Source organism: Parasteatoda tepidariorum, chromosome 10 (assembly GCF_982258835.1).
Source record: "Parasteatoda tepidariorum strain Cologne lab strain chromosome 10, Ptep-v5.0, whole genome shotgun sequence".
Classification (NCBI taxonomy): domain Eukaryota; kingdom Metazoa; phylum Arthropoda; class Arachnida; order Araneae; family Theridiidae; genus Parasteatoda; species Parasteatoda tepidariorum.
In genome coordinates this window covers 49,067,819-49,139,907 of record NC_141764.1, presented here as the reverse complement: position 1 = coordinate 49,139,907, position 72,089 = coordinate 49,067,819, and the positions used below count along the sequence as shown (strand labels likewise).

The following is a 72,089-nucleotide window of genomic DNA, read 5'->3' as shown; positions in this document are numbered from 1 at the left end:
ACATTAGATCCTTTTCACTTTAAATATATAATCTAATTTGTAATCTCATTGTTAAGTATTAATTGAGTGCTGAAAAGTATATATGCCGAGTCAAATAATAATAATAATAAAAATGCATCGGTGTGCTAAGCATAACTAATGCAACGGAGAAAATAATTCGGGTAAAATTACCGTACTATGTGATAATGACATTTCTGGGTAAAAAAATCATAAATATAATTAAAGCAAATAATACGGTATTTAAAATAAAACCAAAATATACGGTATTTAAACCATTCATTTGGTAATTTTTCCGTTTATATGGTATCGGATTACCAGAAATTCTGGTTTTCAAATTTATAGTTCTTATTACCACACATTTAGTAAAAAATACAAAATTGAAAAGTAAACACAATGGAATAAATGCTTTTTATACCATGTTCTCAGGTATATGGTAAGATGATTAAAAAAAAAAAACAATTTTACCCCATTTCAAAATTTTATCGCATTTTATAAAACCATACATACTTTTACCATAATAATTATCAAAGGACTTTGGTAAATATTACTGAACCTTTTGGTGTTCCCATAGAGCCAGGAACACGGTAAATTTTACCATTTTCTGATAATTTTGGGCATACTTGTTTTCTCAGTGCAAGATTGCAATGATTTAACGTCAAAAAGGTGGGTGTTAAGTAAATACATAATCAATCAAATACGAAATTTTAAATTTTTTTCTTCCATTTTTAACTTACAAAGGATGACTATTTCTGAAACTTAGAAGAGTATGAATTTTGTTATTCAACTAGGTTTTACCAAAGAAAAATCCATTGTAATAATATTAATTATTACAACAAACTCTGACTTTACGCTGTAAATTGGGCATTTCTCCTCGCACCTACTTAACAACATCCTTTTTGGTAAAATCTAACTGGAAATATCAGTTACTATATTGTTAGTAACTATAACTATATTCAGTAACTATATTCAGTAACTATATTAACTATATTCAGTGTATCAGTAACTATATTGTTAGTTTTTCTGGATGACATTTACTAAAATGTAAAATAAAACATTACTTTAATTCTAAATACATCACAAATTTCATCGCTGTCTTATTGTAATAAAATAATGCTGAAAATGTTATGTTGCAAGTGTAGATATCGAACTATTGCTGATCAAAAATATATTTTCTAATCTTGTTAGTTTAGGAAAATTTATTTTTCGTTAGCATTATTTCTGCAAAAGGATGCTCTCCTTAAATGAATTAAAAATTAAATAAAAGATCATAATTGTACAATTTCATAAATTAAATAAATTTAGTATGTCTCTTATAATTTAAATATTTTTTTTTTATCTTTAAGCTCTTTTGTGAACTAATAACTATTCTTGCGATTCTTGAAATTAATTCTACTTTTGAAACTAATAAATGTTTGTGTTGCTTTTGCTTAACTAACTATATATAATCTTTTGATCCTTATGACTAATCCTTATGAGGAATTTAACTTTTTAAATTAACTAAGAAGATACAGATATATTTTGCTGTCAGCATCACAAAAAAAATATATATACAATGACATTTACCTTAATGTTTATGCTTTGTTTATTTATGTAATGCAATGTTTATTAACTTCATATGTTTTTCGTTATTATTCTATTTCAATTATTATTATTAAAAATTAAAGGTAAAAGTACAGTTTAATTGTTATTGTCAAAAATACTTCGTTATGTAATAATTTATGATAAAGGTATATTCACTATTTCAGACTTATTATGAGTTACATTTCCGTTTTAATTTGTTATATTTACTTTTAAATAATCCTTTTTTGTCAAAATAAGTACAATCAACAACGTATACTGTCTAAATAATACAAAACAACTATTTAAAATTCTTAAAAAGTTTTATAATTTAACGTTTTGCAGCATTGCTCAATAACCTCCACGGTGAAAAATTTTTAATTTATTTTTATAGTAACCAGTAATTATGTAAGAACTTCAAAAGCAAGTTTGTGGATGACTATGCAATGATAGCCAAGCAAAATTATTAGATTTAAGTTTTATGCCAATAGAACCGAAAGCAAAATCAGCGAAATCAAATCAGAGTTAATATGATTAAATGCTTTGGTATATTTTAATCGGATAATATTCAATTTTGATGTAACAATCTGTTAGTACAGTGAAATATTTTGTACCAAATTACGGTATAAATTATCGGCAGTTTGGGTGCATCATCCGTAAAATATTATGCTGTAAGTCCACTTTAACCGTAAAACATTTTACCGTAATTTTTGCAGTAATATTTATTTAATTAGAGTGATTCAGTGGTTTTACGGTAATTATTACTGTAAAAATTACAGTATGTAAGATTCATTGGTCAGTAACATGTTCCGGTGAAATGTAGCGGTACCCTGAGTGGCGGTACTTTTCATAATTAACCATTTTACCATATTGATGTAGCAATGTAAATACACTGTAAAAATGCCGCATTAAATTACGGTATAAAGTACTTGCAATTTGGATGCATAGTCAAAATCCATTTTAACGTAAAATATTATACCGTAATTCTTACAGTAATACTTATTTAATTAGAGTGATTCAGTGATTTTATGGTAATTATTACTGTAAAATGCTTGTACTATATATTTTATATTACTGTATAATGTTTGTAATATACTGTATAATGGTTTACATTACTGTTAAATGATTATACTATTATTGTTTGTTTGTAATAAATGTACTATTACTGTAAGGTGCATCAAATTGTTAGCTCCGTAACATGTTTCTGTAAAAAGTATCGGTACCGTGAGTGACGGTATTTTTTTCCGTAATTTGATCCAGAATTTTTTACAGTACAAGGAAATAAAAATGATCACAATGCTGTTGTAGAGATTAGTAAGCGAAAACATTTTTAAAGTATAATTTTAAATTTATAAATATATATATTTTTTTAATATAATTAAAACTACATTTTTAATTGTTTAAGCCTATTTTTAACAAACCCATTTCATATCAGAAAATTAAGCAGGTAATTAATATTATTGTCAATTAAATGTTTTTGTTTATTTTTACTTGAAGATTTTGAGGTATTAACGAAACTAATTGTGAGTCATCGAATTCTGCAGCCAAGAAATCTGAGCTTCAATTAATTTCTTTGAAGAAAGAATAGTATAGGTTTTGAAAGATAATTTATTTGTGAAACTGAAATAAATGAAAAGTTGTGAATGTTTTCAGATTTTCTTTCGAGAAACCGCGAACACCATTTATTATATAAAATAGGTTATATGTTTTTACTCGGTAGAAAAAAACAGTCAATGGCGTTCAATTTTTCCCCAGTCTTCAAAAGTGATGAATGAAACAATCTTTCATAGTTTTTGTTTTTAAATTCGTTGTCATTTTTTGGTGAATAAAAGGAGTAAAAATAATTTTTGACCAGAAATGATGAATCACTTTATTTCTTTTGTTTACATTTCCGTTAGTTCCAAAGAAAGATTATTTTTACACTGTATCTTGCTAACTTTAAAACGAAGTCGTTACATCAGATTTTTATAATTAATTATTATTTACTTTGAAACGAAATATTTCAAGAATAAATTGATTTTGTAAATATTTGTTTTATACCTAATTATAAAAACAAATTGCAATGTAGTCTTCTTATCATGTTTTCAAAACTCAACTTAAGATTTGAGTAGATAGTACAATTATTTATTTTATTTTAACGATGGATGAATAATTAAATATATTTTTTAAAATAAATGCAAGCTTTTCTTATACTTTTCACAAATACTTTCCGAACTTAAGGAATTTTATTTCAATTTTCAGATTAATTATTATTTTAAGAAGATTTACACTGCCTTTAGGAATATATTTTAGCATCATAATATGTACATGCTGAAACAAAACATTTTATTTTTTATATTGTATTAAATAGGTAAATAATTTATTTATTTATGCTTATACTTTGTTTCCAACTATAGAACGATTTTTTGGAGCTATCATGAGTTCTCCCTCACGGTCTGAAGTTTTGGAATGAGTTGAACTGTAATGTGGTAAAAATTTGCGGTAATCTTGATATGACTTTAAGAATATCATATTATTGTACTTCTTAAATTTTATTACATGATAGTATTGTTCAAGTAGAAAGAAAACAGGCTAAAATGTAACATTTCATTAGGGTTGAAAAATGTTTACCGCATTAAAGGTACTAATATAAAGCTCCACATTTCTTCACGTTCACCAAGTCAATCACGTTCACCAAGTCAATTACAAGTAACTGTGACTAGATTTTTTAAACACGTGACTAGATTTTTTAAAACCGTGTATGATCAGTTTCTTTAGAATATACGTTCTTGAATGTGAACCGGTCTCAGAGAGATTTAGCAAGTTTACATACTATCCATCAGGTACATATATTCTGAAGCACATGAGCAAGTGCAGTGTTAGAAATTTGCATCATAGGCGTTAACATACATACATTTACACACATAGCATTAACAGACATACGTGCGGAATTTTGCATAAGAATGCTAAATTTCTCTATTGTTAAAGTTCTCTTCTTTCTACTAAACTATTCGAACTCTCATACAGGTAATATCCAAATTTCAAAAAAATTTAAAATTCTACACGGGGACACAATTCTGCATGGAGAAACAATTCTGGTAAAATTACCGTACTCCATGGTAGTAAAATTTCTGGTATAAAAACATATATCTGGTATTAAAAACCAAAGTATACAGTATTTAAACCATTTATTTGGTAATTTTTCCGTTCATATAGTAGCAGTTTGACTCTCGGCGGCTGAATGGTAGCGTTTCGCGCTCCCGTGCCACAGGTCCTGGGGTCGATCCTCGGGTCGGGCAAGCTTGACTCAGCCTTTCATCCCTTCAGTGGGTCGATAAATGTGTACCAAGCATGTTTAGGAGCTAAACACTGCTAAACACTGGGTGTTCCCCGTTCGGCTGACCACCTAACCGGAACATCTGCTATTGCACCCCAGAGCCCAAGGTCAAGAAAACTGAGATGGGGCCTTGGCCCTCTATGGGCTGTCGCGCCACTGAGTTTAGTTTAGTATAGTAATGGTTCACCGGAAATTATTGTTTTCAAAATTACAGTTCTTATTACCACACATTAAATAAAAAAATACAAAATGGAAAATTAAATTTAAATGAATAAAAGGTATTTATGTCATGCTCTAAGAGATTATCATTACCAAATTTCAGCACATTTTTTAAATTTCATCATAAATTATAAAACCATATTTTATTCTTAGTTTTATTAGTGTAGTTTTATTACCAAAGTGCTTCGATAAAAATTACCGAGCTTTTTGGTGTCTCCATAGAGCCAGAAACACTGTAAATTTTATCATATTTTGATAGTTTTGACCATAACTTTTTTCTCAGAGTAGGATAAATGTAACTAAATAATTAACATTGTACAACTGTAGAATATGTATTATAGATGTTTTTTTTTGTATATACCAAGTAACAATATGGAAATAAGTCATCATAAGCTTTTGAAATTATCCCTCAAATATGTTAAAATAATATCAAATACCATTTAATAAACAAGCAAACTATTTTATTCCTCCTGATGTTTACGCTCTTGCAACTAAATCTGCAACTTAATAAAAATTATATTTCATTTACAATTGATACAATTAGATAGTATTTCAAAATAATCATTTCGTGGTAGAACTTCCACAGCGTTCGGAAATGGCAATGGACTAATTTTATTTCAAACAATTCATATTAAAGTATCAAATTTCAAAGTAGCAGTTTCAATTCATAAGAATTCCACGTGACTAGTTATCATATTACACATTCGTGAAGTTTTGAATGTTTGTAAACAGAATAATTATTCTGTCAAAAAGACACATTTCGAGTATAGCTTCGTTATTTTAGATACACAAACTAGTTTTAAATGATAAATTGAATATCAGATAGGTTTGTAAATTCTTTTGCATGTGAAAACAGTGAAATTTTTTAAATTTATATTATTGAAAACAAGTAGTAAATAGTAGAAAGATAAAAACAGTTAATTATTTTTTTTGATTATTAAAAACAAGAATAAGTTGTTTACTCTAGATATATTTAAAAATTATGAACATGTTTGTGTGTTTATATGTCGATTTGTACACAAATAAAACTTCAGTTACAACATTTAATTTGATGAAAGATATGGACTTGAATTTGCGCACCATGTACCTCAATTTTCGAATATTCCAAAGAATTTTTAGAATTCAAATTTTACCATTAGCTTAATGCATTCAAATGCGCAGTGAGCTAAAGGAAAAAAAAATCGAAAAGATAATCGAATCTTCACGTTTTAGGACTCAATCTTAATAGTTCGAAGGGATAACCTCAAATCTGCTAATTAATTAGAGCAGACGATATTTTAAGTTACGAAATCAGAGGCACATACATAGTTAGGGCAGGAGAGCGATTCATAGTGGCGCTTCCCCCTCCTTCTGTCCTAAAAATTATATTTTAAAAATACCTAATAAATAAACTTTTAATGCATATTTTATTTTTGTTTTGCTTTGAAGAAAACAAATACAGGAAAAAGTTATGCGAAAGACTGCAAGTTAATGCTAAAGTTGATGCGAAAGACTGCAAATCCTTATTGTCTGGTAATCTGAGGAATTAAGACCCTTAAATATTAAAAAAATATTTTATGTACACTCATGGATAAAAAAATTAGCGCACCAAGAAGGAGTCGTCAAGATGAAACGAAATTTTACTTACGTAATGACTACTTTGATATAAGTAAATGATTAGAAAATCAAAGATTATCGTTTTTCTTTGATTTTCTACTCATTTACTTATATCAAAGTAGTCATTACGTATGTAAAATTTCGTTTCATCTTGACGACTCCTTCTTGGTGCGCTAATTTTTTTATCCATGAGTGTATTTCAGTTTCTTGATACAATTTTTATGCTTAAAATCGTCTCGGATTTATTCCAATACTTTAATTATTTTGTCGCTTTAAAAAATTAATTCTCAAGTTATGATTGATGTCAATTTGATGTTTTCCAATAGCAGCTGTTCTTTGTAACACGTGAAAAATATCCACGGCAGGCTTTTAAAGAAGTTTTAATTATAAAAAATTAAATTACATTTTTTTATTTATATTTCTCATAAATATAAATATTAAGATAATAATAAAACGTTTGTAAAAGCACTACATTTTTCTCTGTCCGAATCGAATCTTTCGTTTTAGCAGGTTGATACATTGCCTACTTTATTTCATATTTAAAATAAATCTATTCTCAAAGCATGTATCGGAACACAGAAAGCTGCCATTTATCTCCAAAAACAACGGTTGCTATAAAAGGAAAGATTTCAACTGTATAATCATTCACATGTCACTTTGAAATGTGGAATACCAAAGAAATTTGGTAAGACATGGAAAGGAATTTTATGCGAAAAGCCACATATATCCCAAAGCCATTGACTATGCGAATTCCTAAAGATATTACCCAGAAACCCCTCGAGGTTTCAACATTTGCTACTGTTCGCTGATCTTTTCTACACCGGTGGAAATTTAATGTCTTAAAGTATATGAACTATTTCTTCCTTCGAAATCTTAGGAATACTTTTATTCCGTATTCTAAAAGCATTTTAGAGTACTTTAAAAGATAAATTTTCAAAATCGATCCTTTGAGCAGAGGAAATATTTATTTGATCAGCAAAAATATGTGTAGTTTTAGGTTCTATTTGGTAAACAATATTTTCTTTTATTTTTATTTAAGATGTAAAGTATTTATCAAAAATGTTTTCTTTTTCTTTTTTGAAGAAATAAAATATTTTATACGAATACCTTGCATAATTCATTGAATATGCTTTACAATTTTCGAAACTAATATGCATTGTTGCTTTCAAGTTAATAGAAGGGTACATGGAAGAAATAATTTTATCAATTTTCAAATAAAATGTTTCTTAGCTATATTCATGCATATAAGTTTTGAATGTGGGAAAAACGTTTTATGTCTCAAAAATATTGTAGGGTTGGTAGCAGCAGCAATTTTGCTTCTAATATTAGGTAATTTAAAATTTTCTTCCAAAATATTTTTTTGTTTCGTTTTTAAAATTCTATTCAATTAAAGAGAGCAGAAAAAATAAAAACTATGATGAACTTTTAAAAATAATTATGAAATTTAATAATCTAGCTCATTGTTAGAAATTTTGAGCTTGCTGATCCATAATATTGAAGGCATTTTCTGTAACCTTAGTATGATGCTAAATTAGACCAAATTATCGTACTTTCCCAACCTAATTATTATTATGGTTCAACATTGTTTTCATTATAGTTGTAGCAAATTTCTACCAAATTATAGTTCAACGCAGCATCGATTTTACTTAAGATTAAAAAAAGCTGAAATACAAGTAAAATAGTATTCGAATTACACTTATCTGATCAATATAAATAAAGTCGAACGTTTAAATTGTTTGAGCATTCATCTATCTACCTTATACAAATCCACAATTCTGAACCGATCCCACCAAATTTGGTGTACATATGTTTATGATAAAACTCTTTTCAACCACTAGTATGAGCACAACATTCCAAAAAAAAAAATTGATAAATATTTCATGATATGAGTGGTTTTCTAGCTTGCAGTACTGATCAAAAATAATTTTTTATCATTAATAATTAATTTGATTTTTTTGATAATTTGAAATGATTTTAGTCTTATCGCACGTTTTAATGAATTATTTATCCTTGTTTCCTATTGGTGGCTTGGTGGCGCAGTTGGTTTGTCGTCAGCCTTCTGAACCCAAGTCTGCGGGTTCGATCCCCGGCCCAGACACCGGATTTTCGGGATGCAGAAAATCCTCAGCGGCCATGTCTTATGATTATGCGGCATGCAAAAGATCCCTGGAGTAGCCTTATTTGCTCTTGGCATTTCCGGCAAAATTAAATTCCTAGTGCACCTTAGCATCCAAATAGAGTCTCGGTGCTGTCATCTAGTGTGGCAGAAACTAGACATTCAAATTAACATGACCAATGGTATCTCACCCATTGTGGTGGTCCTGAAAGAATGGATATCACTTCTGGAGAACGCACTAGGTCTGCTCATCATCAAGACCGATTGTGCTGCTCATTGGAAATAAAAAAATGTTTCCTATTGCTCGGTCATCACAGTGAAAATCAACGCTAATAAATTTACAACACATTGCGATGAAATTACCGAAACGGTTTTAAAAATTATATAAAATAGCGTATTTTAAAAGGTAAAATCAAGTGTTTCCTATATTGATACTTTTTTAAAGCATGTTTTTATAAACTTAAATAATGGAAAATCAATAAGAACTTATAAAATAAATTTGAAGCTATTAATTAAGCCATAGGAAAATTGTGGTCTGAATATAACATTTTAAAAGATACTATATGCATAGTTAAACTTTATTTTAGTGAGTCCTAACTCATATTATTATAAATCTAATAGGATGAAGCCGCTTCGGAATAAGCAATAAATAAAAAGAAACAAATAAAAATTAAAGGTTGTGTTATGGGTTATGGCACTTTTCACCTATCAGGAGATACAATATACGAAATAACTATTAGGAGTTGCAGTAACATTTTCTTAAATGAAACTGAATAAAAATAATCTTTATTTTGAAGCAATGAACTTCTGAAAACATGTTTTGCCTAATTTGAAAACAAAGTCACCAGGAGGGACAAGAAATAGTTATAGAAAAAAAAATTGGAATTCTTTTTAGTTTAAGTAATTGCGTCGTATATTTCTTTAAGTTTTGTTCTTGATTTCGGAGCGTTAATTAACACTAATTTATTGATTATTTACTTTTTTTTTCCACTCATACAAAGAAAGGGTATTCAGCTAGTTGAATATAAAAACTAATGGAGTGCAGGAAGCTGCGATCGTGATTCAAACTCAAGCGAATTTAGGATAGTGCAAGAAACTCTGTTTGGCACAGAAACAAAAAGAAGAGAGCTGACAGGAAAATAAATTTAGGGCGTCCACAGGACTATAGAGCTCATATTTATTTTGAAAAAAATGACCCTCATAGGGATTTATGTTTCAAAAACTGCAAAAAGTTACATTTTTCCTTAATTTATGTCTAATTTAAAATTATTTTCAAAGAAAACTGTTGCTTTTTCATGAAATGAATTTTAATTTCTATTGGTGATATGCTGCTCATTACTAACGAAGAGGAAAAACAAGTTAATATTAGCACTCCGTGAACTTCTCCCACCTAAATTTGTCGTTGAAATTGATTTTGAATCGTTTAGAAATTCCGTAGTGGAAGAAAAATAATACAGACATCTCTTGAACTCAAAGTGGTAAAAAGAGACAGATTACACAAATGAATATGAAAGTAATACCGATACCTAAGATGGTTACAATTACAACACCGGCTTCATTTGAATATCATAGGATTAAATCCTGCACAAGGCATTGCAATTTAGCTGCATGTACTCATTATATCTAAATTATTACAATCTTAGTTCTTATATTAGTTGCAATCTTACAATAGAACTTCTTATTGTAGGTACGTTTGAACTAGATTGATTTTTACAATAATGAGTTTCAACTAAAATTGATTAGTGATATATTGATATTATTTGAAAAATTTTCATCTGGGTGAAATATTTTGAGATACTATCGTGCATGCATTTTGATCTGCTTTGAACAAAGATTGTAGGGTATATTTTTATAATTTTATTTTATAACCGTCGTGGAACAGCCGCGACCCAATTTTTCGGGTTTATGGCTACTAATGCTCAACTCCGTAGCCGTGTAATTGTGAATCCAATCCAGAAGATAAGGGATCAAGTATTGGGAGAAATATGCCTTCGTGGAGGACTTTTTGATGGAACTTACCCGCATTTGCGTTATATGGAGAAGGAAATCAAGAAAACCTCCCATGATTAGCCTGAAGGCAAGGGGACTCTAATGATCCGTCTACCACTGAAGATATTTTGCGTCAGCACTGTGCTCGGTGTAAACCGGATGCGCAATTCGTATCGATGAGCCATAGCTGGGATTCAAACCCAGTTCACTTCATTGGAAGCCGAACGCTCTACCCCCCCCCCCCCCGAGCCATCACGGTTCTTGTAGGGTAGATTGAAGAGATCTAGATCAGAGGTTCCCAAACTTTTTTTTCTCGTGGACCACTTTCAAATTTTTACTATTTTCGGTAGACCCCCTGCTGCTACATTTCTACTGTATTCCCAAAACTCCTAAAAAATATCACCCTAAATTGGGGGTGTTAAGAAGAAAAAAAAAGTAGCACATTTTCTTGTGTCCTATTTATTAAAATAACACTTGTGGTTATACAAAATTATAAACATTTATTATTACAAACATTGACAAAAAACCAACAATGAATTCTGAAATGTAAATCAACAATAAAAAATAGTCATACTTTTAATGAGATGGATGTACTTGATGAATTGACAGCAAATTATCAATATTTGGCTTCAGTTTTGTAAGAAGTAATCTCAAATCTCTCCGTTCTGTGGTGTCCAATCTGCTCCTTTTTTTTGTTAACAGGTTGGTAACGACACTAAAACTTGTTTCGACAAGATATGACAAGGGAAACCCTATCAAAAATTTTCTCACAATTTCCCACAGCCCAGGATATTTTTCGGGGATTTCTGCCTTTAGCCAAAATGTTTGATAGCCTTATTTAAATTTCACCTTCAGTTCCTCGTTAGTGCTGAGCTCAAGTAGCTCGTCTTGTAATACTACATCCACCTCTTCCGTAAGTCATCATGCAGGGTATTTAAATGCGAGCGGGCGCACGGGCGGCACTTTGCAAGTCTCGACATGTGGTGTACACTTGTACTATTAACTATTGTTCTATTCAATTCTGTGATTGAACTGAGTCTAGAATATTTTTGAGTACCTACCTAGTGAATGATGCTACCTGCCTACGTTGATAGGTAAATCCAAGCCAAAATTTTTGTTCTTTATTATGAAAACCAGAAAATTTTTCTTGGACCCCCACTTACAACTTGTGAACCCCTGTTTTCTTTTCACGTCTACGTGGACCCCCGTGTGGTCTCCTATGGACCCCTGGGGGTCCACCTGGACCACTTTGGGAACCTATGATCTAGATGAACTAAATATAGTATTAGTTACATATTGCATGGCAAAGATATGATATTAAAAATAAAAGAATTTCATAATACTTAATATCAACAAGTCTTGTACTAATCGTTGATTATAGTATTTGAAGCAGATGTTGTCAAAATAATGTGGAGCATAAAGACATGGTTCTTGTTGGATAAAACATCTTGTTGATAAAATCTTGCAACAACAAAATTTGATGCTGTGAAAAAGGTATAGTGAAGAAAATATTTCCCAGACAGAATATCCTTTACTTTCTTAATTTCGTTTCCATGAATCCTATTCAATACACTCGAATGCTGAATAAAACTGAAAAAATACCACCAAGTTTTATTTGTGTAGTAGATATTCGGTTTGTGATCTCAGCTGTTTATTGGAATTAAAAACTTCAAGCACCTTTTTGATCATTTTATACGAAATGCGCTGTATATCAGGTTTAAGAAAAATGAAGAATACGTAATTGAAATATTTGTTATTTACTCTTATCTAATCAAGCCACTTACACTACAATATTTTGTTTAAAATTTTTTTAAAAAAAATATGATTACAAACAAGGTTTAAAACAAATGTTTGTTGAAATTGATTTCAATAATATATATTTACATAGATAAAAGACAATTCATAGATTATAAAGTTTTAATAAAATTTTATTAAAAAGTCAACAATTCGCATAAATATCAAGTCATTCGCCTTTTATTAAATTTAAAATGAAAAGAATTCTTGCAATATTTGCTCTAGATATTAGTGACCAAAATAATTAAAAGCACTAAAAATAATTTTTTGTCAGGGGACGATTTTAAATGCGTGTAACATATAATGTGTATGAATCAGCATTAGCATCTCATTAAATTTTCAATATTTGTTTCCATAAAAATTTGCATATAAAGTACCATAAATATGTATAGTTAAAAAATAGGTTTCTAGCTTCCATACACTGAGAAAAAAAGAATATGGTAATATTTATCGTGTTTCTGGCTCTATGTGAACACCTTAAATCTCTTTAATTTTTATTGAAGCGCTTTAGTAATGATTTTTGAAATATTAACAATAAAATATGGTTTTATGTTGTGCGATAAAATTTGATAAATTCGGAAAAATTTACCAAAATTAATTTTATAATGAAATATAATAACATGGCATGATAAACTTTCTATTTGTTTAAATTTAAAATTCAGTTTTATATTTTTTACTAAATGCGTGGTAATAAGAACTATAATTATAAAAACTTGAATTTCTGGTAAAGCTTTACCATATGAACCGAAAATTACTAAATGAATGGTATAAATACCGTATATTTTGGTTTTAGTAACTAGAATTCTAGTTTTTTTATTTTCCCAGAAATGTCATTGCTATATGTACGGTAATTTTAATTGAATATCTTCGAGTACACATAGTAAAATATGAAAAAAAGTTTACTGTTAAAATTTTAAAGATCCACTACCCCCATAAAATCTCCTCCTCCTTAAAAAGAGCTAGATGACCAAAATCAGATAAATATTGTAATCTGAAATAAATAAAAGTCATATTCTTAAAACTTTGCACATACAATATCATTGATTAGTATAGTTTACAAAAAAATAACTAGGTTTTTCGCATCTAAGTAAAAGATGAAAAAGGAAAAATATTTTTAAATTTTAATGATCCATTGTTCTTTTAAATATATACCTCCTCCAAAAAAAGACTTCGAAGACTGAAATCTTTTCTAAATAACATATTCCATAATAAATAAAACTCACAATCCTAAAAATTTTACCAATTTGATGTAAAATTATGTAGGTTAAAAAATAATGCAACTTTGTACAGTTAGAAAGTAAAAGTATTATAACAAAAAGCTAAATTATACTCATTTGTTAAAAAAGATGAAAATAAGTAAATAAATTTGAAATTTCAGCACCACATACACTAAAATTTCATGAAAAATAAAATAGTTATTTTTCCAATCAATCAATAGCCAATCGGTTCCATAATACACATTTTTAATTGATTCCAAATGAGTGCAGTAAACACGTGGCAACTTTAATGTTGTTTTGGAAAATGTATAATTGATAAAAGATTTCATTGGAACTAATGGATGAAAAATATTTAACCTACTTTTAACTATCTGATTGCGTTAGGTTAAGTTTCAAAAATTATTCAGATCAATTGTTAGTTAATGCTTTAAATGTTTAATAGAAGTGTGTAAAAATTGTATTATTGTAATTGTAATTTTCTATCATGCAAATAACATCAGTATGGACTTTGGCATTAAGTATTCTGGGATTTTATGTAAGTTAAAAATCTTTATATTGCTCAAATTTATATTTTTAAAGAAAATATGGCTGCTCTTTATTTTAGATGCTTTTAGATTTAAACCAACCAACAAGCCAGCTTTAATTTTGGAAAAGCTTGTTTCTCCGACGAATTCATTTTTGTGATAATAATTGAAGACATATAATTATTTTTAAAAAGTTGAGAAAATCAGAAAAGCAGAAGTAAAAATAAAATCGATAGTAAAAAAATCTATTGAATAAACTCATTTATTACCGTTGAATATGATAACTTCATGAATTTTCATCCGAATTACTTAAAAGGTGAAGAACTTATATTTCATCAATATCATATTTAGTAGTCGTATTTAGTATTTATAATAATTGTATGACGTGCATCACATAAAACGTATGAAAAAAAGTTTGATTAAATAGATAGAAATTTTTCTAGACTTGTTTATTTCCATTCTGAATGATTAGAAAAAAATAAATTAAATTCCGAAATTAACTTCCAGAGTTTTCTTTCCCTTTGTTAACAAAAGTAGTTAAAAAAATATTTTAATTTTTGTTTCATTCGAGGAAAAGATCCCGTTTTACTCAGAGCAACGGATATTCATGCATAAATTCTGATTAAATGTTTTTATTGTTCATTTTTCATTAATGAAGAAAAAAAAATTGAATATTTGTCCCAAATTAGTAAGAACTAATTTTTTTTTATTCTTTGAATTCCATAATTTAATGTTTTTGATAAAGATATTTATAAATGTTTGTTTATTGTGTAAATGTAATTCGCACTTTAATTTGTTTTGGTTTTATTACAACAATAGTAACGTAAAAAAATTAAAGAAATTTAAAAGCAAACGAAGCGTTTAATTATTGAAAAATAATGTATAAAAATTAATTTTGACGTATTATAAATTTCCATTCCTTAAATTTGAGTTTACATACACTGTTAAAATTTTCCTTCTAAAATTACGGTAATATAACTGGCAGCTGTCTGTCCATCCGATTAACCATTAAGTTTACGGAAAAGAAAATTTATTTCCTTTTTGATATTATAACCATTTGCAAAAATATCGTACAAAACTATACGGTTTTTTAACCATTTATAACTAGCATTTTTTTAAAACGTAATAATTTTTTAACTAGACATAGAAACTCGGCTTTTCGTAAGTGAATAGTCATTGGAGAGTACCGGACACTGGGAATTCTTCACGTGTTGAATGGAATGGAGAAAATATTGTAGTGTCAACACTAGGACTCGAACTCCAGCTCTAATGGTCATGTGATTGACAGATGAGCCCGCTCGGCTATTATATGTACGCAGTAGCGAAGAGCTAAGTAGCTTCATTAGGTGGTTCTAGTTGGTTCGATAAAATTCTGGTTGTTTAACCGTATTAGGTGAAAGCAGTTAATAAACAGTTTTTCTTACACTTAACAGTTTGATTACCATTTCATTTACGGTTATTTGACTGTGTTGATTAAATATGGTAAAATAGGCATGCAATCAATTGTTATTTAACCATTTCTTCCGAGAAATTTCCAACAGTGTATGTTTAATTAGAAACTATGGAATCTTAAAAAATTCTCCAATTGTAAAATGATTGAGCAAAAATTGAACATTAAATAAAATACTAATGTAAAAGATGACCATTTTAAAAAGAAATAATCAAAATATTAATTAAAAAATTTAAAATAATTCGTTTAGACTTCAAAATTACGTTTATACTAACATCAGTATATCAGTTAAATAGACAAATATTTATCAACTATTTATACCTTATATAGTTATACCTTAGAAGTTAATTTTAAAATAATGTCGATGCAAAATAACGTTTACAAAATGTACAAATATAGTGTTAATGAAAAGTAAAAGATTATAATATGAATTTATAATTCATAAATAATAACTGAATTATTTTTACATTTTATTATATTAAAATGACGATGCATCAACAGTATCTAATTTATAATTATATTCAAGGTTCACATTAATTCAAGGTTACACTTTCTTTTCAATTTAAATCAAGTTATACTTTGTTTTTATAAAACCAAGTTCAAATTTAGTTCAATACAAGAGAATCGCTGATAGAATGAGGAAATATACTTAGAATCCAATGATTCCCCCCAACCCTTAATCAAGTAGCCTTTTCATTTCTATGTATGCCAGTCAATTTAGATCAATTACTTAAAAAGCTTTCCTTGTTAGCTAAATGGATATTTCCTAAACAGTCTGATATCTTCAAGAGAAAAACTTTATGTGTTTGTTTGTGTCCGATGCTTTCATTCTTCTGGATTTTTTATAGCTAATTAGATAGTTTTATGTACCTAATTGGGTGTAAGTTTCAGTTCATGGTAAACAACTGTTTAGAGAATAGGAGTACAATTGCTTTTAGAAAAATAAATAAGTTGTAATAGAAATAAATGAGAATGCTAAATCAGGTGGAGGAAAGAAAAGTTGAATTGTTTCCATTAATGCCAATAAGAAACGTATATTTAGCTTAAGGAATAATATACTTTAAACTTATCTTTATACCACAATAATTTTTCGATTTAGATGTTTTATTTGTACCGCAATGTTTTTAAATATGATTCAAAGACAATATTTTATTCATTGTGATTCCGGAAGCAGAAATGCATGGCAGAGAGAGCTGCAGATCACTATAATTTTTATAGATTATTTTTCATTTAAGTGATCTTTTGATTTTAAAAGAAGGAAACAAAAAATTGGGGGGAAATTGTTGAGATTCTTTTTTAAAACATCTCTTAACTTGCTTCAAATGAATATTAAAAAACAGAATTAAGAGAAAACATCAAAGAACAAAAAAGTAAAGAATTTTTTCAGTTGCTCTATTACAGACTTTACTACAGAGGGATTTATTTCACTTTATTTGTAATCAATAAAATTCTACGTAAATTTATATAACATGAAGTTTTATGTATAATTTTTAAGGAACTTATGTATTTGCGAATTTTGCAGTGTGTATGCTAGATTAAGTTGAAATTTTACAATAATAATCTCAGTCAGGCTGTGTTGAGTCGAAGACAAATTTGGATTTATGAAGTGCTTTGTTGACGTTATTCAAAAACTGGAGCAACAACTTGACAAATATTTCAATGTTTTTGGTGACTATGTTAAAAAGTGAATAAATATTAGTATTTTAGTTTCTGATACAATTTACATTCTTAAATACAGTTATTATTATTCAATCAAATACAGCTATTATCATACAGTTATTGTTATCAATTCTTAAATACAGTTAAATCACTTATTCCACTACAAAACGGTTCTTACTTATAAAATGAAACTCATACAATTTATAAAAATAAGGTGCTGAGCAGATTAAATTACTTTTTATTAATATAAATATAATTTGCTAACATTAATTATTAAAAAATAAACAATGGTTAATATTTTTTAACTAATGCTTCAGAATTGGTTTCTTTATTTCCTATTAATCTTTTGGTTTTACTTTTACTGACTTATGCAATGCGGATATTTGAATTTTATGATGATTTAAAAATGATAAGCTTGGCATTAACGGGATATTTTTGACGCAATTTGAATATTATTAAATAAAATAATTAAAAATAATAAATATTTATTAAACTTATTTTTGACATAGAATTATATAATTGTATGAAAAGTTATTTCGCTTAAAAAAATCTCGAGCTATGGTAAAATTCGCAAAAAATAAAATTAACATTAAGGGGCTCAAACTTTGAATCTCTCTCATGACCTAACTCAACATTCATTCTTTATAAAATTAAAGACACGAAAAAAATCTTTTCTTCTATTTTTAATATTTCTTAAACAGAATGTAAGGTATAAAGGAACGATTTAGATTGCAAATAATTTTTCTGAAGCTTTTTGAAAACAATAAACAATTGAAAACAGTTTTGAATACTGATCTATATATATATAATCTAAAGCCAAAAAATAAGTCTAGAGTTTTCAGAATCTTTATTTGTTAAAAACAACCCACTATGTTTCGGTAAAAAAAAATTCAGTTTGCTTTTAAACAACCATGCTTTGAAGTTTATTTAAAATATTGATTTGGTTATCGAATATTTGAAAAACTTCAAAGAGTTTTTCAATATTTGAAGCCTTTGGAAACTAAGACTGCTTGAGTTTGATTCTTTTTCAGAAGTTTTCATTACACTTAACAAACAGAGAACACAAAGAACTTACATGAAAGTTTTCCCTAAGTTTAGAGAACTTGATAAACAAGTTATTACACTGCTAAAAATTCCGGATTAAATATCGGTAAGAAAATACTGGCACCCTGTGTGCTTCATCAGTAAAAACAACTTTACATAAAATTTTATTCCGTATATTTTGCAGTAATAATTATACAACTACAGTGATTCAGTGATTTTACAATAAATATTACTATAAAAATTACGGTATGTCAGATTTTTTGTTCCATGAAAATTTATGGTTAAAAGCATCGGTATCAGGTATATTTTACTGTAATTTAATCTGGGATTTTTTACAGTGTAGAACTGGAACCAAACAAGATTTATTTTATTTATAAGAAATTATATAAAGAGAAGAATATAAGGAAATAATATAATAGAAATAAGAATTATAAGAAGAACTAACTTTTAAATATAACATTCAGTGATTAATGCTGTTGCTATCTAGATTTTCGGAAAGTGTTTAAAAGTTTGATTAAAAAAAATTCTATTTGTGGATAAAACGATGATAAATTCTGCATCCGTAATTCAGAAAACAAACATAACTTTTACTGGCATTAGATATAGAGATACAATACATTTTTGAGCTCTCTAATTAGTTGGAATGTGATAAAAATTTATATTGGCGATAAAAATTACGATGAATTCTACTTGACCTATGACGTTCTGTTTTTGTCAGTAAAGTTTCGTAGGTAAAGCCTATGTTTAAGCATCACCAAGACTAAGGCAGACTGTTTTCACCATTTGCTAGTGGTTTTACCAAATCATTAAATTTGGCATCGTTTTTAAATTAAAAATAGTCTATGTTAAATGTACTTTATAATAATATAACACTTTTACTGAAGAATAGATAATAATTAAATGAATAGTTTATTTGAACAGTGTTTGAATTATCATTCTAAAATTACGGTAAAATAACCGGCAACTGTACCAACCAATCGTAAAATTTATGATAAAGAGTGTTTTTACCTTTACGGTTTTGAGACCGTTTACAACAAATATCAAGTTACCCGGTTACCGAGTTACCTATACCGAGTTACCCAATGAGGTAAACTTGGTTTACCTCATTGGAAGACGCGCGCTCTATCCCTTGATCCATCACGGCTCGAAAAGCTCGGCGAACGGAAAGATTGATAAAATTTAAGTCTGGGAAATATGGTGGTCGTCATCGTTTTGGCAAGCGCTCTATCCCCTGAGCCATCACGGCTCAAAGAGACTGATATATTTTATTTTAGAGCCGTCGTTAAACAGCTGACTTAATAAGAGAGGAAAAAAAAATAGCTTTCAAAGTTTTATACCACAAGAATAAAAAGTCTTACTTAAGAATGGTCTATCATTTAAATGATGCGCCAATGTATACAAAGCATGGGAAATGACAATCATTATTTTTTTATTGCTTGTTACGAAGCATTTCTGGAAGAAAAAACAGTTTAAAATATTTAAATTCATAAAAATATCTATCTTATATTTAAGAGTAAACTCTCAAACCGTAATGAAATTTTCCATAGTTTTTAAATGTATGAAAACTTCTACTGCATCTTTTGAGAATAAAAAGATGAATATTTGTTTACAACAAATATGAGAAAGGAAAATTACATGGAAGGGTTATAATAGGTTCGGTAGTTAAGCATACGAATTAGTAAGCCAAGTTGGTGCTTCTTTTTATCTTTACCAAAGTGGATTCGAACTTTTTCATATTTTAAATTTAAAGGATTTACGTGTTTCTACCGATAAAATTCGTTTAAATTAATACTATTCCTATCGGAAAGATCTATCAGAATCGGTTGCTTCTTTAGTTAACATTTATAAAAACAGCTGTAATGCAAACTTTCAAGGTCGTGGAACATTGCACATTGTAGTATAAACAATGGTTAACGTTAAGCATTATTAGTCCGAAAGAATTTGATTGCAAAATTTTATCCTTATAGACACGAAAAAAAGCTAATTTAAAGGTAGAAAAACTTTTATGTTGCTGTTGTTTCTAATGCTACTTGCCACACTAGCAAGCCTGCATGGTGAAACCGAGCAAATTTAAGGTAAAGTGTGCGTTTCTTGCTTTTCAGGGGAGCCATCTAAGGTCAAGAATTCGCCTTCTGCCGCATCATATGTCACATCCGTTTATAGGGCGGACCCATTCATACATCCATTCATTCATCCACTGATCGTAATTTTTAACCTGGATCGGAGAACGATCGGTCTCCAATCCAGTACCCCCAGAGGTATTGATTTGTTATGGGAACATGGAAGACTTTGCGACTCGACAGATTTAACGTGCATCAGTCACCATTTTACTACACGGGGAGTCTTCGGCCTGCGAGGTACGAACCCACGAACTCTCAGACATGGGCCCAGTGCCCTACCGACCAGGCTATTTCGGCTTAAAAAACTTCCAAAAAATGTAAAATAAAGGATTTAAAAAAATGTTAATCTATCCATAACGTTTTGAAATATTTTGAACCAATTTTGACAATAAATCTTGAACCAATTTCAAGCAAATAATTTTAAAATTCGTTAAAAAAATAAAATCAACCTTTTGTTTGAATTTGTGGCGCTTTCTAGTTTTTAACAATTTTTTTTTAATATTTATCAAGTTTGTTAGCAAATTTAATTAATTTGGTTTTTAATAACACTGCTCTACATATATCTTATGCAGAGCAGCGAGATCTCTATTATTCATATCTTATCTCTACTCCTCATATCTTTTGTAGAGAAGAGAATGATGCTCACGAATTAACTATCGATCAAATAAACTACAAAGTATTTGTTAATCATTGTTTTAGTTTTTAATTAAATTTTTTATTGCTTCATGTTTTCCTTTTTTACAGTGTGTGGGTGGAGAAACATCAGTGGAAGATTTGAACTCAGGTAAGTTTACATTTTCTGCATCTTATAATTTTCGATTTTGTCTTAAATTAAAGTCAATTTAATTTTTAATTAATTTATTTTTGCATTTAGGTTAAGTTTTCAATTGAATTTATTTTATTGTCTATACAATAAAAAGAATATATGTAACTTATGACGTTTTTCATTTTTTGTAATCTAATATATATAATTCTTTTACGTGGCTCCCAAATTTTGGCTGTATTTCTTTTCCGCCGGTGGTAACGTTTGCTTTGATTCTTTACGTTACTATTTCTCTTACACGGCGAATCGACCAATGATTGCCACTAAAAATGTTACATGCCAAATCTAGCTGAGGTGGCTCAACATATAGCGATTTTAAAAACGGAAACTGAAATAACCGGAGAGCATCAGCTGCGACAATCTCATACTGTTAAGCTAGGCAGAAGTGAGTAGTCTTTGTCGATAGATCTCTATTTTAGTATTTTGTCGAAAGCGCTTATTTTTACGAATTTATTTGACGATTTTTGATTTATATCACGAATTATACTATAGCACATTTTTAAAAGGTTTCGCGACTTACATGTCATTTATTTGAATTCAAATTTATTTTAATGACTTAGTTTTTACTAAAAAGATGTAATTTTTTTTTAAAAAAAAGTTTTTATATGGATTTGAATAATTGTTTTGAATTCTTAGAATTTTGTGCATTTGTAATGTACTTAAGTTAGTAGCGAGCGAAGCGACCTTGGTTTGCAAAGCAAACCATATAAGATTGCGTAGCAATTTTTGGGGGTTGGCGAGCGTTAGCGAGCAGGGGGTGCAGCCCACTGCATAAAATAAAACTTGAATCGCTGTAAATTCTTTTTACTGATTAAAAATATTTAAACTAATCGCGGATAATTTATATTAATACTTTATTGAAAGGTTTTGGATTGGGTGTTAAAATAAGCTTTAAAATAAGTTTTAAAATATTTTTTTACTAAATTTATTTAGAAATCTCAAAATATTCTATAATAGCATTTTAAATCTATTGATTTATCAATAATTATTATTTGTTTTTTAGAAAATAGTAAAAATATTTTAAAAAGAATTTTTTATTTATTTATAATTTAAGTGCAAACAGTTATGCTCAAATTAAGTAAAACTATGCTACATGTTATTTGCTTGCGAAAGCCTAATATTCTTTTAATAACTGAAATAACTCCAACTACGATAAACTTATACGACTTGTGTAAGACTAATGACTTTTCAAGGGGAAATTCGCAATTAAAGTTTTTTTTCTTTATAAAATAAATTGTTTATAAAAAGTTAAAGTTATAAAATAAATTATTTATGTAAAGTTGAAGTTATAAAATAAATTGCTTATGTAAGCATCGCATTATTTACTCATAATCTAGACCAGGGATGGGCAAACTTTTTTTTTCAAGGGCCAAAAATCAAGGAAAAAAATGCTTGGTGGGCCAAGTAAAAATTTCAAAATTTAAAAAAAAAAAAAAGCGATATACAAGATTTAATTTAAATATTTAGTGAGATGACGGAAATTGCGATTTCATTTTTTAAAGTTCCTTATATTAAGGTTCGAAGTGAGATGTGCTTATTTTAAGGAATAAGGCTTTTCTGTTAGCCTACTTCTGAAATGATTTTTTCTAAGGTTCATAGTTGAAAACTCTTGTTCACATATATAAGATTAAGCAAACATAGTACTGATTTTCTGGGCATGAAATATTAAATTTTGGAAACTAGCTTTTGGTAATGATTTGTAAAACTTTGGCATATTTAGAAACAACTGCTTCAGATGATTGTTAGATTGTCCGCTCTTTGGAGCGTAAAATGCGCAGTCTGCCAAATGTGAAGTACAATTTACCTTTATTAAATTCCACAAGTCAGCTCCTCGAGAAAGACAAATGCTAGTTGGAACCAATCTACGGCTATTCTATAAAGAACTTCTGCCTTCAACATTTTACCAATTGAAGCTGTCTGTGCTAACTATTTCCATTAATTTATGTTTTGTAGAACAAAAATAGAGAAAGTAAAAATGTCATCAGTTCTTTGTTAAAAAAGGAAAAACAAAAATAATTTTAAACATAGTCGACAAGAAAGTGGATGCATATTGTTTATATTTGCCACTGATCGGCAAATAAAAATTCAATCCGCGGGCCGGATAAAATCTTCCGGCGGGCCGTAGTTTGCCCATCCCTGATCTAGACTGTAAGACTTATTGCAGTTGTTGGAAGTTGTTGGTCAATGATTGAAAGTTAGTCAATGATTATTTTACAGCATATTTGATGGTGAATGGTGATTTCTGTTAAAAATAAAATGTAGAAAATGCTATGTTCTTTTGTTACTTTGGTGAATTGATGAGGTTATGAGAAAAGTTAAAATAAAAGTTTAAATTGAATTATTTAGTATACACCAATTTAACGTTTTGAAATATTGTATAAAATGAAGTTTTAAATTAAAATATTATACTGAAAACTTGTTTTAATAAATTAAACATTTCTTCTTTTTAATTAAGTATCTTATAAAACAGTTTATTAATAGATAAATAGAATGCTAAATAAGTAACAATTATTTTTTATATATAAAGTCTAAAATTTTTTATCATGCTTCAGATATAAATTAGAATGTTATAATCATGTACAGAAAACAAACTTACTTCTACTTTAGATAATCAAATTATTATTGCATAGTTTGTTGCTCGGATTTAACGTCGAAGCAAATACGCTTCGTAAAGAACGCATTTAATATGCGCTTTAAAAATTCTTATCAAAACCAAAAATAAAGAATTATACCCACCAAGTGTTAAAAATTATTATTTAGGGAAAGAAAAAACAAAACAAAATGCGATTGAAATTTAATAAATCACTTGTCAAGAAGTCGCATGTAATAAACATCGAAACTGACTTTATTTTGAAGGTCTATCTAAGTTTGTCTTTCAATTTTCATTTATCATCAATAATATTTTTTGCTACCAAGGAACAGAAAGGAGTAGTTTTTATAAGGATTTTCGTTAAATCTATATTTATGAAAATATATGTTTGTCTGTGTATGCGTGGGTGTGTGTGTCCTTTATAAACTAAGCCATCCGACTGAAATCAATGAAAACAAATAGATTGAAGCACGAGGAAACTCACTGTCGGCATTAGAACATTTTACCCCGAACCGTTCGAGCGGAATGAGTGAAAAGTGAAACGTTAGCCATTGTTTTAAATTTAACAATAGACGAGTAAATTTATCACATATTTCAAGGATAACATTAATGAAAATTTCTAGCTTAATTTCGCCATATTTTTAATGACGCTAATGATGCTCAAATAATTTAGATAATATATGCATATTGAAATAAAAGAAATAAGCTATGTACTAGAAAGCAAAAGTAATGGAATAAAGATATTTATTTGTCTAGAAGAACTGTCAAAAATCGTCATATTACCATTGAAGACAATGATGCTGAATTAATGTTGGTAATATGTTAATTAATATATAAGAAAAAACTTATACACCATAGCGCGAAAATAATGGAGTAGTGATAGTTATTCATGTTGGTGAGTTGCAAATAAGCGTCATGTTATTATTGACGCTAATGCTTTATTAAAATTGATGATAAGTATTAATTGTTAGTGATAGAGTTATTCATGTTGGTGAGTTGTAAAAAAGCGTCATGTTATTATTGACACTAATGCTTTATTAAAATTGATAATATGTATTAATTGTTAGTGATAGTTATTCATGTTGGTGAGTTGTAAAAAAGCGTCATGTTATTATTGACACTAATGCTTTATTAAAATTGATGATAAGTATTAATTGTTAGTGATAGTTATTCATGTTGGTGAGCTGTAAAAAAGCGTCATGTTATTATTGACACTAATGCTTTATTAAAATTGATAATATGTATTAATTGTTAGTGATAGTTATTCATGTTGGTGAGCTGTAAAAAAGCGTCATGTTATTATTGACACTAATGCTTTATTAAAATTGATAATATGTATTAATTGTTAGTGATAGTTATTCATGTTGGTGAGCTGTAATAAAGCGTCATGTTATTATTGACACTAATGCTTTATTAAAATTGATAATATGTATTAATTGTTAGCGATAGAGTTATTCATGTTGGCGAGCTATAAAAAAGCGACATGCTAATATTGAAACTAATGCTTTATTAAAATTGATAATATGTATTAATTGCTAGTGATAGTTATTAATGTTGGTGAACTGTAAAAAAGCGTCATGTTATTATTGACACTAACGCTTCATTAAAATTGATAATATGCATTATTTGAAATAAAATAAAATAAGCTTTATGAAAAAAAGCAAGGTTAAAGGAGAAAATGTTCATAGGAAATTCGTTTAGGTAGTTCGTCCTAATGTTTATAGGAAATTTGTTCGTTCGTAGAAAATCACCATTCGCAGATGAAGCTTAATTATTATGTAATACTGACGGTAATAATTATCATAACACTACTGGTATTATGGTAATTGGTGTGGTGTTGACAAGAGTTCTACAACGAGTTTTTCGTAGTTTCAGAAAATATTTTTTTTTCATTCGTAGCAAAGATAGTGTATTAATATTTTAATGAATTACAATTAAAGGAACTTCGTTCCACCACTATCTATAAATACTATTTCACCGGTAAATTAAAGATTAGATAGCGAAATGGTCATGCTTTAAAATCCTTATCAAATTCTAAAAGGAATTCTACTTCTTTTTTTTAAAAAAATTCTGCTTTAGATGGCTGTCACTGACAAATGTATTTTCACAAAACTCAACTGTTGATGGGTTACGTAATAAATACCGAACATGCTAATATAGGTATAAAATATTATATTGATACATTTGGTGATTATTAAAACAGCACCAATACTAAGCGGTTTCAATATTAATACTTGGAGTGTTTTACGGTTCCCTCGAAAGGGATATGTATTGGAGAAAATCACTTGATACTGCAATAGCATCATTTCAAGTGATACTTTTCAAGTGATACTAGCATCATTTCAAGTGTTTTATCTTTATACTAATGAGATAGAATTCACTCCGTGCGAAGAACGGGTATTTACCTAGTGTACCATTTATTGTACACTAGGTATTATACTTAAAATATAGGTGTTATGTTAAAAGTTAAAGTTTAAATACAAATGCATTAATTGAAAGTTTCCTAATATTTTATTTCAAAAAGTAGTTTTTTTTTTACATAAAATTTTTACTTTAAATGCATCGTTACTTATAAAATAAAAACTGAATTTACGACCCGACTAGATCTATATTTCTATTTCAATTTTATTTCATTTAATTTAATAACCTGCTTTAAACTGGCTACTCAATTCTGAGTTACCACGTAGCTTTGTAATTTTCAAACTAGCCAGTATTGGGAAAAACTATTCTTCATGGCAGATATTTTGATGGAACTAACCAGCTTTTGTGTTACAAGGAGTGGAACATCTCGAAAACCTCCCACAGTTAGCCAGACGGCAAGGGGATTCTAATCCATAATCTGTCTACCACTGAGGTTTTTAACGCCAGCACTGTGGTTGGTGCGAGCAGGGTGTGGCATTCATATCGACCAGCCATCGCTGGGATTCGAGCCCGGGTCACCGCTTTGGAAATCAAATGCTCTATCTCCTGATCCTCCACAGCTCTTTATTAAAATTTTTTTTATAACCATCATTGAGCAATCTCCTTTATGTAACCGGCGTAACCTAATGTTTTAGGTCTACTATTACTAATGCTCAACTCCGTAACCTTGTAATTTTGAACCCAATGCAGAAGGCTAGGGAACTCCCGGATCAAGTATTGGGAAAAATTTGCTTTCATGGAGGACTTTTTATTTACAATTGAAAAGATAATGTTAAACAAAATTATTGATAAAAAGCTAAAAAGTTATAATAAAATTGTGACGTTTTATTTAAATTTTTGAGTTTTTTCACTTAAATCACTTATATTTACTGTATTATTAATCCGTAATGTATAAAACGATGTTATAAGCATTAGAAGCAAACGTATCCTACTGAGTCAATATTTCAGATATAAATCCTGACCTCATTGCCAAAACAAGCTGACTTTATAATTAGGATAAATCTGGAGTTTCTAAAATTTTGAATAGACGCTTTCATGTTGTTTGAATAATTGCAGTTACTAATTTTCCTTTCTCAATTCGCTCATTTGATTAATCTTATGAATACATTGAAATCTCAGATGTCCGATACAAGACGGGAAATACAGTATTCCATCTCTTTCAAGCAGCGTTAAGTATTTGGACAAACCAGTAAGGAAACAAACCAGTCTCTCTATACCTATCTTTCCATTTAATAATATGAAGAGAATTCGGTTGTATTCAGGAAATCGCCTAGTTTAGATGTCGACGCTTTCGAATAGCTTGAGGTCCCTAAACATGTGTTACTAGCAAATGCTTATTAAATATTCACCTGAAAATTTGTTTTGAGTATACTTTACCCTTCCGTTTTTGTTTAAAAAATTATTACATCTTACAAATGTGAAATCTTTTGAACAGTTAAGTTTCAAATATTACCCAGTAATATTCCATAAAAACTGTAACTTTAGTATTTTATAACTTTATTAAAATGTAAGAATTTTCTTAACATGACTGTCAGCAAACAGTCTAACAGTCTGGGTCTAATCTCACCAAATTATCGTCAATAATTTAACAGAAATGTGATTTAATACATCTGTAAAATATAACAGTCAATTAAAAACATAATCATTTATTAGTGTCACATTGTTTTAATTTCATGCAAAACAATTTTTAACCCTTAAAATCAAAACCCAGTCTCTCTTTGTTCAAAAATAATAATAAAAATTTTTGTAATTGATCTTGTTTCTTCATAAATTTCTTGTTTTTCATAATCTAACCAAAATGTTTTTTTTAATGTCTTTTTTGACAGTGAATTGAATATATAAATTGTATAAACAGTAATGTTAATTGTATAAACAAATACTATATTGTTTCATTATAACAATGTAACAAATATTCACGTAACAAATATTATATTGCTTCAACAAAATATTCATGTAACAGTTTCAAAGGAACTAAAATTTTTAATTTTAGTTTGGAATAAATACTTCTGAAATATGGAACTTTAAATCTTTTCAGAATATCTATAATGTTTAACTTTAAAACATGAATTAAAATTAGTGGTTGTAGGTGGACTATTAGTCCTGATTGCATTTCTTTGTTAATCGCATAGTTATATCCAATCAGGGGTGATTTCCGTATCGTAATCTTTGGCAGAATAATCGCCAAGTTTTGTTCCGGGTAGCGGACTAAAAATAAACATTACAGAAAGGGATGCTAAAAAATAAGTATCTCGAAGAGCATAACTCGTAGCCATCCCCAAGCAAACATCTACATGTTTTTTTCTTTAAATTTTCACGTTTAAAATCAATTTGGCTCCTTGGCAATTGCAGTTGGCGTGTCAGATCACGATACAGAAATATTCTCTCTGGTCATGTGGTTTATTACTCTTATGTTTATTATCTGACTGAATAAATTTTGGGATCAGATTTAGCTAGTTACCTAAACTCAACGTCACACATGAGTGTGAAGGAGTCCTTTCGTAGTGACTTAACGTAACTTTCAGAGCTTATTTTACAAATCTTTTTACTTCAAACTTAAAAATTAAAAAATAATTTATAAATATGCTTGTGGATTTACAATGTGTGTCGTATAAATGTATAATTTCTACCAAGAATTTGAAACAAAATTACTATTAAAAGATAGTTTTTCAACAACTAATTTAACAGTTTTTCAACACTGAAAAATGATGCTTGTATTATAAGGCAAATTTTTCTGAAAGTTGAGCAGGCATTTAAAATTGGCTACTATATTTAAAAAAGGTGAACACTATTAGAAATATATTATATATTTATTGAAGAACAATTTTTTGCTCTTAAATATTACTTTCACTTACTCACGTAACCATCAAATGACAAGCAAGACATACATTCGAATATATTTATTGTGAGTAATCTTTATAACATTTGTAGTACTTTTTCAATTTTTGAATATTTCATGTTGTACAATTAATTTTCTTCGATCAGTATTTGAAGTTGTAAATGAAAGACTTCTCTTTAACTCAATTGGAGCTGTTAAAAAACTTTAGCTTTTATAAGCTGAATATCATCAGGTTTTGGCCAGTTAAATTCTTCATCTGTTTCTTTCAGAAGGTAGACTTTAAACATGTTTGATACTTCTTACTAACTTATTGTCCTTTGCTCCATTTTTGAAATTCTTTTTGCAGATATTAGCATACACCGTATACTCAAAGAGAAATGAACTTGATTGAAGAATTCTTTTGTAGTCCTTACAATTATTTTGCATTGTAAAACTCTTTTTCACACATGCCTACATGCTGCACTTACACCATCATGAGAATTGGCATAATAAGACTCTGCGGTAAAGCCGCATTCTTAATACAAAGGATTTGTAGTGATTAATGCCATGTTATAGCGGCTTTTAAAACGGACTGCTGCTACATCCGACCATATAATAAAAATTTTTATTTCATAACTCAAGTTCTGTTTTCAGTCCTTTATAATTAAACTTGTCTTCCAGGCAAGAAAGAGTTTTGATGTAAGATATCACTGCAAAGGTTTGAGTTTCTAAATCATTGATGTCTTTCCTGTAGTATATTACAGCTGTGTATATTGTTACTGTAGCATCTTAAGAGGTTTTCCAAGCGTTATCTTTGGTTATCTTTAAATTGTTGTGTTAGTCACACCAATTTTTTTTACATCTACTATACCTTAAATAAACATTTTGCATTTTTCAAGTATCTTTGATACAGATATGAGAAAATTAAAAGTTTTGAGAAACATACTTTTTTCGGTTTCGTTTAAAAATAGAAAACATTGCATTTTTGTGACTAATGTAACATACTGTAAACAATGAAATAATCAATGCAATTAAATTGCTTACTTTTGATATTGTATTAAAAAAACAGTGAATTTCATTGAATCTAAATCTAAACTCTGATAATAAAGATTTTGGGAATCTAATATATATAATTCTTTTACGTGGCTCCCAAATTTTGGCTGTATTTCTTTTCCGCCGGTGGTAACGTTTGCTTTGTTTTGTTTACGTTACTATTTCTCTTACACGGCGAATCGACCAATGATTGCCGCTAAAAATGTCACATGCCAAATCTAGCTGAGGTGGCTCAACATATAGCGCTTTTAAAAACGGAAACTGAAATAACCAGAGAGCATCAGCTGCGGCAATCTTATACTATTAAGCTAGGCAGAAGTGAGTAGTCTTTGTCGATAGATCTCTATTTTAGTATTTTGTCGAAAGCGCTTTTTTCACGAATTTATATATTACGAATTTATTTGATGATTTTTGATTTATATCACGAATTATACTATAGCACTTTTCTAACAGGTTAAACGAATTACATGTCCTTTATTTGAATTCAAATTTATTTTAATGACTTAGTACTTACTGAAAAGATGTAATTTTTTTTAAAAAAAAAAGTTTTTATATGGATTTGAATGATTGTTTTGAATTCTTAGAATTTTGCGCATTTGCAATGTACCTAAGATTGCGTAGCAATTTTCGGGGATTGGCGAGCGTCAGCGAGCAGTGGGCACAGCCCACTAGTTTTTCATATTATACAGGAAAGTTAAGACATATATTTTTCGGAATAGTTAAGCCTTTCCTACAACCATGTGCTAACAGAGCCACAACATAATAAGTCACAGTTACTGGAGCTAGGGACATTTAAGACAACTGTATGAATTACAAAAGTATCTTATAAAAAATTTAAAATGTATGCTTTGTCAAAAGAAATAGCATTAAGCTTTTCCCATGGTAATGCTATATTGAATTTTGATGCATGACGCACACTTAATACACATTCGGAAATTTAAGAATCATAAATTTTTTTTATTAGAGATCGTTCAAACATTTTCATTCAAAAATGATCTGATATGTTGAGTGTTCCATGAACACTACATATTTTTAGAATTTTTAATGCATTATTTTTTCCTAGATTTCAGCATTGCTGACGAGTTGCAATTTAGTGAGTACATTAAACTAACTTTGGAGGATGACGGTGTCGATGATGAAGTGGTTCAGCTAGAAATATATTTGAAGAATGAGGTATTTTAGCATTTTTGTTTCATTTTTAATTATAATTGGGTATCCTTTTCTAAAAAGTTTCAATAAAACTTTATGATATAGGAAGCTATGCATGCTTAGCGTGATAATGCCGTATGTTTAATCTATTATATATATTTCTCTTACGTGGCTCCCAAATTTTGGCTGTATTTCTTTTCGGCCGGTGGCAACGTTTGCTTTGTTTTGAAAACACCAAGGCATTCTGTCTTTTAATGATGTGCTTCTGATCTAAAATATATAATTCTCTTACGTGGCTCCGAAATTTTGGCTGAAGTACTTTGTACAACTAAATAAGATTCTTTTCACAACAGTTAAATATTTTCTTCATTCATAGAGAAAACAGTCGGCAGAGAATTCTGTTAGGTTAAAAATCAATTCGCTAAAAAATAACGAATTCTAAATGAAATAAAAATAAACAACTTAAAAAATAAAAATGCTGTTGCCAGCCATAGAATTTTTTGAAAGTTAACTTAGCAACATAAATCAAAATGACATAGAGGAGCAAATAGATCAAAATTATGATACCTGAGCGCTTGACGTAACAAATCCTTCAATTCTAAAAGTGTTGTATCGCCAAATGCCCAAATTAACAATTGTGTTCTTAAAGAAATTCTATAAAAAGTTTTAAATAAACAACCTACTTCTACAACTGCTTCTTGAAGAACTTGGCTCATTGATTAAAAATATTGTTTTAATTTTACAGTACTAGCTTTACTTCTACTTTCATTATTGCTATGACCCTCTTTCATTGCATTTTACAATTTCATGCTAAATTTGAGGACTTTAAGTTCTTTTGTGGTTGAATACTGACATTTAGAAATATGTACATAAAAAAAATAATATTTAGAGTTTAAGAGTTGACTCAGAAAAATTTGAATTGTTGACATTGAAATTAACAATGGAAACAATCGTTTTTGTGAAAAATTGAATTGTATTGTTGACATCAAAACTAAAAATATTGTGTTTCAACTTAACAGTACTACCTTAATTTATACTTTAGAATTGCCTCGGATAAATTTGAATTGTTAGCAATGACTTAAACAGAAAGTTTTATTTTAACTGACAAATACTATATTATAATTTGACTATATTCATTTTCTTACTCTTTTCTTTGTTTTTTATACATTTTATTTTTTTGTGATAAAATAAAAAACTTATAGTTGTTCTGCTTCTGAACACTGATGAAAACACAAAGTGATGGGATTCATCAACAATAAAAAATATCTACATTTATTTTACAAATTCCATATTATTAGGGTGGCGCCCTTCAGGGAATTAAAAATACAAAATTATCTTCATCAAAGCCGATGCTCTACATCCGGCTTTCAGTGGCAGAGTACTATTTCATATTGTTTTACAACACATGAAGGGGCTTTAGCACTTCATGTGTTGTAAAAAACCAAGAAAACCACACCCCAAAAAAAAAGTCTTTCCCACCAGAGGGCTAGGAAAGACTTTGAAACAAAACTTACAGCAGTTACTTTTCTCAACAACTGAAATTTGGAATAGTGTGATTAAGAAAAATATGTGAACTGTTTGCAATTCCAAATTAATATTGAAATGTACTGGTTTAGAATTTTCTACAGTGAAAAGTTTTCGAAACTTCAGTATTCAAAAAAGTATACAAAAGCTAGACGTTAAGAACGTATCCAATGAGCGAGCAAAGCGAGCATTGGATTGCGAAGCAATCTGAAATGAATTGCGAAAGTAGTTCCGGGGGTTGGCGAGCGCCAGCGAGCAGGGGGCGGAGCCTCCTAGTATTAAATACTTATATCAGTTTATTGTAATTCAGTTTTGTGAATAATGATGCTAGTTGAAGCCGGAATGGTTCATCGGGTGGAGAACTTGCCTCCTAAAAAGATGATCCAGGTTTGAATCCCATCGACTCGTTTTCTGCTCCTCACTTGTACTAAGCAGTGTTGACGTAAAGTATCCTCCAGAGGTAGTCGGATCATGAGTTAGAATCCTCTTCCTATTCGACATACTTTGGGAGGTTTTCGTGGTTTCTCTCCACGTGACGCGAATGCAAATTAGTAATAGAAAATACTTTACGAAGGAAAGTCTGGCCCAATGCCTAATTCAGCAGTCAATCTGTATGACCCGTTGGATTGGGTGGTTCTAATGCCACTTGCCACACGGGAAACCCTTCTTGGTGAAACCGAGCAAATTTAAGGCAGAGTGTGCTATTCTTGTTTTTCAGTGGCGTCATCTATGGCCAAGAATTCGACTTCTGCCACATCATACGTCACAGCTATTCATAAGGTGGACCCATTCATACATCCATTCATTCATCCACAGATCGTAATTTTGACCTGAATCAGAGAACGATAGGTCTCCCCCAGAGGTATTGATTCGCTATGGGAACATGGAGGGCTTGCGACTTGACAGAATTTTAACGTATATCAATCACCAACTACACGGGGAGTCTTCACCCGGCGGGGTTCGAACCCACGAACTCTCGGACGCGGGCCCTGCGCCCTACCGACCAGGCTATCCCGGCCTTGACCCGTCTGTGACCCGTTGACTTACAGCAAACTGTTGAGAGCTTATTTTACTTTATATGTTTCATACTTTACTTGCGTATGCAATTTATTATAACCTATTTTAATGCATACATTAATTGTGTATATGTAGGGGAATTTTTATAAGTTTCCACCTCTATGCTTTGTTGCATGATGGTGCTCATTGATATTTCTAAATTTTTGATTAAACCTCTGGAATACTGTTTCCATTTTACCTACTAGTTTATCATATTATTTTTTCTTGGTTTTAATATGTTCAATATGTTTTTTATGTAATAAAAGGACTTCATAATGCTATATCTCCAAACACTGAAATTTAGAATTATATGTTATGTGTTGCCTATTTTTGCGAATTTATTTTCAAAGTGTATCGTCACCAATAGCCCATTGTGCAGCTCAAGTGCGACGTAAATGAACTGCAACAACAACATCTGCAAAAGTGCATCACTAATCATAGCTAACATTAGCTGAAAGCTAACATTAAAAAAAAATATGTATTTGATGGGAAAGTGATCCAAAAAGAACAGCGAAAACAATTCGAAGAATGGAGAGCACAGAGAAAAATTTATACTTATTAAAAATAAAATTTGGTTGTTTTTTTTATTTAGTTTAGGAGTGCTACAAGTGATCCAAGAAGATTATGGGATGATGGCATTATACCTTACAAGTTATCTGAAAAATTTAGTAAGTTTAATTTATTATCCATCAGGTTTTTTTTACTGTACCTACTAATTAGGAAAATTTTAACTTATAATGAATTTTAATGAAATATTTATCTGCATAAAATGCTTTTGCTTATTGATTAATGCTTTGAAAAAATAATTCAGGTCATTTTTAAGGAAATCTTGTATTTTAAGATTTAAATTAAAGCACTATTGATGTCTTTAAGAAAAAATACTTTTAATAAATAGTGTGCAATGACATATTTGCTTCCCCCCTCCTTTTTCTGGTGATATTTTAAGAAATTACTTTAAACTCATCAGAAAATAAAAGAGTTGTGCGATTAAAATAATTTTGAAATTTGTTTTAAAGTAATTTGTGCTGTAATAAAAAAAGGAAGAAGCAATTTTTTTCATTAATATTAGCATGTTTTTTTTTTAAAAAAGAAAATTAAAATAAAGGAGTTAAAATCAGTTTAAAATACTAATGTTTAAAACCATAACAAAAACCAGCTAATTTTTTTTCCAATTGTTCTGTAATCCAAATAAAATCAATGCATTTCTTTTAGGTTAGACATACCTTTTAATTATATAGTTAAAAATGGCCGTAGACTGATATATTTATATGGAATTCGTTTCAAAATATATAGCCATTTTCTTAATTGCGGATCTGTAAAAATTACGCATTTTCGAAAGTTTCATTGACTTAAACAATATTTTATTCAAATTTAGATTCAAAGCAAAAGGCCATGATTAAAGAGGCTATAGCTGATTTTAAAGAAAAAACTTGCATTTCATTCATTCCTCACACCAATGAGACTCAGTTTCTTGTCATCAGAACAGGAAAAGGGTAAGTTATTTGGAAGAAAACTGGGCAAGCGTAACTGATTTATTTATCTTCAGAAAACTGTTTATTTACAAGCTCACGAGGTACAAAGAGGTGATATATAGAAAGATCAAGTTTCAAGTTTTTACACTCATCAAGCTTTAAGTTTTTTACAATTGTTCAATGCATGCACTTTTGGTCACCTAACACACATTCTAAAGAGGAAACATCTACGCCCATGCGTTCATTATCTTGTTTCTGAAAGCTTGTCACAGCAGCGGTGATGTGTTCCTGAAGTGTTGTTGGCGTTTGGTGTGCATGAACTTGTAGTGAATAATGTCAACTTGGAAAAGAGCCTCAATCTCTACTTGTAAAGCATAAAGTTTTTTGTACTCCAATGCTAACATCACTGATGGTATGTATCTCTGCTTCCGCGACAAGCATTGAAAGAAACTTGCAATGGAACGCTTGACAGAAATGGTTTCAATTGCAATATGTTTCAAGTGGCCATGAAGGCACATATTTAACATTTGTAGTATGTAGCAGAAAATTGTTGAGTCTATGTACTTTTCCATGCATTTCACTATTCTCCATGTATTTCACAATGTTCACCATTCTTCGTGTATTTTTTCCATGCATTTCACTATTCTCCATGTATTTCACCGAGTTCACCATTCTTCGTATATTTTTTTTTTATTTCCATGCATTTCATCTCATTTTACGTTGTGTATTTTATAAGAAAGCAGTTTTTTTAATTGGATAAATCATATCGGTAACCCTGCACTTTAAACTTACAAACATAATTTTTTTTTATTCCATGTAAAAAGTTTTCGTGTATTTTAGCACCAAAAATAGAATGGGTCAATTATTTTACATCTAAGTGGTATCTCACCAAGAGCTCAACTACACCAAAAATCTTCGATTGACTTACTTGGTGTAAAGTAGCTGCCCCCTTGTTTTGCAATCAGTAGCTCCGAAATTTGTAATTATATTGAAATAAGATCCATATAAGAATCAGTTTATGCATTTTTATAAATACAACATAAAGTAAGAATTAATTATTTAGAATGATAAAGCTACAACACTAATGCAGCTAATGCTGAAGCTTTGCCAATTCATAAAAGTAAAATTAAGTTGTTAATTAAATTTACGTGTAGCATAACGAAAATATGACGTCGAAGTCGAACAGGGTTTAATGAAATGGAAGCTGATAGAAATTATTCATGATAAAAACACATAATACAGATTGCAGAGATTTAAAAATCTAATATAACTATCCTTATTATCGAATTAAAAGCATATATAATTAAAAACATATTTATACAATGATAAACAAATCATTCAATTAAATCACAAAAAATTACAAGCAACCACAAACTATCAACTCTGTTGATAAAAAAAGCGAGTCAGCAACCTGGGTTCCTTGGGTTATTCATCCACACTTCCTTCAAGGTTAACATCTTCCTTACCTGTACTGTGCATGATTCTTTGTCGCCTTGCGAGATCATCGCCAACAAAACCAATTACTTTTATTTTTTGAAATGCCACATGCTATTTAGGCAAAGTATGAAATAATTGTCCTGATGAGGTTATTATGTAAATGATGTGCATGTTACGGTGAATGACCGAAATCGGTGGTTGTTGACTTTCACCGGTGAATGTTGACAATCAAATTAGTCGCTCCGATCTACATCCGATTTGATATTAATTTATTCGTGGATATAATTACATTTATTCGATATTTTAATACTTACTGACGATAGATTAGAACAAACATCAGTGTAGGGTATACCGGGCAAATGTATACCGGGCAGTGGCACTTGACCTTAAAAAAACATCAGTGTAGGGTATACCGGGCAGTGACACTTGACCTTAAAAAAACATCAGTTTAGGGTATACCGGGCAAATGTATACCGGGCAGTGGAATTGAACCTTAAAAAAGCATCAGTGAAGGGTATACCGGGCAAATGTATACCGGGCAGTGGCACTTGACCTTAAAAAAACATCAGTGTGGGATATACCGGGCAAATCTATACCGAGCAATGGCACTTAACCAGACCTAGTAAGACTCGACCTTTGGTAAATGTCCGAAATATATACTAGGTTTAGCGCCACTTTTGCTATAGCTTAAATATTTAAAAAAATTAAGCAAAGCGTTTGAATCAATTTTAAACTGATAACGAAATTATTGCTTTAAAATTAAAAAAAAAAAATAATAAAAACTGCGCCAGATAAGAGTAATTGAAGTAGTTGCTTTATACAGCGCATGTGCGGAAAAAAATTTAAAAAAAAATTATCCACGTGCATCAAAAAGTGGATGAATATCCCAAGACACCAGCAACGAGAGTTTTCGAAGAGCAATAATTCTCAATTTGTGTCAATAAGCGAGAATTTGGTGCAAGCCAATTCTATTATAAGTGATTAGATTTAAATTACACTCTTTAAATTGGATATTAGTGCTCGATTTACTGTCAACTCGAAATTAAGTGCTACTTCACACAATGCTTGGGAATGTTCAACATCATAATCAGAGACATTTTACCCAATTGTGTTTACAGTGTTGAAGCAAATTTTTGTTTTAAATCCTGTGGTATATAGTTAAATCTACTGATTGATATTCTCCTTTAAAAATAATTAGTAATCGGGAAATTAATGTTTGAATGTTTTTTAACCATAATCACTTGTTTAATTTAAATAATTTTTAATTATTCATACAGGGTTATTCATAATTCCCTCCGGGGTTTCGAAGTGTTATAGAAGAAAAACGAAGACGAATATGGCAAAAAAGAACATATGAAATTATTCTAAAAGCATTCAAGTTTTAATTTAAACAGTTGCCGGTAGATGGCAGTAACATGTACCACTGAAGCCAGTTGTAGTAAAGAAAAATGGCGTTTACAGGCGGAGGGAATTATGAATAACCCTGTATATTTATCTTTCCACATTGTTTTTCCGTAGATATAAATCATATAATGTTTTTCTACATTTTGGGGTCAAGTAGTAATTAGGAGTTTCTAGATCACATTGATATTATATTTAAACAAAAATGTAAGAATTTAAATAAAAATAAAACAAATTTTAAAGATACGCATGTTAGCATAAACAGTACTTCGTCAGGGGATACGCTGCCACGCCAACATGATGGAGCCTCTCTGTAGTCAGTGGTTAAACCAAAAACTGACTGTGTCCCTAGGCCCCATAAGTGAAAATAAAATAGGAATATAAAGCAATATCTCAATTTTATATTACTATACCTGAGGGAAAATTTAAAACAATATCATAAATATTTATGTTTTAGCGCAAAAAATATCTCTATATTTTTCTTAATCAGATTTTTTCTCTAAAAGCCACAATCTGCTTTGACATAAATGACTAATTCGATTATCTGCGGAAAAAGAGAATGAACTCTAACATATTTTGGAAGCTTATTATCTGATTCAATGAGTGATTGGCCTATGTATAGTCCGTAATAATTGGATTAGTATTTATCAATATTGTCAACGAAGATTCTTTTTCTTTCTTCGGTCAAATGATATGACTTATTAGATTTCGAAGACCTGCGCTAATTGGGTCATAACGATTAATAAAATAATTTTTTTCCCGTTTGTCTCTTAATTGTTTTTAGAATGCTCAGTTGTATTTCAGGAATGTCATATATAGATAGATACAATTAACGAATTTTTTCTTTTTCAGAAAACTATGTATTAATATGTCTTTTATATTTTCTGATAAGTCGTTTTCTTATGCTGAAACACATACTTAATTCAAAATATATGAAAAAATATTAAATATTATTTGATATAGGTCTACCATTCAAAATAAGTTTTTTCACGCTTTATATAACGTATAGTTTTATTATAAAAATGCTTGCTATTTTATTTATCGTACGTTTCTTCTCGTATACCTCTTTGATGTGTTTTTCGTTTGAAAAATATATTCCCTTTTCAACTAAGATTCTATTCTGGATGCATTATTATCTGCACGCAATATATATGGGTGATTCTTTTTAAACATGACAATTCGGACCTAAGAATTTCTTCAAATTTAAAGTCTTTAAAATAATCTAAAATTTTTTTTGTATACTTCTTCAGTTACATTTATTAATATCTTACCGACAGCAATGTAGTTTATTGACATTTTCTCGAGAAAAAAAAATAAAATAGAAATTCATCAAATCTTGAATGCCAGGAAAATGACATATTAGCTTAGAAGTTCAAAAAAACAATCATTTTAAGTTAATAGTAAGTAACTCAACTTAAGCTTTTATGTTAGATGGATCATAAATTGCTTAAATTAATTCTTTTTATCCACTGTAGAACGAATCAAATTTTTTTTATTGTTGCTGATATGTACAGAATAAATCCATCATTAAATAAATAAATAACTTTGATAACATCCAACCATATTACAATCATACATAAACTTGGTATTAGGTTAATATTTGCTTTTCCTCCTTACAGTATTAGCAGTTAAAAAAACTTTCTGGTAACACTTCAATGTCCTGGAATTCATAAGCCAGGAAAATGACAGCCAGGATAATGACAAATTCGCCATTTTATAGCATATAACTTTACTTTAATTTAATATTTTGGCCTAAGACGTTTACATTCTGCAGAAAACAACAGGATTTCCTAAAATAACTAAGATAAATCTATATAGTTTATGTTATTAATGATTTCAAGAAGCCAGGAAAATGACAACACAAAAACCTACTAATATAGATTTTGAGCCACAAAAATTGGTTCTTTATTCATGCAACAAGACATGTTCATTTAGGTGGGTATCTAATCAATCTATTAACATAAGATATTGATTGCTGTCTCTATCTATTTTGGTTATAAACCACTAAATAAAAGTAGCCAGGAAAATGACACATTTTCTTGGGACAAACAAATTATTGACAGAAAAAATTTTTTTAAACGAAATTTTTGTAAATAATACCCTTTGCGTATATTCTAGAAATGCTTACACAGGTTGAGATAAGAAAAATAAGATATTAAAAAATTTATGGGAAGTTTTGAAGCTAGTTATTATTGGAGACATTGTTTGGGACATGCCAGGAAAATGACATTTTAAAGTTCAATTAAATTTTTTAACTATACAAAACAGTCAATGCTAGTGCAAAGTCATTATTAATTTTTTATTTTTTAATTTATAAATTTTTTTAGTATTAGATCTTGGAGCAAGGGACAATGAATTGTCATATTTCGTGAGAATCGCCCATATATATATATATATATATATATATATATATATATATATATATATATATATATATATATATATATATATACATACATATGCACGTTTTCATCTGCTATCATATGTTTTCTAATTACCACACATTATTTGTTCAAGATTTAATAAATAATAGAGTTTTTTTTTAAAAACTTCAAACAAGAACAAATAAAAATCTACTTTTTGACATGCCATTGTGTTTGTAAATTTATGTTAATTGTTGTAGGTGTGGTGCTGTGCTAGGTAAAGTTCCTGGTGGAAGCAGCCAAAGTGTAAGTTTGGCGAGCGGTTGTTTTTCAAAAGGAATTTTATTGCACGAATTAATGCATGCGTTAGGATTCATTCATGAGCACAACAGACCAGACAGAGATGAATTTGTAAAGATAGTCTACGCAAATATAAAAGATGGCAAGTGTTTTTTTAATGTTTATATAAGTTTATTAAAAGAATGTTGGTGGTGGCATGAAACGTGACTTAAAACTAAAGGACATATGTGTTGCTGTTGAGAAGGGATTAGTTTTACCATTTGCCGAATGCCATAAATGATTAGAATGACGTCAATGCGGTCAAAATTACAATATTTCAGAAATGTTTCAACATGATATTAATATGAAATATCATAAAATTTTTGGGTCTCGTAGTTTTAAGAAGGAGAATTGCAAAAACTATTTCTGGCATGTTATCTTTGAAACATTAGATTTAGTTTCCTTTGCAATATTTTCGAAGAATTTCTATTAGATGACTTTCTTTAAGAGAATTTCTTAAGAAAATAATAGAAGTATTTATAAGATAATCGAAGCTGTTTTTTCCTTGAGTCAATAAAATAACCAAAATCATTCATGTGTGAATTTTTATTTTGTTCCGTTTTGAGTTTCACTGTCATTATACAATAAAAACATATAATTTCTGTTGTTGTTGCTACTTATCTCCTAAAATCTGATGGCGTCAGACCAGATCCATAAATCCGTTGACGTGTAAAAAGTCGGAAACAAGGCGAGGAGAAGTGTAAATTTCTTCTCGAAGAAGTCCTAAGCAGCTTAAAATATGTTCAGCTGAAGCCAGATGTTGGTGGCATTTTGGGCAAAGAGGGTAGAATTTTCATATCATTTCTCTAAAATACAATTGATGAGCATTATCCTAGTTTTAGAACCATCGTATTGCTACTTAAAATGTTTTGTTTTTGCTTAGATCCTATGAAAAATTAAATAAAAAATCGCATTTATTTTGCGTTCTTTTAAGTGATTTTCACGAAGCACAATTGAATTGGTACCCGTAGTACCGGTTAGGAAAATCTGGTTTAGAAACATATAGGTGATTCCCTAAAGATTTTTTTGTTTCATTTTAAAGTTAAAAATGAAATAAAAAAGTTTAAAATTAAATTATTTGCAGTGAAAAGAGAAAAATGCTAATGGAATGCTGGCAATCATTAATAGACAGAACCATGGCAAAATTTACCAAATTCTGTTAGTTTTAACCCTTTTTTCCTCCGTTTATAGAATATGGAAATAGACAAGAGTGGCCTTCACAAAACACCCAATTTTCTGTTAATGAATATTCTTTTTTTCAGGTAAAAAGAGTCAATTTACAAAACGCTCTTCGGATGATGTCCAAACTTTTAACACCATTTATGATTACAATTCAGTTATGCATTATGGTGCTAACGTTTTTTCTAAAAACCGCAGTGAACCAACGATTGTACCTTTAAAAAAGGGTAAAAAGATAGGACAGAGAAGAGGATTTAGTGACATCGATATTTTAAAAATAAATAAACTCTACAATTGCGAAGTGAATGGTAAGCATTATTTTTAGATTCGAAATTTCTATGTTTTCTATGATTTTGATTATATGTAGACCCCATATTGCGTGTAAAAATTTTCACATGCGAATCTACTGGAAATCGCTTATAATGAGTATCATGTTAAATTACGGAGAATTAAAAATTGAATTTTTTCTGTAAAAATTTTTATAAAATGTTCACACTAGATTCAGTAATCTTATATGTGTTTTTAATTTTTCTTTCAAAATATATAAAAAAAGTTACCTGAGTTATGCCTTATTATTTAGAAAACTGCAGGTTTTTATATTTGCAATACCTACAATACTGTTTTACATTAATGACTAAATACTTAACAGAAATTTATTTTAAGTTCAAAACACACTATTGCTCATGACATTTTAACCAAATTTCATAAATAAAAATAACTAAAAACTACAGCTTTTCATAAAATTGTATTATAACCCGGAATGTATTAAAACATTTATTTAAACAGCTTTAAATTTGTTGCCCCATGCATTTTAGAATATATTTAATTATATTAAACTTTTTTTTTATAACTGAGAGGTTTCGTCATCTGCTCGCTACGCTCATCAAACCTCGAGATTGCTTGCATACATCGTTGTTTTTTCACTTTAAAGTCAATATTTTCCCTCTAAAACAACGAATATTCTCTTAGCAAATGACGCAATTACTGTAATTTTGTGAAAGAACATTTTATCTAGTTATTAATACTAACTCACTGAACGACTACCTGAATTTTTAAAGAAAAATCATCTGTACTTGAAAACAATTATCCTAAGGACTCTACTGACTGTGCGACTTAATAAAAAGTCAATGAGATAAAGATATTTATAATAGTTCAAATACGAAATCGTTTATCATTTTTTTATATTAAATTCTTAGAAAATTCACCTCACCTATATCACCTCATGGATTAAGTTCCTATGAAGTACTTACCCAGCTGTTAACCCAGGAAGTAAATTACGAAACATAGAAATATCTAAAAGTCTCTTTTTAGAAATATAATGGAAAAAACGAGTATTTTTTTAAACTCTGCTAAAGAAAAACTTGGTTACCAGAGTTTGAGGTAGAAATTGAATAGTTTCTTGTTTTTCCTTTTTCAATCTTTTCAAAATTTATTTAACAGTGGCTGTTGTCACGTTCATTTTATGTGTTCACGTTTTGCACAGGATTCGCAGAGAATCGAGATCGTCCTTTGATAACTGCATTCCGCGTAAATAGCAGCATGTATAGACTCTATGAACAGTATAAAATTTAAAAAATAGTTTTTATTAGAAAATATTGTATCAAATGAAACCAATTATTCAAACACTTGCTGTTCCAAAGTACGTTAATGCATCCAAAAACATTGGGACGTTGATATGAATCCATTATATTAAAATAAAAAGTTAATATGAAGTTCAAGAAAATTTCAAAACACTTTACTGATCTTATAAATAACCACATACTTTGACAAAGAATTTAGCAACGAATGGAATTTCTTAATATTCCACAAACATCCAGATTTAACACTTTCAATTTTAATAATTTCTTTTTGAAAAGAACTTAAATGACTAGGATATTAAACACGCTGAATACACAGCCAATTGAAATTGAAAGTGTATTGTAAATCATAGTATTTTATAAAACAGGAACAAAACAATGTTGTATTTACTTACCAAAAAGTGAAAAAACGTCTTCTTCAGAAATATCACTTAAGATGATTTTTTAATTTATCTTTACTGCAAAAATTCAAAGATTCCCAAATAAAAACTAGATATTCAACAAAACGTAAAGTCGAAGCAAGAACGGCAACTGTCACTGATTTGAGACTCTATCCAAAATCTTCACTTAATTAAAACAAAACTTTTAACTCCATTTTATAAAGAAAAACATACTTTCATTTAGACAAGTTGTTCTATCATATCGTCATAGCAATCTGAAATACATATCGTTTTCTTTTTTAAAGTAAAACGATACAAATTCTAGCTTATAGCTCACACATAAATAACAAATAAATGGAATCTGCTTTTAACAGTCTCTATAAACTGGAATGCTGCCACTCACCAAATCATGCTTGAGCAAAAATAGCACAAGTATCGCCTAAATATCTGCAATGAGATACCAGCAAGTGACGTAGTGTGAGTTTCTAGATCCTGGTTGGTTGTTGAAACTTGGCATTTGTTTACATTGGTAATTGTTCCTTCAATTCTGTATCGAGAAAGCCAAGCTTGTCAAGTATCAATTCTCTTAAGTGACGCATTCTATATTCTTACACAAAGATTTTTTTCACAAGTATTTCAATTCTTTCAAGATATGTTTCTTACTTAAAACAAAGGCAAGAAGCCAAGTAGAACATAAACAAACTAATTATACATCGAAGTTGCCACGTACATAAAGCACCAATATACCATGGTTACAATAAAATAAATAAACAAATAATAAATCTATGTTAAATAAAAGATGGAGACGAGAAAGAATTATATTTATATATCAACTAATTCGATGTACAATTAGACGCTGTATTTAATTAACTGGTTATTTGATTAACTTCCAACGAGGTGAACAGGGGTTCGATCCCGGTGGTGAAGTATCCTCAGTGGTAGACGGATCATGAGTTAGAGTCCCCTTGCGTCAGGCTAACCGTGGGAGGTTCTCGCGGTTTTCTTCTCCATGTAACGCAAATGCGGGTTAGTTCCATCAAAAAGTCTCCACGAAGGCAAATTTCTCCCAATACTTGATCCAGAAGTTCCCTTGTCTCCTGGATTGGGTTCAAAATTACAAGGCTATGGAGTTGAACATTAGTAATCGTAAACCCAAAAATCGGGTCGACTGTTCAATGACAGTTATAAAAAAGGTAAAAAGCGATGAGCTGGAGCTGACGTCATAGGTCACATGTGTGGGTATGTGCGATGTTCTTCCTCTTGAAGTGCAAGTACCGAATTCCAGTTCGATTGAACGCAAAACAAATATTTTACTCAAACGGTGGTTTATTTTACTCAAGTTTGAAAAAAAAACACTCTTTTTTTGAGAAGTTGAATCAACTCATGCATTTTAAGTGAGCAGAAATATATACATGAACGTGAAAGTGTTAAATCAGCGTTTAACGTTTACCGAGAGAAAACGTTATAACAGTCACAATTGAAACTCAGAAAAAAGCATTGAATATTTTTTATGGGTAAAAAATGCAAACGGCACTTAATTCTACAATTTTGAATCATTTTTTAGGGAATGGAGTTAGTCTGAGACAAGATGAGGATGATGATGATGATGAGGACATGGAACCATTAGTGGAACATCAAGGTTTGTTTATGTATCTATTTCCAAGGTTCTTTTCCTTACTGTATGTTATAATATTCTGTATTATTACTTATTACTTTATTTTATTTTAGAAATAAATATTATTCTGTATTAATTAATATAATAACTATATTTCTATTATTGTTTCAATATATTTCTAATATTGTTTCAATATATATTCTAATATTGTTTCGATATATATTCTAATATTGTTTCGATATATATTCTAATATTGTTTTTAATATATTTCTAATATTGTTATTTTATATTATGATGTTTCAAAATAAAAATAACTGAAATATATTTTGATTTTAGTATCAAATGTGAACCTAAGACAAAACTTTGATTTTGAAGATCTCGGACCGATAGTTATTCATGAACTGCCAGCTCCTATTCAAGGTATTTCAATATCACATTTCTTGAAAATGAAATTAAAGAATTAAGTATATATCATTAAGCTTATATAATTAATTTATCATTGCTATAAAATAAAGCATATGAAAATAAATTTTGTATCTGATAAAGTCAAGTGAGTTAAAATGTTTATGCACCAAGTAAAGTGCTATAATTTTTAAACTAACATTGAAATTAAAGTTTTTATTTCGGCTCTTTTTTAAAATTAAGTTCATAAGATTTTATCCTAACTAAACAATTTTATCTTGACCTTAAAATATTTTAGTTTTCACTTCAATAAATTAGCATTTGATAGAGTCAAGTGGCTTAAGATGGTCATGCATCAAATAGAAAGTTATAACTTAGGACAAAATGAATTAAAAACAATTTTTATTTCTCCGTTTAGTAGTTTTGAACTAAGTTTACCAAAAGTATATTAATGGTGACATTTGACTCGGACGAAACCTTTTTTGCTCGTTTATAAAGTAGTTAATGTAATACTTTATTTAACTTAGTTTTCATACATAGTTTTATTAACTTTTCAACTAGTTCAGCAAGAAGACGATTTCAAGCATTCATTATATCTGTCATTAGCATTTGTTTAGTATAAATGCTCTATATGATTAAAAGTTTAATATAATTCTGGAGAAAGCGTTAAATTTGCCTGTTTTAAGTGGCAACGACAAAGAAATAATTGCATTAAAAGGAAAATTTAAATAACTCATAAAATGAAATTGAACATGAAATGAAAATAACATGTATAATAAATGAAAATGACATGTCACGGTGTTGTCGTCTAATCAAGTTATAATTTTTTTTCTTCCCATTGAACTAAATTGACAAAATATTAAAAAAGAAATTTCCAAACTTAAACAAGCGTAAAATTGGATTATTATTATTTTTTTATGTATTTGAAAATCAATTAATAAAAATACACTTGCAGAAATAATAGCTTTTCTATTACAATAGACTTTTTTAAACTTTATCGCTTTCTTCGATAAAGTTAAACAAATAAATAAAACATATACATGAAAATTCCTGTCGTTACCTATTTCAATTCAAATGCAAATCGTAGCGTTAACGAGGAAAAATGTAAATATGTTATCATACTTAGTAATTGTTAATTATCAGAGTCAAATTGTAAATTTTTATTTAATTACTTAAGCAAATATTAATGCTTAATTTTAAATATTAATTACTATGTGTCAGTGACAATGTGACAAATGGCATGTTAACATCATAATTGAGCATACTATAAGTTTGTTTCCTCGATCGAAATTCAATTTTCTTAAACAAAAAATACGATTATGTTTTTTTTAATTATATATTTTTTAGAAAAAATATGGAGATATATTTTTTCTAAATATATATTTTTTCTAAAAATATATCTCCCGTATATTTTTAGATAAAAAAGAAATATCGACATTTATTTTAATTAGAGTGTGAATTAATTTTTTCTTTAACCAGCTGATGGTTCCGCCGTTAAAGGTCGTAAAACCTGCAGTCTTTACCGCCTAGCAAAACTGGTTTTTTCCTATGTTTTTAGATAGGGAAATAGAATATAGGGCATAAACATTCTCCTGATTTCGCCCTTTTTCTATTTCCCATGTTTGTTAATATATTAGAAAGCATATTGTTGTCAGAGTACTGTCAAAATACTATACAAGTTTAAAAATAGGCTTACATTTATTAGTAGGCCATTGTTTGAACTATGTACGAGAATATTGTTTAAAAGAGAATATTAGGCTATTTTGTCACATATGTGTGTTCGCCAGAGTACTGACAAAATACTACACAGTCTGAACAAAGGCGTACATTTATTAGTTCATCATTGTTTGAACTATGTACGAGAATATTTAAACAAGAATACTAGGCTTTTGGGTTTCAGCTTCTGGAGAACGGGCGGTTTAGCAAACGCGAGCCATGAAGGGATACGTTTTGGGGAATGGTGAGCAAAAGGAAGAAGGTTCTCTATTATTTTATAATTCTTTATATAAGGTGTTAAATAAGGTCAACATAATGTTAAAGTGTTGTTTTTTGTAAGTGTACTAAATATAAAATTTCTTCAAAAAATAGAACAAATATGGAAAACGTGGTGTCCTTCAATGTATTTGTTTTTTAGGAGTAAATGGTATTCCGAGCCAGGATTATGAAGATTTGAGTCCCATGGTAATTCATCAAACGAAAAGTTTTGTGAACTTCTTCAAACCCTTACTGGGGCTTTGGAAGCAGGTTTCTATTCCCGTAAGTAATTTAAAAGTCTATAACTAAAATGCATATATTATTAATTCGTTGTATGAGCTAAAATAATTGTTTTTTATCCTGTTACGTTATTACAAAGTTGTTGAGAATTAGAATTAATAAAAGCTAATAGAATATCGATAAAGGATCTAAATGATTATTTACCAATTTTTAGCAATTGAAAGTGAATAGTGAAAGTAGCTAATTGAAAGTGAAATACATTGACTAATATGAGAAAATGTCGTGGTGGGAGTTAGGTATGTAATTTTTCCATATTGAAAAAAAATACGGTAACAGTTACTGTGTTTCATGACAGTCATTCTTATACCGTGACTATGTCACTGGATCAAATTTCTTTTTTTTCGAAAACAAAAACAGCCCTGTCACTGTAACTATAGCAATTTTTTTTCTCAAAAACATAAGTAAAACAACTTTTTCTAAAGCTTCTAATCCGTTTCGTATTAGATGCATGCAAAATATTTTAACAAATTAATGCCCTTCAAAGGGCAAGTGGGCTAAATAGATTTGTGCAGTTCAGCTTGGCGTCACAAAATGACATTGGACAATGAAATTTGATGTGACGTCAGAATGTCAGAGGGCAGATAAAGCCAGCTTTAGACGACAAAGGCAGATTATCGCTTGGTTGAATATCAGAATGACAATAAATCTAAATTTACAAATCGTTCTAAATCACATAAATGGAAGAGGGATAATTGGAAAACGAAGGGATTCTGGGAAATTCATGGTACAAGTCTGATTCTAATTGTAATAAATTTGTAAGCAATATTAACGATATCAATTTAATTATACCGTTGCTTTTAAATTTTACCAACTTTTTTGATATAGGATTGTGAGTTTGCTTAGATTAAAAGCTGGTCAAACTTATATTTCTCTTAACCTTCCGCAATTTAAGAAACAATTATGATCTATGAGATGTGTCCCAAACGTTCGGTGAATGAAACGATGTCTAGTAAACAACGTGTGCTAAAAATGCAGCTATGCGCATGTGCAAAAAGACACTTATGAAGAAACAGTACTTAGTAAAGATAGTAATAAATTGTTTCAGATTAATCTGCTACGGATGGTCAATGGTGTGCTTGCGAAAATCTCGCGTGAAATTGTAATGAGATTAAGGCATAAACACATTTTTCTTAAGCAAATTTGAAGAAAGGCCTAAAAAGGCATGCGATGATGATCCAGTTGCACAGAAATGCAACTATGGAAACCATAGAGAAAGGAAACCATGGATTATGAACCATGTTTCGATAACACATGTTACGATTTGAAATATCAAGCTATAAATCTTGCAAAAAGATTTGAGAAAGTACGAAGTCTATATCCATTTTGTGCTTTATACATTAAAGAAATGTAACATTTGTATTAAGATTACAAAATCATTTCCTCAGCTTTTTCGATAATGATAAAAATGTATTGTGACGAACTAAAGTTACTTTAAGGAAAAATGAAACTATTTTGCTTCCATGATTAGTACTATTTTTGAGATAAAATTTTCTAGCTTTTCAGATCTTGTAAATGAAGAAATAATATATTATTATTTCAGGAAAAAAAAACGCAAAACAGATTTTCCTTGTAAACCTCTTTTACTAACAGATTCAGTTGTTTCATTTTATCTGTCATTTTTCTATTTCGATTCGGGGGATTTTGGTCTTATTGCTAACCATGTGTAAAAAACTGCTTTGGCCAAAAAATCGCTAAAAGGAATTTACTCATATTATATACGTGAAAGTAAGCCTTTTACTTCCGTGTTATTGCAAACCTACAATAAAAAGCTTAATTTATTTCTAATTTAGTTAGCGTTTTGCATTTTCGATACTTTACAAGCTCCTAAAAGTGAAATAACGATCAAAAATTTGATAAATGAAAAGATATAGCAAATCAAAAAATTTAATTAAAAGACAAAACATCTAGCATAACACTGAGTAAGCAAGAGGTAAGTAAGAGACAGACGAGTGGTAGATTCCCATACTTTAGCATTAGCATGCGCACATCACTTCTGCGCATCCTGTGTCCCGCAGTGAACTGATCGTAAAGACACGGTTCTCAGCAGATCACAGAAGTCAAGCATTACTGGCTGCTGTCAGTGTGCGGGTGGGTGACCACTTGGATCAGTCTGAGTAGGGAACGAGGGTGTGCGGTATTAGTTCTCGTTAAACTGTTCTACCGTAAAGTGCTTGACTTCGCTTGCAGGTTGTCGAGCTACCGAAGCGGGGGTGCCGTCCCCTCTGCAAAGGATCAAAATTGTGATGGCATGTCTTCGGATCATCCTCAGGGATGCTTCCCAGACCGTCGCCAATAGCCCATTGTGCAGCTCTAGTGCGACGTAAATGAACAACAACAATCTTCCTTTCTGTTCGCCATTTCCGATTTCGGTAATGACTTCTGTAAAATTAGCAATAAATTTCTGTTTTGTAATACGAGGTAAGAATTTGGTAATTGTAGTGAAATTCGGTCATTTTATCATGATACCTTACAGCATGGCATAAAAGTCCTTTAGTCGGTTAAATTTACTTTTCAGTTTTGCATTTTTTCACTAAATGTGCAGTAATAGGAATTTTGAAAACCAGAATTACAGGAAAAATCCCCAAATAAATTGTTTAAATACCATACATATTGATTATTTAAACCAGAATTATGTTTTTTTTAAACCAGAAATGTCATTACCATATAGTACGGTAATTTTACCAGAATTCGTGTCTTCTTGCACGATTAATATCATCTTAGATATAGTATATTATGCAGTGGAAAATAAAACTAAAAGTCTTATTTTCTGCACATCGATGCATCCTCTATGAAAACTTTTGACGTGTTTTCTTTCAAAAGTAATGAAATCATATTTCTTCCGATTTATAAAGAGAAATCATATTTTTGCTTTTTTCCCCCACTTATTCAAACTAGAAATTTTCCAGAATTGTTGAGTACAGCATACAGCATGACTTGAATATATTACAGCATGAACTGAACGAAGCTTATAAGTTCCAAGTATTACGGTAGGAGAGGGTTATTTTTAAAACTCTTTTAAGCTTAAATTTGATTTGAAACTGGAGACTTTACGATTCGTTTAAGCCATTTTGAGAAATCGTTTTCATATATATATATATATATATATATATATATATATATATATATATATATATATATATATATATATATATATATATATATATATATATATATATATATATATATATATATATATATATATATAAACGTTATAAAATATTTGCACTAACTTGACCTTATTATGAATAGACATAGCTCTCTTTCTGCCTATTGAATCATATGATTTCAACAAATCCCTTGATTTTTATAGAATTTTTCGAATTTTCCATTTTTTTTATTTTCGGATCTTAAATCCCTATGTGAGGAGGTTTGTTTATTTTTAAGAAACACTACGAAAAATGCAATAATTAATTGAAATAATTCACAAGAAAAAAAATTAAAAAAACCTCCTGTTTTTGAGTCTGAAACATTTTGTAAATGATGCAAATTAATTTTGATTAGCGGGAAAAATATAAATATAGAGATATGTATAAAAATGAAAATGGTAAAAATTTAAATTAATAAAGGGCCAAAACTTTCGACAGATTCCCTCACTAAATTAAGGAAATTATTTATATTTTTAAAGTGCATTTTATTTTAAAGGCATGTAAGAAATTTTGCTTCTTGCTAAGCAACTCCGTTTATGTAATTATTAAATGCTTACTTTTTATCCCTTTAAGATTAGAAATTACAATTGGGTACCATTCTTATTTCAGTTTTCTTATGCTCTTACAGAAAACAAGGAAAATTACTTGAAAGTCTCATTTTCCTATTATAAGAAATAGAGATAGAAATAATAGAAAAATGGAAGATTTTTTATATAACGCTTCAAAGTACAGTGCCTAATCCAAGGCGCACTCTATTTCCTTTTAATCCTCTCTTACCCCTTTTCAGGACTGTGGCTAGAAGAGCGTACGGCGGTACAGAGGGTACGGGGTTCGATCCTCGATTCCTCAAAGACCCACATAGTACTGTGGTCTGTCGCAGAGTCATATCATGAGTACAGGCATCTGGAAAAAATTTCCCTCCCCTTCAGATCTACGTCAAAATTGTAAGTGGCTGCATGATTGAGTGATGCTGCCATCTATCTGGAGGTTTTGAGATAGAACATACTTCCACCTTTGCGGTGCTTTCTTGTCGAACGAAATGGTTCTTTTTTTTTATTTAAATAATGGTTAGTTTCTGCATTTTTTCCCCTCACATATCATGCATAAATTTAACATCATTAATAGCTAAATTATTTGACAGCTTTACAGTCATAGCTCAAGTTTCTGAAATCCATAATTGCGTTTTGTAACAAATTTGTGATTAATTGCTCTTTAAAAGCATTTATTTAAAATGTATTTAAAATGATCATTTATTTAATATTATTATTTTTATTTCAATAACTTATTATTGACTAAAATTTTTAATTTTTTTTAAAGTGGAATTATTTTTAACAATTTAGATAATTGATTTAAATTCTTAATATGATACATTCAATACCAATGAGGTCAAATGAGTAAACGAGAATGGCTTGTAAAGCAAACCATATAAGTTAGCATGGCAATCTTCGAGGGTTGGAGACCATCAACGAATAAGGGGCGCAGCTTATTAGTACTGCATTATTATACAACAACATTCGACATAATATGGTCGTACATAAACCAAGCTATCATTTGAATATAAATTTTCACTTTAAAAATATTTTTAAACGAATGTTTGCTATGTTGTGTTGAAAATAAAGATTATGTTTTTATTTCAGAAAAGCGAGTTTAATGAATTCTTTCTTCCATCATTGCGTAAGTTTAGATTTTTCATACATTCCTAAAATAATTATTTCATTATTTACTAATATTACGTAAAATAGAAATAAGTATATAATTAAAAAAGGTTATAGATAACAATACGTTGCATGCTTTGGATTCCATAAATCATATTCTAATCAAATAACCACTACAATCAATTAGTTCTTGAAGAATTTGCGCAATACATTTCCACTGGAAGGAATTTTTGTAATGCGGAGGTTGAATTATAATTCTGATATTTTTATTTGAAAATACATGATTTAATTGATTATTAATTTCTTTGGGCTCGAGTCGTAAAGATTGATAGATCTCCCTTACCTTAGTGGCATTATGTTGTTTCATATTATATAACTTACTAACTAAAAAAAAATAATACATACGATTACAATCGGTTTATATAAAGCGTATTGAGATAATATTTATTAGTTTACTAAGAACTGAATTTAATGTATTTAAAAGTTAGAAATAAATACAATAACTATTTTCTCCGTATTTGTAGATAAGACCACGGTTTCCAAAGCATCGTCAAGCATTTTGTCCACACCAGAAATATTTAAAAACGCAAGTGAGAAAAGTAATAGATCAAACCCATTCAATCATGGATTGTTAACAGCAAATAAACTTTCAGAGACTCCCGCTAATGCGAAAAAAGTTACAACTCCAACTTTTTCTGTAGAGGTGATCAAACATGATCCTATAGATCATTTCATTACCCCGGAAGAAAATGTTCAGGAAATGATAATAAAAAATGGAACTAGCCATATTGAAGATGATGTAACAAAAAGCAAAATAATTCCGAGGAATCCTTTTATTCCAATTCGCTTGCCCATGGATATATTGGCCATTAATCAGAAAGTCACAAAAGATATTCACTCGGAAATTCTAACAAATGAAATAAAAAAACCCGAAAAAATATTTAATGAAGAATCTGAAGCATTTGCTCTTCAAAATACAAGTACGATTGATATCAGTCCTATGACAAATGCATTTACCGTGAATGAAGAAAACACGATGCATTCCCCTTTGCAAGAACTAAGCAATATATTTGAAACAATGCTTGATGAAATCAATGGAGAAGCTGTAAGTGATGCCACAACCGAAAAAGCTATATCACTTCCAACAAATGATGCCAGAGTAGATTCAGCAGGCCATATTCAGGTTATCACTGCAGCGGGGAATATATTAAGTACATCAGGGGGGAACTCGCCAATTGGAATCGATGGATCTATGAAAATTTTAAATGATGGTAGGCTAGTAATTCCCACTATGGCAGATCCAACAGACGATAGGATACCAATTTCAGAAAACGAGAAGACAGAAATTACTAGACAACCTACTTTGTCAACAGTAATAAATGAAGAAATCGAAATTTTGACAACTGAGTCTTTGAAAGTATTCAACGATGGCTCTGTAGAAATTGATAGCGACGGGGCAAGAGAAGCTATAATTGAAGATATTTTGGCTATTCCAATAGTCGTTCATATGGAAATTCCAGAAAGTGAGACAAAAGAAATTCTTACAAATGGGAATATGTTACCTTTAATGGGTGAGAAAACAATAGCAAGCAAGGCTACGATAGCACTTCCTACAGAAGGGATCATAGACATTCCAACAGACAGAACACCAATGTTTCAAGACGGGTTAACGGAAGTTCCAGTTGATAAGACTACGTTTATTTTACTAGACGACAAAATGGAAATTACAACAAAAGAATCTTTTACAATACCAAATAACAGTATAGCAATTTCAGGGAGAAATGCATTTCCATTAGATGACGCCATAAAAAATCCAATAGATGGCGCCTTAAAAAATCAATTAGATAGGGACATGAAAAACCCTATAGGTGGGAGTTTAATTCCAATAGATGTGCCTATGGCAATTCCAGATAATGAGAACAAAGAAATTCTTATTAATGATACTGATGCGGTACCTTCCGTTGATGTGGAAATGTTAATATCGAAGGATATGGTTATAGCAGTTACCACGGATAAGTCTGAGGCGGTTTCACGTAGTAGAGGCTTACAGATTTCAACAGACGATGCTATACCAGTACCAGAAGACAAGAGGGTGAAAATTCTTGCAGATAGGATTGAGTTAATTTCATTAGACGAAAAATTGGAAATTACAACGTTAGAGACTACGGAAATTTCAGTAAGCGGCAGAATGAAAATTCCTATAGATGAACTCAGCGAAGTTCTAACAGATGAGAGTTTGGTAATTCCAATACATGATGGTTTCGAAATTCCAAAAAATGAGATACAAGGATCTTTTGCCAACCGGTCTGAGTTTCTCTCAGTCGATGAAAAAATGATTTTACTAAATGATGCGGATGCAACAGTTCATACAGATAAGATCATGGACATTCCATCAGACGGGATTTTGCCAATACGAGGAGTAGAGGTGGCAGAAGTTCTATCAGAAAAATCTATATTAACTTCATTCGATGAAAAAATTAAGATTACTGCAGATGAATTTTCGACAGCACCAAATATTGACAGTGTAGCAACTTCTACAAATGGTTCCATGGAAAGTTCAATCAATGGAAGAATGGTATTTCCGAAAGACGGGATTTTGCCAATACGAGGAGACGAGGCAACAGAAACTTTATCTGAAAAATCTATATTAACTTCATTCGATGAACAAATTAAAATTACTACAGATGAATTTTCGACAGCACCAAATATTGACAGTGTAGCAATTTCTACAAAAGGTTCCATGGAAAGTTCAATCAATGGAAGAATGGCATTTCCGAAAGATGGGATTTTGCCAATACGAGGAGACGAGGTAACAGAAATTTTATCAGAAAATTCTATATTAACTTCATTAGTTGAAAAAATTAAAATTACTACAGATGAATTTTCGACAGCACCAAATATTAACAATGTAGCAATTTCTACAGAAGGTTCCATGGGAAGTTCAAGCAATGGAAGAATGGCATTCCCGAAAGACGGAAGTATTCGAACTTTTACTGAGGAGACTGTTTTAACTTCAATGGATGAAGAAAAGGCTGAGACTACAACAATTTCTACAGATAGGACTGAAGTAATTCAAACACAGAACAGTATTGAAATTTCGACAGGAATTCTAACTCAAGGGAAAAGTACAACTCTAACAGATGAGAATATAATAATTAAGAGTGATAAGATCATAATGGTTCCAACAGATAAAACCAAAGCAGAAACGGAAAAAATTCAAACATTAGTTTTCAGCGATGAGACAATGAAATTTGCCACAGATGCGACTAAGACACTTCAGTTGGATGAACATACGGTAATTACAGTGGATGGGATAGAAGTATCTGTAAAAGAGAGAACAACGTCGATGCCAGCGGATGGGGATGGAGTAATTAATATAAATGAGGCTACAACGATGGCTACAGATGGAATTTGGAAAAATTCCACTGCAATCTTAGAGGATGAGTCTATAACTAATCCAAGAGATTGGGCGGTAAAAGTTATATCTGATAAAACTACAGAAATTCCAAAAACCAAGATTATGTCCGCCATTGCCGATGTGATAGCAGAAAATAAAGTGACAGAGAAAATTCTTAAACAAGACAATACTGGAACCGCGGCAGAGGTAATGCCTACCGAAGAAATATCAGTTGATGCAAATGTACCTAACATAGTATCTTCTAAACAAACTGCAACGCAAGCCATTATGGCAAAAGTAACATTTGGTCCCAACAATTTAGCGAATGAAGTTACCATACAAGATTTAAACAAACTAATAGAGAGAGATGAAATAAGTATTGACAAGAGAGCAACTTTAGCTAGTATCAGAACTGATTTCACAGCCAATAGCAATGAGGCGCCGCATATCTCTCCATTTTCAAGCAATGAAAAAACTACTGAAGCAATGTTGCTACATGATATTGATACTGAAAAGCTTGAAGAAAAGGAAGTCATGCTTCCAGCAAACAGTCATTTATCACAGTTCGTCAGAGAAATAGATATAAGCGATGAAAGTGTTACTGTAAAAGATATAAACCTTGATGTTTCACACATCATCGACAAACATGCTAAACGTTTTCACCGTCTCTCTATAATTCAAGCTTTTGAAGTAAGTGCTACATTTGGTATACTCAATAATTAGGAATGATATAGTTCTTAAATATTTCTCAAGTTAACATCTTTATATTAATATTCTATAGACTGATTATTTTTTTACCAAAAACTGACATACAATAAAAGTTCAGATGAAGAAAGTTTAATGAAATTTTTAGAAAAACTAAGATTTCATTGCGAAAGATCTTATCTTGGTTGTATTCAACGATAGAATATTAATTAATTTCTTATGTTTAATTTTTCTTCAGGCACTGTTTTTCAAAAAAAAAAATGATGATTCATTGACCTTGATTTCTTTGAGTCTTTTCATATAATGAAAAAAAATCATTCACATATAATATTACTACAGCGTCGATATTTGGAAGACATTTACTTTTTCAAACTTTTTTAACTCTCTTAACTGTCATAATTTTAAATTTTGTTAATTATTTACACTATTTTCTTCACATTTCTCGTAACCTACCAATTCAGATCTAACCTTTCTACATGCGTCATTCGTTATTTACCCCCCCCCTATTTTTAATGCTTTCGTAATATTATCCCGCGGATGAAGAAGTAACATGTGAAACCAAAGCAAGGCTAGGTGTTGAATGAATTAGCCATTAGGGAGTTGTGTGTCAACTTTAGTTAAACATTAAATACAAAATATTTCTGCACACATTACATATACTTAAACCACTATAACCTCAAATTTTACAAAAAAAAAATATTTAAGTCTTTATTGCATGCAACGATTGAAATGTCAACTAGGATTTCATTCAAGCAGTTGACTAGGATTTCTTTAAGTTGTCACGCTTTGCTTTGTTTTGTTTAAAGGCAAAAATGACTAAAATAGATTTTTCTGACACATTGCCAACTCTTGGAGATTAAATCTATTTCTGATGTTTAATTACTTGTTTCTTGTAGTGAAAGGAACATTTGAAATTGAGAAGTAAGCTGTTCTTTCTTCGGGCATTCATTCACTGATACATTATAGAAATGCTTTAGAATTATTTCCATTCCAAATTGAAATGGTAGTTATGCTGGATTAGCGAAAGTGAGCGAGAAGGTCATGAAAATTTCTATTTTTGTATCTAGTACGCACATTGGAATAAATAATACACGAAATTGGAATTTTTTTCTTCTTTTACGAATGTGTGACCCTCTGTTACCTTAGAAACATCTGATTTGTAATCAAGTTTATTCCCGAAAAAAATGCACCAAACTATTTTTTTGCTGAAAATGTTTGATGTGTGACCCTTTTTTTTCAAATGTGAAACATCTAATATGTAAACAAGTTCGTTTCTCTCATTTTGTATAGTTTCTCCTAATGCTACATATGTGCAACTTTTTAAATACTTGCAGTGTGTTCGGCATCGGTGATTCATAATCACCACTGGAAACACAGGTAAAATTTACTACATGCAATTTATTTTCACGGAATCCGCTGCATGGAATACTGTTTCTGCACCCCTGATGTCAAAAACATTTAAATAGGTCTCATTCATGTTGTAATATTATCGTTGAACAACATTTTCGGTTTACCACTACCAATGTTCAGCACCGTAACCTTGTAATTTTGAACCCGATCTATAAGACAAGGGAACTCCTGGATTGGGAGAAATTAACCTTCATGGAGGATTTTTTTGAAGGAACTAACCCGCATTTGCGTTATATGGACAGGGCAACCACGAAAATCTCCTATAGTTACCCTGACGGCAAGGGGACTCTAACTCAGAACTCGTCTGCCATTGAGGATATTTTGCGTCAATGCGAGCCGGGAGCGTAACTGATATCGACTAGCTATCGCTGGGATTCGAACCCGGTTCATCTCATTGGAAGGCGAACGCTCTATCCCCAGAGCCACGTTGTATTAGGAATCACAGACAGTTTACAACTACCAAATGCAGGAAGCGAGCTTGATTACAAATTAGATGAGTGTCATGTAACAAGAGGTTCATGCAACAGACATTTGTAATTAAAAAAGTAACAAAGTATATATTTTGTTTAGTTTGATGTATCAATTATTGTAATATGTGTAATAACTTCTAAGGTATAAAATTTTTCTTCATATTATTAATTAATAGTATAAAATAATTAATTTGTGTTGACCTTGTATTTTTTTGCTTAATTTATGGTCAGCGCGACATTTGACTTTTTTTTTCAAAATGTTTTGTTGAAATTTGTGTATATCTCAGTAAAATTAGACTTTTTCTTTGAAAAAATGTATACCGAAGATTTTTTTTCCATAGAAAGCGTTGCTATATCTTCATAAATGATACATGAAATCTCCCCTTCTCTCCTCAGTATGCTTCCTATTTCGGGAGAAATGGGGTTGATTTAAGTGAAAGAATGGAATTTCTTTTAGACAAGCATGTAGGACATTACTTTTAATGTATTTCTTTTACGCTGAACAGAACGACACGAATAACGAGACGATTGGATTAATAGTTTTGAAGTCACAAGGGTTTTACATAAAAGAAGTAGAAATTTGTACTTGTACCTATTTACTCATTAGGTGGATCTATATAAATAAGTGAAGCATTCTTCCATGCGTATTATTACGCTATTTTCTTACGCTAAATTGATTAAAACTATACAGGAATCAATAAAACGAATAATTCAAAAGTTAGGAGTGTTTTCATATGTAAAAAGTGCTATTTTTGTCATGACTTGAGTACACTTTTTGTATACCTTACAATTGTATACCTTGCAATTTAAAATTTCTTTGATTATTATTAGCACTATTGTTAGAGCTATTACTAAATAAAATAATAAAAAAATGTAAATGTTTACTAAAACTTATTTTTTGCACTGAGCTATCTTTGGATAGAAGATAATTTTATAATTGGGGGCAAAAAAGTTCTCGAGATATTACGAAATATAATAAATAAATAAATAAATAAATAAATAAATAAATAAATAAATAAATAAATAAATAAATACGTAAATAAATAAATAAATAAATAAATAAATAAATAAATACGTAAATAAATAAATAAATAAGTAAAAAAGACAAAAAAAATATTACATCACTTGACTGTATAAATTATAGATTATTTTCCCCCAAATCAGCCCTATTTTACGTTTAAAACAAGTGAATGGGGTACTAGGGAAGTTTTCAGCCCGTGTTTATTTATAACTTATAGTTTTTAGTGAAAAAAATTCTGTTTGTTAATTTATACGAAGAAGCCCTTTTTCTCTAGCTATACAATTGAGCAGTTAGGAATTTGAGTTACGTAAATTTTGTGATTATTTATATTAAATTGAAAATCTTAGTAATGCCGTTTTTTAGCATGTTTTTGTTTCTTTAGCTGAGAACTGCTGTAAGTGATCCTAGAAAACTTTGGAATGAAGGAATTATTCCTTTCGTCTTATCTGAGAAGTATGGTAGGTAGCTCTTTGTTCCTGTTTTATTTTCTAAAAAGAAAAAAAAACATAACTGGAGGAAACTTAAACTAAAAGAACTTTAATTAAAATTAATTTTTAATACAGTAGTATTTTAAGTATTATAAGAATTCGAATGTCAAGTAACAGAAAAACTTGTTTGAAAATAAAACTTCTGGAAATCATGAACTATTTTAAAAGGTGTGTGTACATTTATAGAGAATGTCTGTAATTTTGAAATAGCACTATAATAATGTTTGCACTTGAATTTTATAACAATACTTGTACAAAATAAATTTTAGTCAGTTGTGTCAAATTTACTGAGTGGATTTTTTTTAGCTTAATTCTATTCTCCAACTGAGGATGAGCTACCTAGTATAAAATGGTTTGTTAAAATTTAACTAATTACAATTTAAAATTTTAATCAAATTCGATTAAAAATTAACGAATTCTTGTTCTTGTCATTTTGTTAAATTATTGGAAAAAACCTCAATTCTTTTATAATGCCTTGACCGGTACTAGACAATATATAAAGGTCTATAATTCAACTGGACAAGCATTAAATATGTCGATATATACATTTGATAATGCAACTCTTATATTCTAAAATATATCTAATTACAGGAATTAAAAAAAAATATTCCAAACCCATGATTATATTTTTAAATATTTTGCTGTAAGACTTTATTGTTCAGAAAGAGCTTTTCATGAAATTTTCATTTCATAAATACTACAAATCCAAAACATAAAACAAATATTAAACACAATAATTTTTATAATATTAATAAATATTAAACACATAAAATTTAAACTCATTTCATTTTCATGGAACATCTTTGAATAATGAATGCTGCAGCATATCACTGTAATTGAACAGGTTGTATGTAATGTTACTATGGCAACAATTGTACCAAACATTGAAGAACAATGACCGGTTTGCAATATTATAGGCGTGTTTCTATCTGATAAAGCAAACAAAAACACCCACCACATTTGTCTTTTTAAATCACTTTTATAATATAATATGCGAGAGATGCCCACAGTGTAGATCAAATATAATTACATAGATTCAAATATTAATAATCTCGTTTTCGTCGAAAAAGTTATCAGGAAAGATTTTTCGTATGCATGTATATTTTCCATAATGTCAATTTATCTGTATTGAACTGCCATTAGATAAAATGGTTGTTCTTTTTTTCTAAATAGTGTTTTGATATTACATAGATTATATTATGCCTTAATTCTAGGCATTGGTAGTGTGATTATTTAAATTTGATATTACTTCCTTTATACCTATTCCCTCTGAAATTACTTCCTATATATCTATTTTTAATTGTGGTTGTTCGATTTCGGTTAGGCATTGGCTAAACTTAGAATAATATTTTCTGAAAGAACCGAGCGAAAATTATTTTTATATTTCTCAAAAGCTTTAAACTTCTAATTTTAAATAGCATACGCCTCATCAGCTGCGTAAATAGTACTGATTTTTTTTTAATAAAAATTATTTTTTAAAGAATATGTCCATGAAAACTCTCACTTTTCACAATTCAGATATCATTGATCTATAATTCGTTAATTTTCATAATAATTTCGTCACGAAATCGTGTGATTTGTGACGAAATGCAAGGTCTCAAATCTATGAGGAAAATATTTCTTCAACTCAAAACCTCAGCGTAGTGTATTGTGGGAGATTGTTAACTATTATGACGAAACTATAATGAATTGTATGATGGTCAAGAAGTTGACCTCGTACCAGGAAGATCCCGGGATCGAATCCTACTTTGGGCATGGTTGTAATTTATTTATTTGTTCTATGTGTCCTTTTGTGCCAACGATAAAATGATAATTAAAATTGACAGATACTTTAGATACTTTAAGTTTTTTTTTGTGAAAAATTGAATGGCGAAATCTTTCTTTAAATTTGACGAAATTCGTTTCCTTGAAGAAGTGATAATTATTCAGTCATTTGGATGAAATAATTGCTCGGAGCATATACCAGGACACGGTTTCGTCAAAAACGATGGAAGTTTTGTAAAATTTGAGTATCTACTTTGTACACTGCATACTAGAAATCATTTGAAAATATTTATTCAGTATTTTTATAAATTATATAGATATTTGACAATGGTATGCATTTTGTTAGGTATTATCATTTGATAAAATTCATATTAATTATTACTAATATAGTAAATGTTACCATTGTACAATCTATATGCATGTCGTTTGTTTATGTATCGAAATAGACATTTCAAATCATTAGAGCCTGGTTAAATTTTTCAAAATAAGCACATTTTTTGAAATAACAGCATATGGGTACTATAAATATTTCAAATAATGTAAAGTGTCTACCATATAAATAATCAATGGTGCTTATAATCAGTCAGACATTTAGTAGACCAAAGAGATAGTACTACTTAATGCTTGTTAAAAATTGTAAACATTGTTGGACAATAGGATCAATTATGGTTTCTAAAGCAAATTCAAAAGATCTTTTAAGTTTGCAACATGCAGATTCTTGAGTTGTATTAAAAGAATATTTTCTTAGCTATTTGCCACTCCATAATGCTACAAAAGTAAGTAAAGAAACAAATTGTTAGCAACTTTTGATTAGTTTTCTTTATAACAGTTGAAAAATTTGGAGACTACTTGAATTCTCTCATTATTTTACTTTTTTGCGTCAATGGTTTTGAATTTAAAAGATATAAATAATGTGATACACTTTAATTTCTTAAGTAGAAAAGCAAACAAAAGGTATTAGTTTTGATCTGAAGAGTTGATTTCCTATTTTAAAAGAGCTTTCAACAAGTTTACAACCCCTTAAGTATTGTTAACTTTTAAGGACAAATTTTTGCACGTTATGAAAAAGACTTTTATTTTGCAGTTTGCTTATTTTTTTACAGTAAAATGTACTTTTAGGTTTTATTCTTGTTCTTGTAGATTGAAGTCTTTCTGCTAATATTTTTTTAAATAATAATAAAGTTTCATTTTATGAAATATTATTCTATAGCAATGATGATTTTAAAGTTTAAAAATCATTTTTAATAACTTAATGAAGCGTTACTTTGACATAAAGAAAATCTTATTAGAAAATAATTTAAAAAAATGGTAAAACTGTAATTAAAATTTCGATTAAATGGAGTAATAAAGAAAAATGTTTTTTGCAGATTATCAATAATTATGTTTTTAAATTAACAAGTTTGTTGTATATTAAATAATAAACTGATTCCATTTATAAAAAAATAGTTATTGAGCAAAAAGAAGATATCTTGGCAGCAATGAAAGAATTTGATGAAAGAACATGTGTTAAGTTTATTCCAAGAAAAATGGAAAATTCATACCTTTTGATTGAACCTGAAGATAGGTGAGAATTATAAATAATATTTGAAACAAAAACATTCTAATCTGATTTAAATGATAGTTATTATGAACAATAATTAAAGTATGATTCTAAACATTGATTAAATATGATTTCTGAAAAACAAAAACAATATTTAGAAAATAATAAAATATGAGGGTATTTAAAAGATTTTTTTTTACTTGAGTAATAATGAAATATGAGGGTATTTTATTTATTTATTTTTCATTTCAGGGTATATTTGTAAAGGATCTTAAATGACCAGTGTGTTGTGTTTTTTTTTACTTAGAGTGTGTTCTTAAAATGTTAAAAAACGTAGGTGTAAATTTTCATCCTAGTCATCGGTATTACAGTAAATTGTTTAAACTTTCCTCTCAGGCCAGTATACTTGTTTAATAGAAAAACTGAGCAAACCAGTGTTTATAGTTTGTCTCCTCCAGACATTCATCTGGACCTGTGGCGGTGACTATGTTAACGAAGTATGACTGTTTCAAGTAGGGGTGCGGGGTCAATATTTCGGCGAGAGAAAGGGAATCTCTTGCTTCGATCTATTGTGTTAGTCCTAGAGTGATGCTACCCTCCCCAAAATGCGCCATTCTTGTATCCATAGCACCAGACGGCCTCAGACTTTATGGCGAGAGGAGTTCTTAGCTTAGATAAACTACAGATGATCTCCCTATTACCAACAGTCTAAGGACAGTTGGCTGTTAGGGTCAGTTAGGAAGTTTTATATAATGGCCACCTCAATGACACAAATTTTTGACTTTTTTTTAAAATTGTGTCTTTCAGTTAAACATTTTCTGGTATCTTTTCTATTTAACTTTTTTGAAATTTAATATTTTTACGCAAAATACTTATTTAAAATTTGTGATTTGAATAACAATAGGTTAATTTGTTAACCATTCTGGGTACAGATCTAGCTGGTAAGTAATATACCTGAGATACATTAAAGTGAAATAAAGTTACAATTGTATTAATTGTAGTTGCGTTATCATACTTAAGTGACATTTTAAAATTTTTATAAAAATGAGTAAATATTCCAATTTTCTAACTTAAAAATTTTAGTTTATTTTCAATTTTGCAATTCCTCTTAAAAATTGCTCCTCAAATAGTGTTTTGAAAGTATTTTGTTTATACTTTCTTTGTTCAGCTATAATATTGTTGACTGAATGTAAAAGGACCTCGCATAATCTTATGGAAATTAATTCTTCGCTAAATTGGCTGAAAATTTACCATGTTGTAGTTCGAAACATTCTGATCCAAAGTTCTCACTGGCACAAAGTCCAAAAATTGACAGTTTCCGAGATAGGAAGCCCCAAAAATAAATAAAAATTCTTGATTCTCTAAAATCAATGTGACCACGATATTAGCATTAACCAATGTGCACCACGTGGAGGTTGTCGAATTTTGCACACGTTATGTTAATGTTTCTAATGCCACTTGCCAATAACCGCAAGCCTGTTTGGTGATGGTGCGTTTCTTCTTTTTCAGTGGCGCCATCTATGGCCAAAAATAGGACTTCAGCCATACACCCTTCACAGCCCGTTTATGGAGCAGACCTATTCCTACATCCATTCATTCATCCGCAGATCGCAATTTTGACCTGAACCAGTGAACAATCAATCTCCAATTATGTACTCCAAGAGGTACTGATTTGCTAAGGGAACATAGAGGAATTTGTGACCCAACAGATTTAACTAGTACCCGTCACTTTTTACTGCACGGGGAGTCTTTGGTCAGCGGGGATTGAACTCACGACCTTTTAGATATTGGTTCAACGCCCTACCAACCGGGCTATCCGGAAGCACATGTTTTGCTCCTCTATAAGAGCAGATTGTTTAAACTAAGAGATAGTTGGAAGCATACAATTATATATAGTTACGCATAAACATAACTCATCAATTATTCAAATATTATTAACATTTTGTTGGGAAGGTCGATTCTCTGCACCTTAGATACATTCTATTTTCTTCTTAAATGGATACTTGATGTTATCTCTATACCGTGCATGTCGTAAAGGCCATATGACACTAGCAATGTGTGTGCAAGTACCCAATGTCCCATTCTGCGCACAAAGATGCTTCAAGCACCTTTTACCATAGTGGACATTGCTTATATCTCTTAAATTTGAGGCTCCGTATCTCGGAAACTATCTATTTTTGGACTTTGTGCCAATGTTAACTTTTACTCCAAGTGTTTTGAACTACAAGAAACTAAATTCTCAACTAATTTAACAGGGAATTAATTTCCCTCAGATTTGAGGGGATTCTTTAGTTTACGGTTTTACTTTGTTAATGTAAAGGAGTCGTAAAAATTAATGATTAGTTAAAAAATTTTTTTTTTAACAAATCATCAAATCAAATTATCGTTTAAATTTAGTTTAGTAAGAAACTCAATAGATAATACTATTCATCATACAATTTCAAATTAAATTAACAAACAAGATTTGCCGAATGAATACGAAGTCTACAAGTAATAAACATAAAACTATGAGCATAATTGTGGAAATGTAAGATTTTTGTAAGCATTTAGACTCATCATGTTTAAAGCAGGATATTTTCCGGATTATTTGGGCATAAACTAACTTAGACAATTATATAATTTTAGGGATTATTTTTCGAAAACTTCGAATAGCTCAAACAATCAACAAAAAAAAGTAGTTTCCCGAAAATGAGTTAGACTTAAGTAACTAACCAATTTTATAAATATTTTACCTCCTTCCTCTTAGAAAAAGAAATTGCGTAGGCATCAGGTATGCATAACATAATGATAACAGTATAAAACAATAAGAATTCTTCGTGATATAATAATAATTTAGTCAATACAACGTTAAAATCAAGAATATTTGTTGATCAAAACTTAGATTCGTTGTAGTGCAGCTGCAACATGCTGCATTTTAATCAGTATAATAAAATGTCAGGGATGATGGAATCAGAGATGATACAATCTTATTGGTAACGTCAACTGGTGAGAGAAAGAGTGAATTAAGAGAATAAAAACGTGATAAAATTGACTATTAAAAAATTAAAAAATAAAAAATAAAAATAAAAAAAATAAAAAAAATATTTTTTTAAATGCATGATAAATATGGAATCAGCGTGCTAATTTACAAATGAATTTCTTAAGCGATATAAAAAGTCTTCCAGAAATCGAGATCAATGCACAGAGTTATTTAAAAGTCTATTTTTCTCACTAGTTGCTGTAACTTTTTATCAATCACGTCTGTCTTTCATTTTATCCTAATTATGAAAGTGTTCCATGTTGAATCGAAAAGATAAGTTTAAATAAAGGAATTATTTGTGATTTTAAGGCTATAGTTACTTAACTTATAGACTTAATTAAAGGTTAAAATCAACTTAAATCATGAAACACTTTTGTACATAATATTCTAGGTGTGTTGCTACAATAGGTTTTAAAATTGGGAAATCGAATAATATGCCATTGAATGAAGACTGTTATACCAAAGGGAATATTCTACATGAACTAATGCTTTTATTAGGATTTGTGCACGAACAAAATCGACCTGATCGAGACCAATATGTCATCATTGTCTGGGACAACATTATACCAGGTAAGTTCTAACTTTGAAAACCTAAGCATAACTCTTTTTGCGGAATTTGTAGCTTGTAGGCAACGTTTAACATTAATCCTTTAATTAATGAAACTAATATAATCAGCTAAAAGTTTATTTTTCACTTTTATGTTAAATATCAGAGTTCCTGCTATCTAATTTCGTTTGAAAGTTATGACATATGGGTAACTTTGATTGGCCGAGAGTTCTAATTGGTCGAGAGTCAAAATTTATCGAAATAAAACGCAACAGACTTTCTCTCAGACTTAACGTGGAGTGATAAACAAAGTATTTTTGTTTGGCGGAATCTTAAAAATTAGTATGTATCTATACTTTTTATATATAATTTTAGATTAAATATAATTTTAGAAACAATTTATTGTGTGAAATAGTAAGATTTAAAAAAATTATCATAGATCTATTTATCCCTTTTTTAAAGTTATTTAAGCTATTATATGTCAAATAAATTGTCAATTTTTAAGTAAAAACTTAATTTTCTTGATAAGAAATTATTTCTAATATAACTTTTGAAAGTATACTAAAAATAAAGTTAAATTTTTATATTTAAAGAATAGAATCTGCACATCTAAAATTTACTGTACTTTGGTGTAGTTTTGTGTCTCTTGACTGGAAAAAGAAAAAAGCGAAGCGTAATGTTGCAAAATATTGGTATTATAGCAGCAAGAAATTCGTTGTATTTCAACCTTAGGAACTTCGAAAGTTACTATTTATTCTCTTATTTTAAGTAATTATGCAAATCTCTTATCGTTTTGATTTATGCATTGCATTTATTATTGTTTTTCTTTTTCTCTCTTTTGAATAATTCTGAAACTTGAGATTCTAAATATACTCTCAGTGTTCAAAGTGTTTGTATTAATCTAGTGGATTTTTCAGGTGTAATCTTAACTCATAATTTTGTCTTTTTGTAGAAATATAAATTAGTTTTTATAAGGTCAATTCGTTTTATGTTAAAAAATAATCGTATTGAATTTTGTATGAATTACTTATGGATTATTGAACAGAGAAGTAGCACTAGTTTAAATTGAAAATAAAAATCTGAAAACTAGATATTCTATAAAATAAACACGGAGATGGAAAATCATAAGGGTCGACGGAGCCGCTGTTTTGGGTGTTCAACGCAACGTTAAGTTTTGCTTTCTTGACCCAAAACTATAACACTTTGAAATTTGAAATTACTAAGAAGTGTAGAAAAGTGTACATGAATTATAATGGAATAAAAAAAGTAATATTTGTTAATTTGTTTGTTAATTATTAATAGTTAAACTTCGAAGGGTATATCAATGCTTGATTAGGTACTAACTTAAAGAAGCCACAATTTCTACACCAAATTCAGATTTGTATTACATCATGGTTATTACGAAATAGGTATTTTTTATGGTTATTACGAAATAGGTATTTTTTAAAAGCAATAATGAGAAATACTAATAGTTTCAGGAATTAGCAAAGTGTTAAGTTATTGGTTTAGCAATCAAAGTCTATATAAAAGTTAAAACTTCAACTAAATGTTTATTTTAGGTATATATTTATTGATATTACTCCAGGAAAGCCTGGTTGTCAGGGAGCTATACTTACATTCGTGAGAACGGGAGTTCGAATCAAGTGGGCTGAAGAATAAATGGTGATTGGTGTACGTTTAATCTGTCGGGTCACAAAGTTCTCCATGTTCCCATTACAAATTATACCTCTGGTAGTACTGAATTGGAGATTGATCATTCTCAGGTTCTTGTCAAAATTACGACATGTGGATGAATGTATGAATGGGTCCACCCTATAAACTAGTGTGACGTATGGGTGTGGTAGAAGTAGAACACTTGACCATAGATGGTGCCACTGGAAAACAAGAACAATCGTGTCTGTCTTTTGCTTTAATGGTCTACGACAACAACATCATTCATAGATATCAGGATGAAATGTAAACAAGTTGTAATTTATAGTAGTTTAAATAAGAAAACTAAAATATCTTGATTTTAAAATTTTAATGTATTAAATTGTTTTTTTAATCATTAATAAATTGTATAACTCCGAATAATCTAAATTTATCCTGTTACATACCTCTATAAAAATTTGTAGAATATATTTAAGAGTATTATAGATTTTTTCTCCTTTTTTTGAACAGGTTTTAGACAAAATTTTTGGAAGTACTCATGGTCAGAAGTTCTGAGTTTCAATCTAAGCTATGATTACGATTCGATCATGCATTATGGTGCGTATGAGTTTGCAATCGATGTGAAAAAGCCTGCCATTATTGCTTTAAAACCTGGTATCAAGCTGGGTCAGAGGGACGGTTTTAGCAAGAAGGATGTAATAAAGATCAATAAACTGTATCACTGTGAAAACTTAACACCGCGTAAGTATCTATTTTTTTTACTGTCACTCAAATCTAAATGCTTTGTCATGTCTCTGTAGATAACAGTTCATAAGTTTACAAAATTTCAGGTAGTCATTTGCTTGAAAAATAATATTTTTGTGTAATTAACGAGATAATTATTTTAATTACGTGTTTGAGCATTTTTAAATATTTTTTAGAAGTAAAATAACTTATAAAGCAACTTATAATTAGAGCTGCGGGGAATAAAAATGAATCTGCAGTTTTTCCGATTTTCCTTGAGGAGTGAATTAAAAATTTCAACATAACCTAAATTATTGCTACAAATTGAATTTCGTAATGAATTTCAGCAATGAGCATTCTATGAATTGATCATCGGGGTGAAACGGTGCCATGAATCACTTCATTGGATAACCAGATTCATTGGATTATATCTTTTGACCTGATGATTTCAGCATTTTCTTTGAAAGACTTTTACCGAAGCGTATTGTTAGGGTCATCTTTTTATATTTCTTTTTTTTTATTTCAATACATGTATAGTCAATGTATATTATATCATATACATAGAGTATAATTACATAACAATCTGCATTTCTCTTTAATAGCGGTAATTAATTCTTATGTGAATTCCAAATTATTTATCATTAATTTTTAATTTTTCAGAACCTGAAGTGCAGAAGACTGGGAGTTTATCAACAATAATTGAAAATTTTAAGAAGACTTTTATGAACTTGTTATCAGGATTTCTGAAGAAAATAAGGCAAACATTTCGTAGTTTAAGGTCACTCTGAGATGATAAATACTCATTAAAATATTTGCTTGAATGTTAAAAAGTAGTTGAGAGAAACGACGATTTTGTTTGAATTTCTTGAAAAGCTATTTTTCGTTTTGTAGCATTCTCATTTATTGAAAGAATTTTAAGTGATTTTCTTATTTAATGTTTTATGCACAAAATTACTTAAGCATTCACCAGCATATTAGTTTATAACTAAAACATTTTATTCAGAGCATAAACCTACTTCGAAATACTCTTTTAAGACTTTTCTTCGTTTGGAACTATAACATTATCGAATTTGAATTTGTACTTACTTATTTAAGGGCGTACAGAACTTGCCAAACTTACGATACTCGACGCGAACGATGCTTAATAGTGATTCTTCTTTTTTAAATTATTTTAATTCCAGTGTTGAGAAATGACCAGTGTTTGACTTTGTGGCTATCAATGTTGAACTTGCAACGCTCCTTGTAATTTTGAGCACAAAGAAGACAAGGAAACATTTGGGTCAAGACTTTTGATAAAATGAACCGAATTGCATGAAGTTATGCTATAAAATAAACCAAATTACACGAAAAAATAATTACATGAAGAACACAACGGAAATTTCTCACTGTTAGTCCGACAAAAAGGGATTCTAAGGAACCCGTCTAAACCTATGGATATTTTGCGCCAACACAGCACTGTCAGAATTTTCATTCTAAAATTACGGTAAAATAAACAGAAGCAGTTTGTTCATCAAATAAACCGTAAAGTTTACAGTAAAGAATTTTCCTCTTATCTTTACGGTTTTAAAACTGTTAACAACTATTATGGCTAAAAAACCATAAATGCAAAATGATATGTTGTTTTTAACCATTTACAACTAACATGGTTTCAAAATAGTAAAAAAAGAAATTTAGCTTGACATTAGAGCTAGGCGTCTCGTTAGGTTGAGTTGTGTTTTAGCAAACAAACCGCAGAATGTGATTTAATTAGTATATCTGGTTATTTCACCTTTTGTAAGAGATGCGAAGTACTAGATATTTTGTGTTCGGCAGGTTTTTGGTGCTGCCATCTATGCTTGAATGAGAGTATTATATTCTAATAGTCTATGGTCACAAATTGGAGAGAACAGGATATCGGAAACTATTCATGTGTCGAAGGGAATGGAGAAAATATTATGTTTACGATGGGACTCGAATCCCTGTTCTGTCGGTTATGAGATTGACAGATTATCCCTCCCGGTTGTAACATGTACCCAGCTGCAAGGAATTAAGTAGATTCATTAGGTGGGCCTAGTTAGTGTGGTAAAGTTCTAGTTGTTTAAAC

At 29.6% G+C, this 72,089-nt stretch overlaps 2 protein-coding genes across 2 annotated transcripts; both read left to right on the top strand.

The window, feature by feature from the left end:
- Positions 1–14,224: 14,224 nt before the first annotated feature.
- On the top strand, positions 14,225–55,436 carry LOC147802768 (uncharacterized; the record flags this gene model as incomplete). The annotated part of the gene is made up of 12 exons (XM_087152773.1): positions 14,225–14,339; positions 21,346–21,385; positions 31,367–31,476; positions 34,625–34,700; positions 35,408–35,525; positions 40,966–41,147; positions 42,307–42,531; positions 45,745–45,819; positions 46,132–46,215; positions 48,332–48,453; positions 53,255–53,291; positions 53,797–55,436. Coding segments are annotated over exons 1-12 (2,760 nt in total), but the record flags the coding sequence as incomplete, so codon positions are not given.
- LOC107450195 (uncharacterized) lies at positions 55,425–71,032 on the top strand. The gene is made up of 6 exons (XM_087154171.1): positions 55,425–57,359; positions 60,658–60,733; positions 63,974–64,091; positions 67,478–67,656; positions 69,794–70,024; positions 70,667–71,032. Exons 1-6 carry the CDS (start codon positions 55,461–55,463, stop codon positions 70,792–70,794), a joined length of 2,631 nt encoding a protein of 876 aa, XP_087010297.1. The 5' UTR covers positions 55,425–55,460; the 3' UTR covers positions 70,795–71,032.
- Positions 71,033–72,089: the final 1,057 nt, after the last annotated feature.

Excerpts from the sequence above, each read along its gene's own strand:
- LOC107450195 (XM_087154171.1), top strand. The coding sequence starts at position 55,461 with ATGAAAATTCCTATAGATGAACTCAGCGAAGTTCTAACAGATGAGAGT. Across the intron at positions 57,360-60,657 it reads CTATAATTCAAGCTTTTGAA|CTGAGAACTGCTGTAAGTGA; the intron begins GTAAGTGCTACA and ends TTGTTTCTTTAG. Across the intron at positions 67,657-69,793 it reads CTGGGACAACATTATACCAG|GTTTTAGACAAAATTTTTGG; the intron begins GTAAGTTCTAAC and ends TTTTTTGAACAG.